The sequence below is a fragment of the Hakea prostrata genome, unplaced genomic scaffold (assembly GCF_041222555.1).
Source record: "Hakea prostrata isolate BN-2017 unplaced genomic scaffold, UWA_Hpros_2 contig_85, whole genome shotgun sequence".
NCBI lineage: Eukaryota > Viridiplantae > Streptophyta > Magnoliopsida > Proteales > Proteaceae > Hakea > Hakea prostrata.
Genome location: NW_028291204.1, coordinates 90,013 through 162,101, shown reverse-complemented (window position 1 = coordinate 162,101; position 72,089 = coordinate 90,013). Strand labels below are relative to the sequence as shown.

At 36.2% G+C, this 72,089-nt stretch overlaps 1 long non-coding RNA gene and 1 pseudogene across 1 annotated transcript; both read left to right on the top strand.

The window, feature by feature from the left end:
• Window positions 1-19,386: 19,386 nt before the first annotated feature.
• Window positions 19,387-50,353, top strand: LOC148998951 (uncharacterized). The gene is made up of 4 exons (XR_016171078.1): window positions 19,387-42,715; window positions 43,385-43,456; window positions 43,728-43,786; window positions 44,627-50,353. It is a non-coding gene; the product is annotated as an uncharacterized LOC148998951 (long non-coding RNA).
• On the top strand, window positions 50,260-52,657 carry LOC148998950 (AUGMIN subunit 3 pseudogene; annotated as a pseudogene).
• The last annotated feature ends 19,432 nt before the right edge of the window (window positions 52,658-72,089 follow it).

Genomic DNA, 72,089 nt, shown 5'->3' with positions numbered 1-72,089 from the left:
GGAAGGGCATTGAGACCGAACGACCTGTGGTAGTAGTGTGGATTTGTGGGCGCTCAAGACCGGTTACCACTCCATGAGAGGACATAAATTGCATTGCGGATACCCGGAAGGGGCCATTTATTGGTAGGGTTGCAAATGGCTAGACTTGGGCTCACGGGCGCTCAAGACTGGTGAAATGATTCATGAGGGGACGTGAGAGCTTCCCGTTTACCATTTGTGGATGACCAATAGGGTTGATGAGTCCAGTGAGTAATATCCGTGACTCTAGTGTGAAGGATACCGGAAAGGATCCCGAGAGGGGAGGAATGGACGTATCTGGAACTGACATGATATGATTAAGTAGATGACTTGCATTGAGCTAGGCTATACCTTGACATGCGCCAATACTTAGACCAAATGGTGATGTGAGAGAGTGGTGACCGAAACCCCCAACCATGGATTTGTCCGAGAGGGATGCAGGACCCAATTCCCCCCGGTGATGAGTGACTGAGACTACCTAAAGAAGTATGGTGCTTTGACTTAAAGCATGTCTACCATAGAGACCAGCATACTTAGAGTTAGAATCATATTTGCATCTTATGTCTCATATCATCTGCATTATTTCATGATTGATATCATATGGCTTATGTATTTTGGAATAACTTTCCTTCTTGCCGAGTTCTTTTGAACTCACTCCTTTTTGCAACATATTTGTTAGACTTTTCTCAGGTACTACTACTATGTTGGACTCGTGACGGTCAACACTTTGAAGACTAAGTTGGTGACTCATACCACTTTGGCTACGGTGACTACATCGGTGAAGGCTATCGGTTCAAGACTCATATTTGTCAGGAGTAGATCCAACCTGGTTTAGTTTCTTATAATTATGTTATTGAGGAGACATTGTATAAGTTAGAAGAAACTATAACTTAGTTGCTTACCTTGTTATTTCCCTTCTTTGGAGATCTGGTTGTAATCTTAACCTTAATTTTAGTCGATCTACCTTCCGCTATTATTATAGGATGGGTTTCCTCCCTCCTTTTCACACTTGATCTGTTTATCCTATTTGAATCATTTCCGCACTCGGTGTTATTTGTGAAACCTTCCGAGATCCTTTCTTGATTTTACTATTAAATTATTGAATACAAAGAATTGTTGTTGCTTTTGATTATATTATTGTGATAAGTGGATATGATCGTTCCTAAACTGGATCTGTTGGGCTGTGGATCACTCCTGAGTAACCCAGATAGGGTACCCCTTGGGTGGATTTGGGGCGGGATGTGACAAAACTTCTCTCTCATGTCACATCCTCCCAGCCGGTACCCTAACTGGCATACCCGAGAGTGTGATCCACAGCCCGAAGATCAGGTATCGAGTAATCAACCTCCCACAAAAACAATAACATAATCATGAACAATAATAATCGATGTGCAAAAGATAAACCATAGATCCAAATAAGGAAAGAACGAATCATATATAAATCGTAGTACTAAATATAATCGTAGTGTCTAAATCAAATAAGTAAAGTGAGGCGAAATCCCACTCTACAACCAGCGGAAATGTAGTTCTAAAAGAGAAGAAACATAATAGAATCTAATCCCAATAGCAGGTACAATAGGTAACTAAATTGTTCTCAATCTTATAGACAATATCCCTATAAGTATAAATCTCATAAATGGCACAAGGGCGCTTCCACTCTATGGTCGGACTAAGCATCGTACGAGAGCATAACCACTGCGGAATCTTCAGGATAATTGTCGTAACCGCAATCACTTTCCCCGGAGATATGCCTCTTCTCCTTGCGCTTCTTCATATGAGCAATCATGATACTCAGTAACTCAGTAGAGTAGTCTAACAAACATTGTACAAAAGGAATGAGTTTCAAAGAAACTCGATAAGCGATTAAATCCATAATAACATAAATGGCGAGGATTACAAAACAAACATAAATGCAATATGGTATGAGACAAACAATGAATGTATGAATCTAACTCTATGTATGCTTGGTCTCTAATGGCGGACATGCTTTAAGTCATAGCACCGTACTTCTTTAGGAAAGTCTCATTCACTCATCATCAGTTGGTAATGGGTCCTTCATCCCTCAGGACATTCCATGGCTGGGGTATAGGTCACCACTCTCTCACATCACCATTGGTCTAAGTACCGGCGCATGTCAGGGTTAAAGCCTAGCCAAATGCAAGTCTTCTACTCAGTTACATCAAGTCAGATCCAGATACGTCCATTCGTCGCCCCTGGCGATCCTTTCCGGTATCCTTCACACTAGAGTCCTCATAGTCCCTGACTACGGACTCGTCAACCCTATTGGTCATCCACATATGGTAAACGGGAAGCTATCACGTCCTCTCACGGGTTGGTTACCGGTCTTAAGCGCCCGTGAGCCCAAGTCTAACCATATGCAACCCTACCAATAAATGGTCCCCACAATGTGATTCCTGTCCTCTCACGGGTTGGTTACCGGTCTTGAGCACCCATGAATCCCCATTGCTACCACGGGTCGTTCGGTCTCAATACCCCTCCGATTAGGGTCTAACATAACGGTACATCCTAGCCAAACACTACTAGACAGTCCTAAATATGTCATCCAACAGTTTAGGAAGGTGTCCAGAGGGCATCTCCGGAAACATCCCATAATATTCCCGTAGTAGTCCTAAGACAGAAGTGTCAAAAGGACACCTCTCCTTCCCGAACCATACTTAAGCATACACAAGCATCAATTCATAACATCACATATATGGTAACTTCATATATGGAAAGAAATCAATAATTACAATCAACTTGTATATAACTGGTAAGTAAATCATTCATGAGTCAATTTAATATAAACAAGTAATGTTACTGATATTAAGACAGTACCACAATAGTATAACATTGTAAGAATCTAATTAAAGAAATAAATTAACAAGATTCAAATATAGAAACTAAGATATGCAATTTATGTTGTTAAGGAAGTAACCATCCTTACCTTTTATAACTTGCAAAGGAATCTTAAGAAATCAAGTAAGATCTTGACAAACTTGAGAAGAAGGTCCTAAACAAGTGTATACAATATATTAGGAAAGATCCCTAACAGAAAGATATCAAAACATCCAAAACAGACCAAATCTGGAGTTGCTGTACTCATTGGTCGATTGGATTGGTCTCTTGTCCCGATCGACCAATCGATCGACCAACGGAGACAGTGGCCTACAAAATCAGAGTTTTAAGAATAAAGAACCGAATTTGGTGGTTCAAAAGGGTACTAAACAAGGGGTAAACTACATTGGTAGTATCCTACATATAGAGGACCTCAAAACACTAATCGAATCAAGTTTTCAAGTTACAAATTAGGAAACAAAAAGTTACCATAATTAGATCAATCATGGTTCTTGAAGAATTCAAGATACAAATCATAGACAAGAACGATAGGATGATGGATCATTGATTTTGATAAAGATATCATGGAAGGCATACTTAGATCTTCAAGAAAATAGATCTAAGTGCATAAATCTAAATAAGGAAACAAAACCTACCATAGATGTATCAGTCATGATTCTTGAAGAAAGCATGGTATGGTAGAAGAGAAACAACTAGAGATTGATAGATCATGGATTATGTAAAGAAAACACAGCGATTGACTACTAATATGATCAATATAATAGATCTAAGAAGATCAAAATTTGAATCAAAAGACGAACAAAGACAAGATCATGATTTAGATCATGATTCTTGCAAAAGCTTGCAATGATCATGGTTAAGATCATCGCATTAGCCATTAATCCTTAGGAAGATCATGAGAGATAAGTTCAGAGATGTTTGCAACAGAGAATGCAGCATCTCCTCTACTGTCTCAACTCAAAAAGGAAAGAAAACAAGGATGAAGAAGAAGAAGAGAGTGTAAACATACCTTTTTGTGTAAGAACACGAGTTTTGACGAAGATCCGTCAAGATAAACTCCAAGGACGCAAGGGAGATGACTTGCAAAGGTCTTTGGTTCGTTCCAAAGAGTTTGGAGGCACAAAATACGAAGTAGACTCGAGATTGGACTTAAATAGAGCAAGCAAGACCTAATTACCAAAGACAGAATCCATTGGTCGATTGGATTGGTCGACTGGTCCGATCGACCAATGAGTCGACCAATCAGTTCAGCAACTTCTAAACAGGGAATTGAAGGCCCAGATCAAATCCAACCCTAAAGGGGTTTTGCACACATACCAAGTGACTTACCTAATAGGTAGAAATGCCTTCAAACCATGATAGAGAGCACTCCAAGTCCATCAACTAATCCGATCTTCATCAAGATTCAGTTTCCATAAATAGAACCTCATCATCAACACTCATGGATTCAAAGCCAGACACCAAGTCCTCCACTGGGATGGCCCAAAGCTGACTTCTTGCTTTACTTCGGGTCACTGGACCTACAAATAACAAAGTTTCCGGGTCAAGGTTAGGGCTAGGTTTCACACTCATGTCTTCTTCTTTCTCCCATGAGGCTTCTTCCGGGGTATGGTTTTTCCACCGAATCTTCACCAAAGGGATGGTGCAATTCCGTAGCTGCTTGTCCTTCTTATCAAGAATTTCGGTTGGTCCTTCATCATAAGAAAGATCGGCACCGAGCCCTTCGGGAGCTTGCTGTAATATATGCTCTGTGTTCTCTATGTACTTTCGGAGCATAGAAACATGGAACACACTGTGAACTCCAGCAAGGGATGGGGGCAATGCAAAGCGATAGGCAACAGGTCCAACCTTTTCTAGGATCTCATAAGGTCCAATGAAGCGAGGGCTAAGCTTTCCTTTCACATTGAAACTCGTCACCCCTTTCATAGGTGACACTTTAAGGAAAACTTTTTCTCCAATTGGAAACTCCAGATCGGTCCTTCTCTTGTCGGCATAAGATTTCTGTCTTGACTGCGCAGACTTAATTCTTTCTCTAATCATGTTGACCATTGCACTTGTAGCTTCAATCATTTCCGGACCTAAGACTTTTCTTTCACCTGTCTCAGTCCAATACAAAGGTGTCCTACAAGTGTTACCGTACAAAGCTTTGAATGGAGCCATGCCTATTGTTGCTTGATAACTGTTGTTATAGGCAAACTCCACTAAAGCTAAGTGGTCATCCCAATTTCCACCCATGTCCACCACACAGGATCTAAGCATATCCTCTAAGATTTGAATTGTACACTCAGATTGTCCATCGACTGTGGATGATGGGCTGTACTTAGATTCAATTGGGTTCCCAAGGCTTTCTGCAAACCATTCCAAAACCTTGAGGTGAACCTAGGATCACGATCAGAAACAATACTCACAGGCACTCCATGTAGACGAACCACATTGTCCACATAAAGTCTAGCTAGCTTATCCAAAGTATAAGTGATCTTCATAGGAATGAAATGGGCTGATTTGGTCAACCTATTGACGATCACCCACACAGTGTCATTTCCCTTACTTGTCCGCAGCAAGCTAGTCACGAAGTCCATGGAGATATCTTCCCACTTCCAGCTAGGAATAGGAAGGGGCTGAAGCAATCCGGACCGAGGCTGACGAACGACTTTCACACGTTGACAAGTCTCACACATGGCAACGAAGTCTTCAACATCCGCTTTCAAACCGTTCCACCAAAAATGTTCCCTTAAGTCTTTATACATTTTGGTACTTCCCGGGTGTATTGTAAAGATCGACTGGTGTGCTTCTTTCAATATTTCCTTCTTGATTTCATCAACATCAGGCACACATAGTCTACCTCTAAACAATAAAGTACCATCTAAAGATGTACTAAAGGCAGGGTCCATTTCTGAATTCGAAGCGATCTTCTTAATCTTCTCTTTCAACTGAAGATCAGAATTTTGCAAGGCAACAATGCGGTCTCTAAGGGTGGATCTTGCCGTCATGGCATAAAGGATACAATCCGAACCCTTAGGAACCACTTCCAAACTAAGTCTTTCCATTGACAAAAGCAAGGGCCGATTCAAAGCACACAAGCTCAAATCCTTCCTTTGATCTTTCCTACTAAGAGCATCCGCAACTACATTTGCTTTGCCTGGGTGATACTGAATGTCACAATCATAGTCAGAAACCAACTCCAACCATCTTCTTTGTCTCATATTCAGCTCTTTCTGGGTGAAGAAGTATTTCAGACTCTTGTGATATGTGAAAATAGCGATTTTCTCACCGTACAGGTAATGCCTCCAAATCTTTAAAGCAAAAACAACGGGCAAGCTCCAAGTCATGAGTGGGATAATTCCGCTCATAGTCTTTCAATTGCCGAGAGGCATAAGTCACAACCTTGCCGTGTTACATCAACACGCAACCCAAACCGATCTTGGAAGCATCAATGTAGACTTGTCAATCCACCGGAACTATCGTGTATAGTTAACACCGGAGCGCTTGTCAATCTAACTTTCAGCTCCTCGAAATTCTTCTCACAGGCCTTGGTCCAAACGAACTTCTCATCATTCCTAGTTAGCTTAGTCATAGGGGCAGCCAACCTAGAAAAATTCTCAATAAATCTCCGATAGTATCCAGCCAATCCAAGGAAACTTCTTATCTCGATCCACGGTCTTCGGTCTTTCCCAATCGGTAACGGTCTGCACTTTTTCCGGGTCAACACGAATACCTTCGGCTGAAACAACATGGCCAAGGAACACTACCCTTGAGAGCCAAAAGTCACACTTGCTAAATTTAGCATAGAGTTTCTTTTCTCTCAACCTTTGCAATGTGAAGTTCAGGTGCTTCACATGCTCTTCCTCGTTCTTCGAGTATATCAGGATGTCATCAATGAAAACGATTACAAACTTATCGAGCACATCGTGAAATACCCGGTTCATGAGGTCCATGAACACAACAGAAGCTTTGGTTAGACCAAAAGGCATGACTTTGAATTCAAAATGTCCATACCTTGTCCTAAACGCAGTCTTAAAGATATCACTAGACTTCACTTTCAATCGTGATACCCGCACCTTAAGTCAATCTTTGAGAACACAGCCGCGCCTTTCAACTGATCAAACAAATCATCAATCCGGGTCAGCGGGTATCTATTCTTAATCATCAGCTTGTTCAACTCTCGGTAGTCAATGCACAAACGCATACTACCATCTTTCTTCTTGACGAACAAGACCGGAGCTCCCCGGGCGACACACTTGGCTGCACAAAACCTCTATCCAGTAGTTCATTCAACTGAGTTTGCAACTCCTCAAGTTCGGTAGGCGCCATCCTATATGGAGCCTTAGACACCGGAGACGCTCCAGGAATCAAGTCTATGGAGAACTCAACCTCTCTATCAGGGGGTAGTCCTGATAGATCGTCTGGAAACACATCAGCAAAATTACAAACAACACTGACATCTTCAAGTCTCTTCCTTTCCTTGACTTTGTTTCCAGATGAAGCATCTTCCACCAAAGCGTGGACTTGCATTAAAGCGGTCAAGGTCTTCTTGTCACGCCCTCCCAGCCGGTACCCTATCTGGCATACCCGAGAGTGTGATCCACAGCCCGAAGATCAGGTATCGAGTGATCAACCTCCCACATAAACAATAACATAATCATGAACAATCATAATAAAAGTGCGGAAGATAAATCATAGATCCAATAAAGAAAGAATGAATCATAAATGAATCGAGAATAATAGATATAATCGAGTATCAAACGGGTAAGTAAAGTGAGGCAAAAATCCCACTTTACAACCAGCGGAAAAGTAGCTCTAAAGAGAATAAACTAAACAAAACCTAATCCCGGTAGCTAGTACATTGGGTAACTAAATTGTTCTCCACTTTATAGACAACATCCTTGTAAGTGTAAATCTCATAAATGGCACAAGGACGCTTCCACTCAATGGTCGGACTAAGCATCGTACGGAGCATAACCACTCGCGGAATCTTCGAGTAATTGTGGTAACCGCAATCACCTTCCTGGAGATATGCCTCTTCGCCTTGCGCTTCTTCATAGGGACCGTCATAGTACTCGGTACTGCGGGATAGTCTAACAACATTGTACAATAAAGGAATGAGTTTCAAAGAAACTCGGTAAGGCGATTAAAAATCCATAATAACATAAATGGCGGGATTCCGAACAAACATAAATGCAATATGATATGAGACAAGCAATGAATGAATGAATCTAACTCTATGTATGCTGGTCTCTATTGGCGGACATGCTTTAAGTCATAGCACCGTACTTCTTTAGGAAGGTCCACTCACATCCTCAACCATTTAAGATATCTTGGATTCTCTCACGGATCATTTCACCGGTCTTGAGCAGCCGATTGGTAATGGGTCCTTCATCCCTCGGGACAAACCATGGCGGGGGGTTAAGTCAACACACTCTCTCACAACCATTTGGTATAAGTACGGCGCATGTCGGGGTAAAACCTAGCCAAATGCAAGTCTTCTACTTAGTTACATCAAGTCGGATCCAGATACTTCCATTCCTCGTCCCCGACGATCCTTTCCGGTATCCTTCACACTAGAGTCCTCATAGTCCCCGACTACGGACTCATCAACCCTATTGATCATCCACATATGGTAAACGGGAAGCTCTCACGTCCTCTCACGGGTTGGTTACCGGTCTTAAGCGCCCGTGAGCCCAAGTCTAACCATATGCAACCCTACCAATAAATGGCCCCCACAATGTGATTCCTGTCCTCTCACGGGTTGGTTACCGGTCTTGAGCGCCCATGAATCCCCATTGCTACCACGGGTCGTTCGGTCTCAATACCCCTCCGATTAGGGTCGACATAACAGGACATCCTAGCCAAACACTACTAGACAATCCTAGATATGTCATCCAACGGTTTAGGAAGGTGTCCAGAGGGCATCTCCGGAAACATCCCATAATATTCCCGTAGTAGTCCAAGAACAGAAGTGTCAAAAGGACACCTCTCCTTTCCAAACCATACTTAAGCATACACATGCATCAATTCATATCATCACATATATGGTAACTTCATATATGGAAAGAAATCAATAATTACAATCACTTTTATAACATTGGTAAGTAAATCATACATGAATCAATTTAATATGAATAAGTAATGCTACTGTAATCAAAGTTATGCAACGAGTAGTATATCATTGTAAGAATCTAATTTAGGAATCATATCTATGATATTCAAATATAGAAACTAGATTCATGCTATCTATGTAATTAAGGAAATAACCATCCTTACCTTTTATAACTCGCAAAGGAATCCTAAGAAGTCAAGTAAGATCTCGGCAAACTTGAGAAGAAGGTCCTAAACAAGTATATACAACATATTAGGAAAGATCCCTAATAGAAAAGATACCAAAACATCCAACATAGACCAATTCCGAGTTGCTTTGTACTCATTGGTCGAGTGGATTGGTCGATCGTCCATCGACCAATCGATCGACCAATGCGAGACAATAGCCTATAAAATCAGAGTTTTAAGATATGAAATCCGAATTTGGTGGTTCAAAAGGGTACTAATCAAGGGGTAGACTACATCAGTAGTATTCTAACATATAGGGGACCTCAAAACACCAATCAAATCAAGATATCAAGATCCAAATTAGGAAACAAAAAGTTACCATAATTAAATCAACCATGGATCTTGATGAATTTGAAATAGAAAACAAAGACAAGAACAATAGGAGGATGGATCATTGCTTCAGGTAAAGGTATCATGAAAACATACTTAGATCTTCAAGGAACAAGGCTTAGAAGCATAAATCTAAATAAGGAAATAAAACCTACCATATATGTAACTACCATGCATCATGAAGAACACATAGTAAGGTAGAAGAGAACACTAGAGATCTATAGATTATGGATCATGGAAGGAAAACACAGTAATTAACTACTAACATGATCAACATAGAAGATCCAAAGAGATCAGAATTCAGATTAGAAGTTTAACAAAGATTAGATCATGGTTTGATCATGATTCCTTCAAAAGCTTGCAATGATCATGGTTAAGATCATTGTTCTAGCCTCAAATCCTTAGGATGATCATGAGAACATGTTCAGAGATGTTTACAACAGAGAATGCAGCATCTCTTCTACTGTCTCAACTCAAAAAGGAAAGAAAAACAAAGATGGAGGAGAAGAAGAGAGAGTAGACATACCTTTTGATGCAAAAAGAAGAGTTTCGACGAAGATCCGTCAAGAAAACACCAAGGATGCAAGAGAGATGACTTGCGAGAGGTCTTTGGTTCGTTCCAGAGAGTTTGGAGGCAGCAAATACGAAGTGGACTCGAGATTGGACTTAAATAGAGCAAGAACAACCTAATTGCCAAAGACAACACTCATTGGTCGAGTGGATTGGTCGACTGGCCCAGTCGACCAATCGGTCGACCAATCTTGAAACAAGACCAAAACGAGGGAATTGAAGGTCCGGATCAAATCCAATCCTAAAGGGGTTTGCACACAAGTCAAGTGACTTACCTAATAGGTAGAAATGCCTTCAAACCAAGATAGAGAGCACTCCAAGTCCATCAACTAATCGGATCTTCATCGGGATTCGGTTTCCAAAAATAGAACCTCACACCCCAACATAAAAAACCCCACCCCCCCCCCCCCCCCCCCCCCCCCCCCCCCCCCCCTCCTTCTTTTTTTTTCCCCCCCCCCCCCCCCCAAACAAAAACTGGGTTGGGGGGGGTGTGGGGGGGGTTTTCCTTTTTCCTCCTTCCTCCCTTTTTTTTTTATCTTGTCACATCAACTGAATTCCCATCCAATCGAAACTGGATCTTCTTAAAAGAGCACAAGATCACGGCGTTGTAGGATGTCAACCAGTCAATACCCAAGATGACGTCGAAGTCCTTCATATGAAACAGCACTAGATTTGCCTTCAAGTTCAACCCACAAACAAGAACAGGACATTCCTCTAACACTTTATCTAGTTTAACAGCAGACCCAACAGGGGTACAAATTGACAAACAACTAGATAAACATCCGGGTGTTAGGTTAGTCTTTACAACAAAAAGTAGATGAAATGAATGAATGAGATGCACCCGTATCAAACAACACAAATGCTTTGGAAAAGAGGCGACTAACAATGTACACGTTACAACTTCATGGCAAGGGTCCCGCTCAGATCAGGAGATGCTAAATACTGCTGCGGAAGGAGGGCGGGCGGGCGAATGCAGTGGGAGCACTTCTCACAGTAGGAGCAGAAACACTAGGCAAGGCTGACTTTTTCGGACACAAGCGAGCAAAATGTCCAGGCTGCTTGCAAAGGAAGCACACAGAATCTCTTTGTCCAACAGGGGCGGCTGCCAAAGGGGGTCTCTGAAAAGCAGGCCGAGGGGAAACCACACCAGGCCGAGGAGGCTGCACAAATCCCGTAGGTCGAGCTCCACTATATTGGCCACGAGGGCCCATAGGAGTAGTACCGGGAACTCGACCCACACTCCTAGGCTGAAAGGCGGGAGTGGGATATGGTGAAGGCCTCACAACCGACGCTCGGTGCGATCCGCAAGACCGGGATGCCTAGGCTGCCACGGCCTCTGAACTCGAGCATTTTCTCTTTCCGCTTCTTCTAGCTTCTTTGCATTCTGAACCACCTGGGCGTAACTCTCAAGAGGGAGAAGGGTGAGGTACGTCTTTAGAGATGGCCGCAGTCCTTTGAAGAATTTCTTTGCCTTCGCATTATCAGGTTTAATCGAGTCAGGGGCGAAAAAGAATAACTCTTCAAATTTCTACTGGTAGTCCAGCACAGCAAGGGAACCCTGGGCCAATGCCATAAATTCAGACTCCTTGGCATCTTTCATAGCCTCGGGAAAATAATTCTTACAGAAGGCTTCCTTGAATATTTCCCAAGAGAAAGCACCACCATGGAGGGTTTCAAGAATAGGGCCGAAAGAAGTCCACCATGCGTCTGCTTCCTGCTGAAGCTTCTGCTCGGCGAAGAGCACTTTCTGAGCATCCGAACACTGCAAGTTCCGGAAGGCCTTTTCTAATTCCCTCAGCCATCTGTTAGGGAACAGAACGTCCTTAGATACACCAGTAAAAGATGGCACCTGCAGTTTCAAGAAACTCTCCATCAGCCGGGTATGCGGGGTTCCTGTGAACCTCTCCACATACGGGGCCGCCAAGCCAGCACTGCCAAACCCACTAGCACGGTTCTCTTCTCTCAAGTTCACAAAACCAGCCATCATCTGGTTAAACTGAGCTTGCTGCTATTGCATCATGTTGGTCATGACACTTGCAATGTCCTTGAAGCTTCCAATGTCAAGGGCACTGGGGATGCCATTCGTAGTATGGATGTCCTCTTGGGTCTGTTGGTCAGACCCTCCAGCAGGTGTCTCCTCATTTCCGGCACTACCGGAGCCGACAAGACGACTTCTCAGTAAAACCATCCTGCAAAAGAACATTGACCACAACGAGATACGAATATTCGACAAAACAACTTGACCATATGATTAAAGTGCTCAAATTATACATAGATTCATCAATATAATAAGCAAATAACCAAACATTGGTCAAATCCAAAAATTTCCCCAAAATTCTCATTTTTCTCACTTTCTATAGCCTTGGTCGACTGGCTAGTCGACTGTCCGTCGACCAAGCAGTCGACCAAGCCATGACAGAACCGAAAAATCAGGCTTTTAACATCATTTCTCCTTCATTTCTCATTTCTAACTCGTTTTTCTTGCGGAGGGGCTCTGGAGAACGCATTAGCAAACACTTCTAAGCAGATTCCAAGTGGTTAGAGGCTTCCACATCATCAAGACATCAAGCATTGTTCAACCAAGTAAGTAAATCACTATTCATCATCTTCTCAAGTAGTTTCTTTACTTAGATTTCTCAAAATACCATGCTAAACTTGTTGTTCTAGAATAGAAATAGGTTCATGCATGCTTAGAAACAAAATCCCATAGTTTACATGCAACAACAACGCTTAAACAACAAGTAAACACGAATTTTCAACTTGATCTTGCGAACGTAGCCGAAAGTTTCCAAAATTAGAAAATTTTCAATTTCTCCCAAACCGCTAGGAGTTTTAATACCAAATTTGATGACACACATTCCAAATTATATGCTTCACATTACCATGCAATTCGTTTCAACCAATTTCAACAATATCAAAAATCCCCAAATTTGACCTAAACGTTGAAATTTCTCTTTTCTAGCTTGCTGAATTTTCAACTTTAGGACGCGATTTCGACCGGTTTTCTTCGAACAAACACCACAATCATGAAATTTTAAGTATTGTGCATATGGCAGTATACTCAAATTGAATTTCCCCCAAATTTGAAAATTTCCAAAAACTACGAAAATGTCCTTCATATTCAATTTTTATTAATCTCCTAACATTGACTTGTTGATCTTTCTCTATAGATATTTATACTCTATGGAGAGACGAGGACGAGGTGGTCGTGCCCGAGGTAGGGTAGTAGGTGCCAGGAGAGGTAGAGGTCAGGTGCCTTTGCTGCCATGAGCGGAGGTGATTGATCGACACCGCTTCGTCACACCAATGGTCGAGTTTCTTTACGATACATATTTTGGGCATTGTCACATAGAGTATGGGCGACCATTTCGAGCTGCAGAGTTGACTACTTTCGGATCGGGGAGAGATTCGATGTTTTGGGGTGGACACACCTACTTACTGAGGATTTGCCAGTGTACCCAGAGTTAATTCGGCTGTTCTACAGCAATTTGACTTCATTTGTAGAGGGGCGAGCTGATCAGATGGAGTTAGTGATAGCGAGTCAGATCAGGGAGACTCATATCAGATTTACTACTCACACACTAGCAGAGATTCTCGGGGTTCCTTATTATCCACATGCATGTGTGTGGATATCAGTAGGGGAGGGTTTCAGCAGACATTTACTTCCATACGAGTTGCATGAGATATGCATGACACTTTGGGATGATGATAGGTGTTATTATCCTAGAAACAGTGGTGAGATGATTGCATCGGCCAGAGTCATCGGTCAGATTGTAGGGAGGAACATCATACCGAGAGCAGGACATCATAATGTGGTTACAATGATGGATGCCTTACTCATTTATCGGATCTATATGGGATTCGAGATCGATTTGTCTTATATTATACAGAATGTTATGATCGAGGTTGTTATGCATCCAAGTGTCAGAAATCTTTGCTTTGGGATTTTATTGACACGCATCTTCAGTCACTTCGGGATAGATTTGGATGGTGAGGATAGACTTGATGGAGGTGCAGAATATTCCATTGGTACGAGGACCATTGGACTGATGCAGTTAGATCGAGTTGGCAGATCTCCCAGTCTAGGTGATGAGTCGGAGTCCGAGGATGATGGTGAGGATATTCCAGCAGAGGATCAGGCTGGGGATGATATAGGTGTGCAGGAGGTTGGTCCTGATGATCAGGGGGTTCCCACATCACAGTTTGAAACTGGGGGTCCATTACAGGCTGCACCAGAGGCACCAGATCTGTATGCTCAGATGCAATCTATGACTTCCATGATGGAGAGGATGGGGGTTAGGCAGGAGCAGTTGTTCGAGGGCTTAGGAGCCAGGCAGACTCAGATATATGAGAGGATGGAGGCGAGCCAATCACATATGTATGAGAGGCTTGAGGGGAGGCTTGCACAGATAGAGTCCAGACAGGATCAGATGCAGTCTCAGCTCACTCAGATCACTGAGGATGTTAGGACATCCAGAGTCCGACGACGATCTCCTAGATAGATAGATTGTACTAGGATTTTAGTTATGCCTTTCATGTGTAACCGTTGTAAAACTTATTTAAGTTAATGAAAGTTATTTCGGTTTCACCTGTTATTATGTGTTATTCGTTTTCTTTTTCGTTTCATTAAGTGAAGATTGTTAAATTATAATTATTGTATGTTATTCAACAATTTACTTATGCTTCGTTAATCAGGTTTCTAGTCCAAGTTATCTATTATTCACTTCTAAGAGTAGTTGAGTCACCTTGGATCTATGACTCAGAATGTTCCGTTATCATTTCTGTGGTTAGGGCCTTACTTGATCTTGGGCTCTAATACCACTCTGTCACATCCACCCATCCGGTATCCTATCTGGCATACTCGGGATGTGATCCACAGCCCGAAGATCCAAATCGAGCAGCCATGCCTCCCACATACACGATAACATAATCATGAACAATATAATCAATGTATAAAACAAGCCATAAATAGATCAATTGAATAAGAGAAGATAGTAAATCAGAGTGCGGAAACATTAAGTATCAAATTCTAAGTAACAGAGTCTCAAAGAGAAAGAGTGATCAGAAGTCACTCCTTCACCATCAGCGGAACAGTGATAAATCAAGTTAAGTTACACACAGTGTTATGAACAAATCCATAGGAACTAGAGAGAGAATATCCAAATGATTACAGTCATCCAGAGAAATGAGGCCTACACATAGGTTTCCTCTATCCTAATGATATCCTCTTCGAAAGTATGGATAAAGTAAACCCAACATGGCCGCTCCCTCACTAATGTGGGGTTAACCCAGGTACGCACTATAATCCTCCTCGGTATAGCAATCCTGACTCTCCGTGTAGCCATCACCCGAAGGGTAGTATGCGGGATCATAGCTCGGGTCATAGGACGTGCCATCAAGGTCTTCTGTACCTGCAGTATAATCTAACAAATTGCACAAAAGGAATGAGTTCAAAAGAACTCAGCAAGGCAAGTCATTTCATAATCCACAGTTCAATCAACACAAGTCACAATATGATGCAATATGATATGAGACAATGATGTAATATGATTCTAATCTTAAGTATGCTAGTCTCTAAGGTAGACATGCTTTAAGTCATGGCACCATACTTCTCTGGGTCGTCAGTCACTCCCCCTCAATCATAAGATATCTTGGGTCTGCCCGAGGAAGTTCGGTAAAGTCATCTCAAAACCATGGTTGGGGATTTAGTCACCACTCTCTCACATCACCGTTTGGCATAAGTACTGGCGCATGTCACAGTAAAGCCTAGCCCAATGCAAGTCATCTACTCAGTCATATCATGTCAAATCCAGATACGTCCATTCCTCGTCCCCGGCGATCCTTTCCGGTATCCTTCACACTAGAGTCAGCATAATCCTGGATTACGGACTCATCAACCCTATTGGTCATCCACATATAGTAAACAGGAAGCTCTCACGTCCTCTCACGGGTTAGTTACCGGTCTTGAGCGCTCGTGAGCCCAAGTCTATCTATATGCAACCCTACCAATAAATGGTCCCTTCCGGGTATCCGCAATATAGTTCAAGTCCTCTCACAGAGTGGGTACCGGTCTTGAGCTCGCTTCAACCATATTCTACCACGGGTCGTTCGGTCTCAATACCCTTCCGATTCGGGTCTGATACGACAAGGGAAAATCCTAACCATACACCTAGACAATCCTATACATGTCATCCAATAACCCGGGAAAGTGTCAATGGACACCTTCGGGGAATATCCCATACTACTCCCTCCAATGTCCAATGACAGAAGTGTCGAAAGGACACCTCTCAATCCCAAGTCATACGTAGTCAATCACAATCTCAATCTCATCATATTATACTAAATCAATGATTCGTCATATAAACAAATACATATCATAACATGGTTATTCATACATGAATCATAAAGTAAAACTGAGCATAATATTCTAAATGATATATATACATTCTATTACTGATAAGAAAACACATAACAATCATGTATAGTAAAGGATTATTCATATGATCATAACCAATAAGTTCCCATAATGTAAGCATGTTGGTATAATTAACATACTTGAATTAACGACTGTCCTTACCTTACTCAAGTTGTAAATAGATTCAATGATTACCAAGTATGGTCCCAAAATCAGTGTTGATACCTTAGATAATCATACAATTAATGTCAGAGAGAAAACAATTGAATTGGGGTTCAAACGGATCAAATTGGCTGAGTACAGGGCCTTAACAACTCTTGGTTGATCGGCTTGGTCGATTGTCGTCGACCAAGCAGTCGACCAAGACTTGTTATCTTCAGGACAACAATGGAAACTTGATCCGAAATTGCCCTTCCGGTGCTCCGATCGTCATGAAATTTTGAGGGCATGTTTATAACAGTAAGAGAATACTACACACTAATTTTCATGATGATCCAACGGTTCAATCAAAAATACCCAAATCGAATTTTAGGTTCTATATGATGCTTAGCAAGAATTAAATTGGAACTTATAGAAATTGAAAGGGATGATAAGAATCAAGCTAGAATCTTAATTTCATTACAGCCTAAGCTTATCATGCATCTACATATCAGATTAGAATCAAAATAGGTTAGATTGAATAGAATCAAAGTGATGGAGTGCAATTAATCTCATTTGAATCATAGCATAGCAAGAGTGGGAGAGGATTAAGGAATTGAAAGGGGGAAAACCCATGGTTAAGTGTTTGCAAGGTTGCAGCACTTCAGCCATGGTTTCAAGATCATTAATTGATAGAAACATGAATAGATTAGAAGAGGAATAGAAGAAATCATACCTTGAGTTGATGATTAGTGTATACAATAAAGAATGAAGTCAAAGATCTTCCCAAACTTCAAGGAATAGCCCAACAGAGTGTCCAACCTCGAGCTCTAGAGTGCAAATGATTAGTTTAGGTCCTCATTCACGAGTTCCAAAAAGGTAGGGGCAAAATGGGAAGAGATTTAGTGCAAACTCGAATTTCATTACTCTTGGTCGACTGGCTGGTCGACTGTCAGTCGACCAAGCACTCGACCAAGCTATGACAGCAACTTCAGGAGTGGATTTGGAAGGCTATACAGGGTCAAATTGAGCGGGGTTTTCTCCTACCAGTCAATCAACAAGTCTAGTTTCAGAAAATACCTTCGGATTGATCACGGGGTTCCGGGAAGTGATTCAACTAATTCAATCTTCATCGATGCGCAGATTTTTACTCAACACTGACAAGGTGCACAAGTGAGGGGCATCATTGTCAAAGGAAGCACGCTACAGTGGCTAGAAAGAAGTAGAAGGAAAAAATAATTTCTCTGCAATTGGGGTTCTTCACGAAGCTTAAGGTGCACAAAACAACTAGAGAACGAGAAGCAGGAAGAAATGAACAGTTTGTAAGTTTTATACCTTTTCAAAAATTCATATCAGACGGTCTAGAATAAAGGACTCTATGGCTTCCCAGAAATCCAAATCTAACGACTGTAAGGATGCCCTCATCCAACGAATTTGATATTTTATCATCAAAGATTCTAATCCAGGGGTATAGAATCGAAAGCACTTGAATGGCTAGGCTTTTGAAATTCAAAAATCATGATGGCATGTCATAAAGACATGGCCACGTGTCAAAAAAGTAAGGATTTGAGAAACATGCACAAGCTTTGCAGCCCCCATTTTTGCGCAATGTCTTTCAGGATGACGTCAGCTAAATTAGTAAATATATTCATCGAGTCCAATTGTTCGGCCTGGAGAATTCATTGTGATCGAACACTAAGTCTATAAAATGGAACTTCCGGAAGTTCGGAATTAAAGACTAGGGGGTTTATGATAAGGAAATTGTAAGTTGGACCGGACCATCATGGTCGGATCACGTGGTCAGTCTGGCCATGGTCAGTCCATAGAGAAGATTCGAGATAACATGGTTGTAGTAGTTATCTAATAAGTTAGATTCCTGAGAGGAGTAATTTACGCAAGTTTGAAATAAACTTGACTAACAAAGTCCAAGAAAGAATCTAAGTCAGATTTGAGTTTCACATAAACTCAAAAACCTAGAGATCTAAAGAGATAAAAAGACGAATAGACTAAGGGAGGAGGTACGCTTTAGAGAACAATCATTATTATTGTTTGTTGCATTCCTGAAGATATTCTTTCAAGGAATTCGTCTAACTTGATTGTCGGAGGTGTTACTCGACCATCCCTGGTCACGCACATTTTTGCAAATACTTCTGGTTGATTCGACGAACAAGATTACGTAGCAACATAAAGATTTGAAATCTCTCACATGACCATAGAGGCCCTAAAGAATTTTTTTTTTTTTGGTTACAAAGGCGCTTTTTATATATAGGGATAGGGATATTACGTATGCCGCCGGTAGGAGTGAAACCCATGACCTCTCCACTGAGAAGTCTGGTTCCTAACCATCCAACTACTCCTCCATTGGCCCTAAAGATGTTATCTCCTATGAGAAAACTTAACGGGGTCTCCGCCAGATTGATAAAGTTTCTATTTTTTTTAGTGAATAAAGTAAGTTTTCTTTTAATAAAAAAATAAAGTTTCGGTATTCCAATTGCAATTAGGAGAGTTACAAATTTTAACAAAAGATTTAGTAGAATAACAAATTTGACCACGAAAAGATACTAGGAGAACCACAAACAGCCACGATCCCGCTGGCGTAAACGCATGAAATAGAAAGTTCACATTGGCCGTCGGATCATTCCCACCTTCTAAAAATCTGAACCGTCCATGATAAAAAATCCTCCGCGTATAAATGCAAGTGTTTGCGGGAGGTTGTTGAGGTCTGCGTTTCTTATTTCTCTCGTTGCGTTTCGGTCTTTTACGATCATCTCTGTTATCTCTGCGATCGTCTGTGTTATCTCTGCCCGATTGTGGAGTCTTTATTTCTGTAAGTTTTCTCTTTGTCGACTGCTTTGATGAGCAGAAGATATAGGCGCTGGGTATGACTAGGTTTCACACGCATGGTCTGATGTTATTTGAGGGATTGTTTGCTGTCTAATTCCTTCTAAATGACACGGGAACAGACGAGGAGGAAATAGTTTGTTGTTTATTCTTTCTTTGATTGATGCATAAGATCTGATGGAGAGCAGAGCTGAGGCATGGCAACTTCTTTCCCATCAATGTTGTTAATTTTCGGATCAGGAAGATCATGCTAGTAGGAATTCTGAAGAGATGTTGATTGGATTTACCTCTTACTTAATAATCGTTAAATCATTGAAGCTATTATTTTATTTTGTATTTTATCTGGTTTAATGATCTTTAAATAAGGGTAAAATCCTTCAATTTACTTCTTCTTCAGGTTGGTTATGAACCGCTGACATGGTTTTGTTTGGATATTTGTGACGGGAATCATTAGTCATATCTAAACGATTTTATTCACAATCTGTGAATATAATCTTTTGGTGCTCTATTTGTCCCTGAGGTTTCAATTTTAGCAAGGCGACATTATGCAAGTTGATTGGGTTTAGCTTTGTTTTTGAAGAGTTTATATCGGTTCTGCAATTTTCATCTGGTTTATGGCCTTTGAATCCGAATTAGATCGTTGATTTCACTTGTTCTTCAGGATTATTGTGAATCAGAAGATATGGTTTTGAGTGAATTTGTGATGAGGAGAAAAAACATGGTTCGATGTTTCTTCTAAATCTGTTAAATATAATATGTTGGTGCCCCTCTTTGTTACTAAGGTTCTGAATTCTGATATGTGCGAGGCGTTATTGCTCTGTGGGACATGAGATTGGTTTGACGTATGGTACTCGATTGTGGTGATAGAGGCATGCCACTTGTGATTTAACACTAATTGTTGTTTGGGAAAATAGTTGAAGGTGCATACATATTCTCTAAGGGTGTGTAATGATTCTTTCTCAAGGACCTGGAACTTATTTCGGTACTCTTCAGTTGAATTTATATTGGAGATGGATAATCAATCAGCATGATTTGCAGATATTTTAGATTGGTTTGGTCATTGGGTAAGATTTATCTTTGGTTAGTTATCCTTGCCTGTTGGAGTTATCCTTGGTGGCCTTTTAATCTTGTCGAAGTACTGAAGCGTTGTCCAGTATCACCTTAAAATCAGTGGACATGAACAGAAAATAGGTGTGCCAATCCTTAGATCTCCTTTGTCTTGCAAGCCCTCATTATTTTTAACTACTTGTTGTGTAATAAGATCAAGATGCTTCTCAAATTCATAAGAATAGCTTGAAATGTGCACATCTACATGCTAATTTTTCATTAGCTGGTTTTATTTTGTGTAGATTCATGGAGCAAGACTACAAGTATCAAAGATGTGATTTCCTTTTGGTTTGAAGAGCTTAGTAAACAATTTTATTCTTTATCTATGTTCAAGCAGGGATACTTTAGGCGACCAAGTATGCTGCTTGGTTATTGTATCCATGTGGGTGAAGGATGTGCAGTTGCATTGATGAGGAGAATTTTTATTTTTATTTTGTAGTGGGCTTTAGAGCATACTTTTCCCCCTTTTTTTAGTTGTAGGCTATACGTTATCTAGGAGTGTATTTTCCCCATTCTTCATGTTCAGATATTGTGCATTTTTATTGTTGTCATGTACCTAAATATAATTTTGTGGGCGCTTCCACATGATTTCACATATGTTACTTCGGATGTACATTTAGATAGTGTAGGGATGTAATCTATAATACTTAGATGATTTTGTGGTTAATTTTGTGATGCTAAAGTTGGTGTACTATTGAACCCCCCTCTCTTTCAAGCTGGATGATGGAGCCCAAAATGCTTATTGGTTAGGTTTTGTTACAAGTTTGAGTTTTGTCTGTTAATGGGTATATTTTCTTTAATTATTATTGAACTAGTTTATTGGGGTATTGAATCTATTGTTCTTTTTCCCAATTGAAATGCATGGATTTAGGAAAGGTGCCAACTACTTATTGTTAATGCTGCAAGTTGCAATGACTAGTTCTCTCTCTGACCTTCTTCTTCGTCAGTTTGATTATTGGATTTGATGTGTTTTGGCAAATCAATATTTTTGAAATTGTGGCTCAAACTGTCTATTTAATTTTTTTTATCTTCTGACCAGTTTTGGATTTGAAGAATTGTCTTTTGGTTTCTAGGTTTAATGGTTCTTCAAATTCTCACGTTGCTTGTTTGATTCTCAACAGGGATCTGTTGGTGTCCCTCACAAAGAAGTAGGTACATGTCCAAAAATTGAGTATGCCTATTTTCATATTCTTTATTCTACACCATGTTCCTAGTTCGTTGGTGTCTTCCTTGGTTTGAATACTGTTGAAAATGAGAGAAGTGGTTGTTGCATTGGGGTGTGGTTATTTTGTATCGTCACTTCAACTCCCATACCTCTAGCACATCAGTGTCTTCTTTGGTTGGAACTATACTGGGGCTAAGTTGTGGAACATTCTTTCTTCCTAGAGCTGGTTAAAGTAATTTACCTATTTGAACTGGTTTTTAAGTAGTTCCTTTAAGGAAAGTTGCTAGTGTAATGCTTTTAGGTAAGAAGCATCACAATGTAGGGATAGTATCTAATGCCTGTATTGTACCATTAAATCATTAATCATTGTCCATATGTGATTGATGTTCTTTTTGTGTTGTTGTTGACCTCAATTGGAGACATCACTCTGTTGTGGGTATGTAGTATAATTATTTGATTTCGCTTTGCAGCCCCTATAATTGAGCTTTTTCCATTGGCAGGGAGTTAGAAGCCTGTGTACTAAATCATCTCCTTTTTTAAAAAATTTCCTTGACGATGGTATGTATTTTTTGGTTTAAAATTGTTTTACAACTTCAATGATATGTTTAGAGAACCATGTGTATATCCCCCCCCCCCCACCAAAACAAAAAAAGTAGTTAGGTTGCCTTAATTTTTTTTTAAATAATGTAATTATTTTTATTGCTTAATATTTAGGATACATTATAGTGTTGTTTGAATTTTTTATCCTTTCTCTTTTGAAAGACCTTTTTTGGTGTCTAGAACATGCTATTAATGGGGAAGTGGTGTAGAATGTGAATTTCTATTTGTTATTAGGTTCTTCTTAGCTCATCTAATTTATTTTTGTAATATAGTTTTACATTGCTTTGTTGGACAAGAGGGCCAATTTTTTGCTTATTATTGTTGGTGTTTACATAGTGATGCACATTGCAATTGGAGCTGAACTGTTGAATCTATTTTCTCTGTAGGTTGAGTTTGAAATCTTGACTATCTATTGATTATCTTTGATGGACATGTCCAAGATGACTTGGTATTTCTTTCAAATTTTGATTTGCTGTTTGTATTTCTTGATGGATTACAAAATTTTATGCATGAATTCTTGTTACTTTTTGGACTCTTATTGGAGCAGTATTTCAATTGGGGTAGGTGTTGGAATGGGTGGCATCTACAAATTGTAGTGGCAACTAACGTATGGCTTAGAGAATGAGTTACTTACTTTTGACTAGTTTCCTTTTTCTAAGTTCCCTTCCTCTTTTCACTACTATCCAACTTTAGTTGTTCCCCTCCCCACCCCCCCCCTTTTTTTGTACAGGTTTATATGTTAATGTCATGTTACGTAGTTTCACATTGATTCTTCATTGCCTCTATTTACTAGATAATATATTTTTTTTCAATTTTGCTTCTGTTTGTGTGTTCTTTAGTTATATTGTTGTCTACCTTATCGATTTACTAATCATTTATTCGGTTATTAACTGCTAAGTTTTTATTTATTTAAGGGTTCTGTTGGAATATTGAATTTAAAACGTTGAGCCTTCTTAGAATTGAAAGTGCTCCACATTTTTAAAAGGGAGTTCCTTTGAATTTTTGATTGGATGTGTAGTTACGTTGGTTAACCATAGTCTTATGAAATTTATCACTGTTTCTATTAATGCATTCTTTCTTCTTGATGCAGTAGTGAATGATTTAGAGGTTTTTTCAAAGGGCCATGGACTATGTATTCCTTTGGTGGCTTGTAGGTTTTTTAGTGGAATAATTTGGTAGTTTGGAAATGGTTGTTGAATTTTTTTATATTATTATTATTATTATTATTTTGCTCGTTAAGTTGAGCTTGGAGTCTTAAATCATATGTTGTTAGAGCATTGGTAATGAACTTAAGCATATAATTTGGTATCGGGAGTTTCTTTCAAATTGTAAACGGCTATTTGTTTATTTTTATCACCTGAATTTGATTCTATCAATTGATGATTATGTACTTTTTCTTTTGTTATTGCTTGTAGTTTTAGAACTGTTGCCTATTTTGGAATGGATCGAGTTGACAAATATGTAGGCAAGTGAGATATGACTTTTCAGGCTATATTAGTCTTATTTGTTTCCTTTTCTTCTAGTTTCCCTTATGAGCTTTAGTTTGAAATAGCATTCTTGATTTTTGTTTGGTGTAGTGGGCTTTTGTTTGAAATTTAATATTTGATATGTTTTTTACTTTATTGGTGTGCAATCGTGTGTGTTCTTGTAGAGAGGGATTTTATGATAAACTGCCGTTAAGTAACTTTGTTAATGGTTTGCAAGTAAATTATGTTGGTTGGCTTGAGTTGGTCTTAATTTTAACGCTGATATATAGTGTTTTTTTACCATTATTATTTGTATTTGTATGATTTTCTATTTGTTCTTATTGGATGCTTGCGATGTATGTTATGGTTGTGCTAGTGGGTAAATCATTCAGCTCTTTTATTAATTGTAATGGTTTTCTGAGTGATGAATGGAGAAAGATGGAAAATTACAAATAATTAATTAGTGCATAGTCAAATTGAAGTGAAGGGTTTTGCATCGGAAAGTCACGTACACATTGTCGTTTCCTCGAAAATTTCTTTTATTTTTTGAGATTGTGTGAAATTTTCTTGTGATTAAATAATCATTTAGTCAACATTAATTGCTGAGTCTATTTTTTCAGGGTTCTGTTCGAATACTAAATTTCATGGGTTGAGCGTTCTTGAAACATGAGTGCTCCACATTTTTAAAAAGAGTGTTCTTTAGAATTTTGTATTGGATGTGTAGTTAGATTGGTTAACTACAGTTATATGAAATTTATAGGTGTTACAATAAGTGGATTCTTTCTTTTTAATGCAATAGTAAATGATTCACATGTTTGACTATGTACTCCTTTGGCGGTTTGTAAATTTTTCAGTGGGATAATTTTTTTACGGGCTAAGGCGGTATTTTGCAATCATCATACTCATTTCTCTTTATAATTTTTTAATAAGTTATTTTTACAATTTGTAGATGTTGAAGTTTGGGATTGTTTGAATTTTTTGTTCTTTAGGTTAAAGCTTGGACTCTTAAACATACGTTGTTGGAGAATCTGTAATTGACTCATCAACAAAATTTTGGATAAAGAGTTTCTTTCAAATTTTAAACGGTTATGTGTAAATTTTTATAACTAGAGTTTGATTCCATGTGTTGATGATTCTATATTTTTTCTTTTGTTACTTACTGCATGTAGTTTTAGAACTGTTGCTGGTTTTGGCATGGATAGAGTCGACAAATATGTTGGCAAGCGACATATGGGTTTGAGTTAGTCTTATTTGTTTCCTTTCTTTTAGTTCCCTCATGAGCCTTAATTTGAAAAAATATTTTTTATTTTTGCTTGGTGTAGTGGGTTGTAGTTTGAAATTTCTTATTAGATATATTTTTTACTTTTTTAGTATGCCATCTTATGTGTTTTTGCAGAGAGATCTAGTGTTTTGCTATTAAGTGGATCACGTTGATGTAATAATATTGTTATGGGGTGATACCATATTTTTTAAGTTCTATTTTAATAAATTTTTGAATAAGATTTTTATTTTGATTATTTATGATAAAATAATATTAAGTAACTCTATTAATGGTTGTTTTCAGGTAACAGTGTTGTTTGATCTGAGCTAGTCTTAATTTTTATGTTAATTTATAATTTTGTTTACCATTATGTCTTCATATGATTTTCTATCTGTTCTCATTGGATGCTTGGGACATGTTGTGATTATATTGGGGGTAAATCATTAAGTTTTTTTTTATTATTAATTATAATGGTTTTTTGAGTGATGAGTTGAGAAAGATGGAACATTGCAAATAATTTATGAGTGCATAGTCAAATTGAAGTGAAGGTTTTTGCATTGGAAACTCACATATATATTGTCGTTTCCTCGAAAATTTCATTTATTTTTTTAGATTGTGTGAAATTTTCTTATGATTAAATAATCATTTAGTCAATCATTAATTAATTGTTGAGTTTATTTTTTCAGTATTCTGTTGGAATACTAAATTTCATAGGTGTTAGAGAAAACCTGTGAATCATTTGCTACTACGTTACTCACGTACATATTCACAAGTTTTCTGTAAGGGTCATTGACTATGTACTCTTTTGGCGGTTTGTAGGTTTTCTACTAGGATAAAAAAAAAAATTGACTGGCTAAGGCGGTATTTTGCAATCATACTCATTCCTCTTTATAATTTTTTTAATTAAATTTTTAATGAATTATTTTACAATTTGCAAATGTTGAAGTTTGGGATTGTTTAAATCTTTTGTTTTTGTTCTTTAGGTTGAGCTTGAACTCTTATACATACATTGTTGGTTTTGGCATGAATGGAGTGTACCAATATGTTGGCAAGCGATATACGAGTTTGAGGATGTGTTGGACCCATTTGCTTCCTTTCTTTTAGTTTCCCTCATGAGCCTTCGTTCGATATATCATTTTCTATTTTTGTTTGGTGTAGTGATTTGTAGTTTGGAATCTTATTGGATATATATTGACTTATTTGCTATGCCATCTTGTGTGTTTTTGCAGAGAGATCCGGTGTTTTGCTATTAAGTGGATGACGATTGATGTAATTGTATTGTTATTGATTGATGCAAGATTTTTTAAGTTCTATTCTAATAAATTTTTGAATAAGATTATTATTTTGATTGTTTATAATAAAATAACATTAAATATCCTTGTTAATGGTTGTTTGCAGGTAAACAGTGTTGTTTGGTTTGAGCTAGTCTTATTTATAATATTGATTGATTTATGAGTGTTATAATAAGTGGATTATTTCTTTTTTATAACTCAGTAGTAAATGATTCACAGGTTTTCTATAAGGGCCGTTAATTATGTACTCTTTTGGCAGTTCGTAGGTTTTCTACTGGGATAATTTTTTTTGACTAGCTAATGTGGTATTTTGCAATCATCATACTTATTCCTCTTTATAATTTTTAACGAATTATTTTTACAATATGCAAATGTTGAAGTTTGGGATTGTTTAAATATTTTGTTTTTGTTCTTTAGGTTGAGCTTGAACTCTTATACATCATTGTTGGAACATTTGTAATTGACTCAAACAAAATTTTGGATAGGGAGTTCCTTTAAAGTTTTAAACGGTTATGTGTGTATTTTTATAGCTAGAGTTGGATTCCATTTGTTGATGATTCTATATTTCTTTTTTTTGTTACTGCATGTAGTTTTAAAATTGTTGCCGGTTTTGGCATGGAAGGAGTCTACAAATACATTGGCAAGCGACATACGGGTTTTGGGATGTGTTAGTCATATTTGTTTCCTTTCTTTTAGTTTCCCTCATGAACATTTGCTTGATATATCATTTTCTATTTTTGCTTGGTGTGGTGGGTTGTAGTATGGAATCTTATTAGATATATAGACTTCTTTGGAATGCCATCTTTTGTATTTTTGTAGAGAGATCTGGTGTTTCGTTATTAAGTGGATGACGATTTATGTAATAGTTTTGTTGTTGATTGATATAAGATATTTTAAGTTCTATTCCAATAAAGTTTTGAATAAGAGTTTTCTTTTGATTGTTTACGATAAAATAATGTTAAGTAACTCTATTAATGGTTGTTTGCAGGTAAACGGTGTTGTTTGGCCTAAGCTAGTCTTATTTTTAATATTAATTTTTAATATTTATTTATGGGTGTTATAATAAATAGATTCTTTCTTCTTGATGTAGTAGTAAATGATTCATAGATTTTCTTTAAGGACCATTGACCATGTACTTTATTGGCGGTTTGTAGGTTTTCTGGTGGGATAATTTGTTTTTTGACGGGCTAAGGTGGTATTTTGCAATCATCATACTTCTTCCTCTTTATAATTTTTTAATTAAATTTTTAATGAATTATTTTTACAATTTGCAGATGTTGAAGTTTGGGATTGTTTAAATTTTTTGTTTTTGTTCTTTAGTTGAGCTTGGACTCTTATACAAAATTTTGGATAGGGAGTTCCTTTCAAATTTTAAACGGTGATATGTGTGTAATTTTATAATTAGAGTTTGATTCTATCTGTTGATGATTCAATACTTCTTCTTTTGTTACTAGATTTAGAACTCTTGTCGATTTTGGCATGGATGGAGCCTACAAAATGTTGGCAAGCGACATATAGGTTTGGAGATGTGTTGGTTCTATTAGTTTCCTTTCTTTTAGTTTCCCTAATGAACGTTGTTTTATCTATAATTTTCTATTTTTGCTTGGTGTAATGGGTTTTAGATTGAAATTTCTTATTGAATATATTTTTGACTTCTTCGGTATGCCATCTTGTGTTTTTTTTAAAAGAGATCTGGTATTTCGCTATTAAGTGGATGATGATTAATGTAATAGTATTTTTTTTGAGTGATACAAGATTTATTAAGTTTTATTCCAATAAATTTTTGACTAAGAGTTTTATTTTGATTGTGTATGATAAAATAACGTCAAGTATTTTTATTAATGGTTGTTTGCAGGTAATAATGTTATTTGGCCTGTGTTAGTCTTATTTCAATATTGATTTATGGGTTAACAATAAGTCGATTCTTTCTTTTTTATGCTGTAGTAAATGATTCACATATTTCTCTGTGGGCCATTGACTATGTATTTTTTTTGCGGTTTGTAGGTTTTCTAGTGGAATAAAAAATTTTTGACAGGTTAAAGCGGTATTTTGCAACCATCATACTCGTTCCTCTTTATAATTTTTCTTTAATTAAATTTTTAATGAATTATTTTTATAATTTTCAAATGTTGAAGTTTGTTGAAGTTTGGGATTGCTTAAATTTTTGTTTTTGTTCTTTAGGCTGAGCTTGGACTTTTATACATACGTTGGAGCATATGTATTTGACGGAGTTTTTTTCAAATTTTAAACGATTATGTGAATTTTTATAACTAGAGTTTGATTCCATCTATTGATGTGTTTATACATTTTTGTTATTGTATATAGTTTTAGAACTGTAGCCGGTTTTTGCATTGATGGAGTATACAAATATGTTGGCAAGCGACATACGGGTTTGGGGATGTGTTGGTCTTATTTGTTTCCTTTTTTTTAGTTTCGCTGATGAGCGTTCGTTTGATCTATCATTCTCTATTTTTGATTGGTTTAGTGGGTTTTAGTTTGGAATTTCTTATTGAATATATTTTTGACTTTCTTCAATATGCTATGTTGTGTGTTTTTGTAGAGAGATCTGATGTTTCGCTATTAAGTGGATGGCGATTGATGTAATAATATTGTTTCTGAGTGATACAAGATTTATTAAGTTTTATTCCAATAAATTTTTGAATAGGAGTTTTAGTTTTATTGTTTATGATAAAATAACATCAACTCTATTAATCGTTGTTTGCAGGTAATATTGCTGTTTGGCTTGTGCTAGTCTTATTTTTTAATATTGGTTTATAATATTAATTTATGGGTTTACAATAAGTGGATTCTTTCTTCTTGATGCAGTAGTAAATGATTCACATGTTTTTTGTATAGGCCGTTGACTATATTTTTTTTTGCGGTTTGTAGGTTTTCTAGTGAAATAATTTTTTTAGGGGCTAAAGTGGTATTTTACAATCATCATACTCATTCCTCTTTATAATTTTTTTAATTAAAATTTTAATGAATGATTTTTACAATTTGCAAATATTGAAGTTTAGGATTGTTTAAATTTTTTGTTTTTGTTCTTTAGGCTGAGCTTGAACTCTTACACATATGTTGTTGGAGCATCTGTAATGGACTCATAGACAACTTTGGATAGGGAGTTATTTTTAATTTTTAAACGGTTACGTGTATTTTTATAACCTGAATTTGATTCCATCAATTGATGTTTTCATACTTCTTCTTTTGTTATTGCATGTAATTTCAGAACTGTTGCCGGTTTTGGCATGGATGGAGTATACAAATATGCTGGCAAGCGACATATGGGTTTGAGGATGTGTTGGTCCTATTTGTTTCCTTTCTTTTAGTTTTCTCGGATGAGCGTTCGTTTAATCTATCATTTTCTATTTTTGCTTGGTGTAGTGTGTTTTATTTTGGAATTTCTTATTGAATATTTTTTTGACTTCTTCGATATGCAGTGTGTTTGTTTTTGCAGAGAGATTTGGTGTTTTGCTATTAAGTGGATGACGATTGATGTAATAATATTGTTTTTGAGTAATACGAGATTTATTAAGTTTTATTCCAATAAATTTTTGAATAAGAGTTTTATTTTGATTGTTTATGATAAAATAACGTCAAGTAATTCTATTAATCGTTGTTTGCCAGTAACAGTGCTGTTTGGCTTGTGCTAGTCTTATTTTCAATATTGATGTATAATATTGATTTATAAGTTTACAATAAGTGGATTCTTTCTTCTTGATGCAGTTGTAAATGATTCACAGATTTTCTCTATGGGTTATTATGTATTTTTTTGGCGTTTTATAGGTTTTCTAGTGGAATAAAAAAAAAAATTTTACGGGCTAAAACGGTATTTTGTAATCATCATATTGTTCCTCTTTATAATTTTTTAATTTTTAATTAAATTATCACTGAATTAATTTTACAATTTGCAAGATATTGAAGTTTCGATTGTTTAAATTTTTTTTTGTTCTTCGGGTTGAGCTTGGACTCTTATACATACGTTGTTAGAGCATCTATAATGGACTCATAAACAAAATTTTAGATAGGGAGTTCTTTTCAATTTTTAAACGGTTATGTGTATTTTTATAACCTGAGTTTGATTTCATCTATTGATGTTTTTATACTTCTTCTTTTGTTATTGCATGTAGTTTTTGAACTGTTGCCGGTTTTAGCATGGATGGAGTATACAAATATGTTGGCAAGCAACATACGAGTTTGATGATGTGTTGGTTCTATTTGTTTCCTTTATTTTAGTTTCTCTGATGATCGTTCGTTTAATCTATCATTTTCTATTTTTGCTTGGTGTAGTGTGTTTCGTTTGGAATTTCTTATTGAATGTATTGATTTCTTCGGTATGCCAGTTTGTTTGTTTTTGCAGAGAGATATGGTGTTTCGCTATTAAGTGGATGACGATTGATGTAATACTATTATTTTTTAGTGATACAAGATTTATTAACTTTTATTCCAATAAATTTTTGGATAAGAGTTTTATTTTGATTGTTTATGATAGAAATAACGTCAACTAACTATATTAATCGTTGTGCAGGTAGCAGTATTGTTTGGCCTATACTAGCCTTATTTTCAATATTGATTTATGGGTTTGCAATAAGTGGATATTTTCTTCTTAATATAGTAGTAAATGATTCACATGTTTTCTCTATGGGTCATTGACTATGTATTTTTTTGGTGGTTTGTAGGTTTTCTATTTAAATTATTTTTTAACGTGCTAAGGCAGTATTTTGCAATCATCATACTCGTTTTTTTTTATAATTTTTTTAATTAAATTTAAATGAATTATTTTTACAATTTGCAAATGTTGAAGTTTGGGATTGTTTAAAGTTTTGTTCTTCAGGTTGAGCATGGACTCTTATACATGAGTTTGATTACATCTGTTGATGTTTTTATACTTCTTTTTTTATTGCATGTAGTTTTAGAACTGCTGCCGGTTTTGGCTTGGATGGAGTATACAAATATGTTGGCAAGTGACGTACGGGTTTGAGAATGTGTTGGTCTTGTTTGTTTCCTTTTTTTTGTTTCCCTCATGTGTCTTCGTTTAATATATGATTTTCTATTTTTTCTTGGTGTAGTGGGTTGTTTGCAATTTCTAATTAGATATATTTTTTACTTCTTTGGTATGCCATCTTGTGTGTTTCTTCAAAGAGATCTGATGTTTCGCTATTAAGTGAATGACGATTGATGTAATAGTATTGTTATTGAGTGATAAAATTTTTGAAGTTCTATTCCAGTAAATTTTGAATATGAGGTTTCTTTTGATTATTTACGATAAAGTAACATCAAGTAGCTCTATTAATGGTTGTTTGCAGGTAAACGGTGTTGTTTGCCCTGAGCTAGTCTTTATTTTTAATATTCAATTATAATATTTATTTATGGGTGTTACAATAAGTAGATTCTTTCTTTTTAATGCAATAGTAACTATGGGCCATTCACCATTTACTTTATTAGCGGTTTGTAGGTTTTCTAGTGGGATAAACTTTTTGGACGGGCTAAGGCGGTATTTTGTAATCATCATACTCCTTCCTCTTTATAAATTTTAAATTAAATTTTTAATGAATTATTATTACAATATACAAATGTTGAAGTTTGGGATTGTTTAAATTTTTTTATTTTGTTCTTTAGGTTGAGCTTGGACTCTTATACATACGTTGTTGAAGATATGTAATGGACTCATAGACAAAATTTTGGATAGGGTGTTCTTTTCAATTTTTAAACGGTTATGTGTATTTTTATAACTATAGTTTGATTCTATCTGTAGAATATTTTATACTTCTTTTGTTATTTCATGTAGTTTTAGAATTCTTACCGGTTTTGGTATGGATGGAGTATATGAATATGTTGGCAAACGACATAAGGGTTTGAGGTTGTGTTGGTCCTAATTGTTTCCTTTTTCTAGGTTTGCTTATAAGCATTCGTTTAGTTTGGGATTGTTTAAATTTTTTGTTTTTGTTTTATTGGCTAAGCTTGGACTCTTATACATACGTTGTTGGAGCATCTGTAATGGACTCAGACAAAATTTTGGATAGGGAGTTCTTTTAAATTTTGAAACGGTTATGTGTATTTTTATAACTAGAGTTTGATTATATCTGTAGATGTATTTATACTTATTATTATTTTGTTATTGTATGTAGTTTTAGAACATTTACCGACTTTGGCATGGATGGAGTATACAAATATGTTCCCAAGCGACCTACGGGTTTGAGGTTGTGTTGGTCCTAATTGTTTACTTTTTTAGGTTCATTTATGAGCATTCGTTTAGTTTGGGATTGTTTAAATTTTTTATTTTCTTATTGAATATATTTTTGACTTCTTCCGTATGCCATCTTGTGTTTTTTTTTGCAGGGAGATCTGGTGTTTCGTTATTAAGTGGATGACGATTGTTGTAATTTTATTGCATTTTAGTGATACAAGATTTATTAAGTTTTACTCGAATAAATTTTTGAATAGAAGTTTTATCTTGATTTATTATAATAAAATAACGCCAAATAACTTTTTTAATCGTTGTTTGCAGGTAACAGTGTCGTTTCGCTTGTGCTAGTCTTATTTTCAACATCGTTTTTTAATATTGATTTATCGGTTTATAATAAATGGATTCTTTCTTCTTGATGTAGTAGTAAATGATTCATTGGTTTTCTCTATAGGCCAGTCACTATTATTTTTTTGGCGGTTTGTAGGTTTTCCAGTGGAATAACTTTTTTTTTACGGGCTAAAGTGGTATTTTGCAATCTTCATACTCGTTCAACTTTATAGTTTTTTAAAATAATTTTTTAATGAATTATTATTTTTACAATTTGTATATGTTGAAGTTTGGGATTGTTTAAATTTTTGTTTTTGTTCTTTAGGCTGAGCTTGAACTTTTATACATACGTTGTTGGGGCATCTGTAATGGACTCATAGACAAAATTTTGGATATGGAGTTCTTTACAATTTTTAAACGGTTATGTGTATTTTTATAACTAGAGTTTGATTCTAACTGTTGAATATTTTATACTTTTTCTTTTGTTATTTCATGTAGTTTTAGAACTGTTACTGGCTTTGACATGGATGGAGTATACAAATATGTTGACAAGTGACATACGGGGGTTTGAGGTTGTGTTGATCCTAATTGTTTCCTTTTTCTAGGTTCGCTTATGAGCATTCGTTTAGTTTGGGATTGTTTAAATTTTTTGTGTTAGTTTTATAGGTTGAGCTTGGACTCTTAACATACGTTGTTGGAGCATCTGTAATAGACTGAGACAAAATTTTGTATAGGGAGTTCTTTTCAAATTTTAAACGGTTTTGTGTATTTTCATAACTAGAGTTTGTTTATATCTGTTGATGTTTTTATACATATTCTTTTGTTATTGAATGTAGTTTTAGAACTATTGCCGGTTTTTACATGGATGGAGTTACAAATATGTTGGCACGCCTAATACGATTTTGAGAATATGTTGGTTCTATTTATTATCATTTATTTTAGTCTCGCTTATGAACGTTCGTTTGATCTATCATTTTTTATTTATGCTTGGTGTGGTGGGTTTTAGTTCAGAATTTTTTATTGAATATATTTTTGACTTCTTTGGTACGCCTTCTTGTGTGTTTTTACAAGGAGATCTGGTGTTTCGCTATTAAGTGGATGACGATTGATGCAATTGTATTGTTTTTTAGTGTTACAAGATTTAATAAGTTTTACTCGAATAAATTTTTGAATTGACGTTTTATTTTGATTGTTTATGAAAAAAAATAACGCCAAATAGCTCTATTAATCGTTTTTTGCAGGTAACAGTGTTGCTTCGTTTGTGCTAGTCTTATTTTTAATATTGATTTATATTGATTTATTGGTTTACAATGAATGGATTATTTTTCTTGATGTAGTAGTAAATGATTAATTGGTTTTCTCTACAGGCAGTTAACAATTTATTGTTTTGGCGATTTATAGGTTTTCTAGTGGAATAAGTTTTTTTTACAGCTTAAGGTGGTATTTTGCAATCATCATACTCGTTCAACTTTATAGTTTTTTAAAATAAAATTTTAATGAATTATTATTTTTACAAGTTGTAGATGTTGAAGTTTTTGATTGTTTAAACTTTTTGTTTTTGTTCTTTAGATTGAGCTTGGACTCTTATACATTCGTTGTTGGAACATCCGTAATGGAATCTTAGACAAAATTTTGGATAGGGAGTTCTTTACAATTTTTAAAGAGTTATGTGTATTTTTATAACTAGAGTTTGATTCTATCTGTTGAATATTTTATACTTCTTTTTTTTATTTCATGTAGATTAAAATTGTTACTGGTTTTGGCATGGATGCAGTATACAAATATGTTGGCAAGCGACATACGAGTTTGAGGTTGTGTTGGGCCTAATTGTTTCTTTTTTTTTTAAGTTCGTTTATGAGCATTCGTTTAGTTTGGGATTGTTTAAATTTTTTGTTTTTGTACTATAGGCTGAGCTTGGACTCTTATACATACGTTGTTGGAGCACATTTAATGGACTCATAGACAAAATTTTGGATCGGGAGTTCTTTACAATTTTTTAACGATTATGTTTATTTTTATAACTAGAGTTTGATTCTATCTGTTGAATATTTTATAATTCTTCTTTTGTTATTTCATGTAGTTTTAGAATTGTTACTGGTTTTGGCATGGATACAGTATACAAATATGTTGGCAAGCGACATACGGGTTTGAGGTTGTGTTGGGCCTAATTGTTTCCTTTTTTTAAGTTCGCTTATAAGCATTCGTTTAGTTTGGGATTATTTAAATTTTTTGTTTTTGTGCTATAGGCTGAGCTTGGACTCTTATACATACGTTGTTGGAGCATATTTAATGGACTCATAGACAAAATTTTGGATCGGGAGTTCTTTACAATTTTTTAACGGTTATGTTTATTTTTATAACTAGAGTTTGATTCAATCTGTTGAGTATTCTATAATTCTTCTTTTGTTATTTCATGTAGTTTTAGAACTATTACCGGCTTTGGCATGGATGGAGTATACAAATATGTTGTCAAGCGACATACGGGTTTGAGGTTGTGTTGGTCGTAGTTGTTTCCTTTTTCTAGGTTCGTTTATAAGCATTCGTTTTGTTTGAGATTATTTAAATTTTTTGTTTTTGTTCAATAAGTTGAGATTGGACTCTTATACATACGTTGTTGGAACATCTGTAATGGACTCATAGACAAAATTTTGGATAAGGCGTTTTTCTCAAATTTTGAACGGTTATGTTTATTTTTATAACTAGAGTTTGATTCTATCTGTTGAATATTCTTCTTCTTTTGTTATTGCATATAGTTTTAGAACATTTACCGGCTTTTGCAAGGATGGAGTATACAAATACGTTCCCAAGCGACCTACGGGTTTAAGGTTGTGTTGGTCCTAATTGTTTCCTTTTTTTACTTTCGTTTATGAACATTCGTTTAGTTTGGAATTATTTAAATTTTTTATTTTTGTTTTATAGGCTGAGCTTGGACTCTTATACATACGTTGTCGGTGCATCTGTAATGGACTTTGACAAAATTTTGGATAGGGCGTTCTTTTTAATTTTTAAACGGTTATGTGTATTTTTATAACTAGAGTTTGATAATACCTATAAATGTTTTTATACTTATTATTTTGTTTTTGTATGTAGTTTTAGTACTATTGCCGTTTTTGACATGGATAAAGTATACAAATATATTCGCACGCGAAATACGGGTTGTGGATGTGTTCGTCATATTTATTACCTTTATTTTAGTTTGGCTTATAAGCGTTCGTTTGATCTATCATTTTCTATTTATGCTTGATGTAGTGGGTTTTAGTTTGGATTTCTTATTGAATATTTTTTTGGCTTCTTTGGTGTGCCATCTTTTGTGTTTTGTTAGAGATATCTGATGTTTCGTTATTAAGTGAATGACGATTTATGTAATAGTATTAGTTTTTAGTGATACAAGATTTATTTAGTTCAATCTAATAAATATTTGAATATGAGTTTTATTTTGATTGTTTATGATAAAATAACGCCTAGTAAATTTATTAATCGTTATTTGCAGGTAACAGTGTCGTTTCGCTTGAGATAGTCTTATTTTCAATATTGATTTATAATATTGATTTATGGGTTTACAATAAATGGTTCTTTTTTCTTAATGTAGTAGTAAATGATTCATTGGTTTTCTTTATGGGCCGTTGACTATATATATTTTTGGTGGTGTTTGTAGGTTTTCTAGTAGAATAAGTTTTTTTTTGCGGGTTAAAGTGGTATTTTGCAATCATCATACTCGTTTCACTTTATAATTTTTTTAAAGTAAATTTTTAATGAATTAATATTTTTACAATTTGAAGATGTTAAAGTTTGGGATTATTTAATTTTTTTGGTTTTGTTCTTTAGGCTGAGTTTGGACTCTTAACATACATTGTTGGAGCATCTGTAATGAACTCATAGACAAAATTTTGTATTGGGTGTTTTTTTCAATTTTTAAACAGTTATGTGTATTTTTATAACTAGAGTTTAATTCTATCTGTTGAATATTTTATACTTATTTCATGTAGTTTTAGAACTGTTATTTGCATTGACATAGATGGAGTATAAAAATATGTTTGCAAGTGAAATACGGGTTTGAGGTTGTTTTCGTCCTAATTGTTTCATTTTTCTAGGTTCGCTTATCAGCATTCGTTTAGTTTGGGATTGTTTTAATTTTTTTTTTTGTTCTATAGGCTGAACTTTGACTCTTTTACATATGTTGTTGGAGCATCTGTAATGGACTCAAACAAAATTTTGTATAGAGAGTTTTTTTTTTCAATTTTTAAACGGTTATGTGTATTTTTATAACTAGAGTTTTGTTATATCTATTGATATTTTTATACATATTCTTTTGTTATTGAATGTAGTTTTAGAACTATTGTCGGTTTTGGCATTGATGGAGAATACAAATATGTTGGCACGCGTAATACTGGTTTGAGGATGTGTTGATTCTATTTATTTCCTTTATTTTAGCCTCTCTTATATACGTTTGTTTGATCTATCATTTTCTATTTATGCTTGGTGTGGTGGGTTTTAGTTTGAAATTTTTTATTTAATATATTTTTAATTTCTTTGGTATGCCCTCTTGTGTGTAAAGCAGGGAGATCTTGTTTTTCGTTATTAAGTGGATGACGATTGATGTAATTGTATTGTTTTTTAGTTTTACAAGATTTATTAAGTTTTACTCGAATAAATTTTTGAATTGGCGTTTTATTTAAATTGTTTATGATAAAATAACGTCAAGTAACTCTATTAATCGTTGTTAATGGTTTACAGTGTCGTTTCGCTTGTGCTAGTCTTATTTTCAATATTGATTTATCAGTTTAAAATAAATGGATTCGTTCTTCTTGATGTACTAGTAAATGATTCTTTGGTTTTCTTTATAAGCAATTCATTATGTATTTTTTTGGCGGTTATAGGTTTTCTAATTGAATGAGTTTTTTTTTGTCGGGCTAAGGTGGTATTTTGCAATCATCATTTTCGTTCTACTTTATAGTTTTTTAAAATAAATTTTTAATGAATTATTATTTTTACAATTTGCAGATGTTGAAGTTTGGAATTGTTTAAATTTTTTATTTTTGTTTTTTAGGCTGAGTTTGGACTCTTATACATACGTTGTTGGAGCATATGTAATGGACTCATAGACAAAATTTTGGATAGGAAGTTCTTTACAATTTTTAAACGGTTATGTTTATTTTTATAACTAGAGTTTGATTCTATCTGTTGAATATTTTATACTTCTTTTTTTATTTCATTTAGTTTTAGAATTGTTACCGGCTTTGGCATGGATGGAGTATACAAATATGTTGGCACGCGACATACGGGGGTTTGAGGTTGTGTTGGTCCTAATTATTTCTTTGTTTTAGTTCACTTATGAACATTCGTTTAGTTTGAGATTGTTTAAATTTTTTGTTTTCTTTCTACAGGCTGAGCTTGGACATTTATACATATGTTGTTGGAGCATCTGTAATGGACTTATATACAGAATTTTGGATAGGGAGTTTTTCTCAATTTTTAAACGGTTATTTGTATTTTTATAACTATTTATATTTTTATACTTATTCTTTTGTTATCAAATGTAGTTTTAGAACTATTACATATTTTTGGCATGGATGGAGTATACAAATATGTTGGCACGCGAATTACGGGTTTGAATATGTGTTGGTCCTATTTATTTCCTTTATTTTAGTCTTGCTTATGAACGTTTGTTTGATCTATCATTTTCTAATTATGCTTGGAGTGGTGGGTTTTATTTGGAATTTCTTACTGAATATATCTTTGACTTATTCGGTATGCCCTCTTGTGTGTTTTTGCTGGGAGATCTGGTGTTTCGCTATGAAGTGGATGACGATTGATGTAATTGTATTGTTTTTTAGTGTTACAAGATCTATTAAGTTTTACTCGAATAAATTTTTGATTTGGCATTTTATTTCGATTGTTTATGATAAAATAATGCCAAGTAACAATATTAATCGTTGTTTGCAGGTAACAGTGTCTTTTCGCTTGTGCTAGTCTTATTTTCAATATTGATTTATAAAGTTGATTTATCGGATTATAATAAATGGATTCTTTTTTTCTTGATGTAGTAGTAAATGATTTATTGGTTTTCTTTATAGGCCGGTCACTATGTATTTTTTTGGCGGTTTGTAGGTTTTCTTGTGGAATAAGTTTTTTTTTTTTTTTTTTTACGGGCTAAGGTTGTATTTTGCAATCATCATACTCGTTCCACTTTATAGTTTTTTAAAATAAATTTTTAATGAATTATTATTTTTACAATTTGTAGATGTGGAAGTTTGGGATTGTTTAAATTTTTGTTTTTGTTCTTTAGGTTGAGCTTGGACTCATATACATACGTTGTTGGAGCATCTGTAATGGACTCATAGACAAAATTTTGGATAGGGAGTTCTTTTCAATTTTAAGACGGTTATGTGTATTTTTATAATTAGAGTTTGATCCTCTATCTGTTGAATATTTTATGCTTTTTCTTTTGTTATTTCATGTAGTTTTAGAACTGTTACTGGCTTTGATATGGATGGAGTATACAAATATGTCAGCAAGCGACATACGGGGTTTGAGGTTGTGTTGGTCCTAATTGTTTCCTTTTTCTTTGTTCGCTTATGAACATTCGTTTAGTTTGGGATTGTTTAAATTTTTTGTTTTTGTTCTATAGGCTGAGTTTGGACTCTTATACATACGTTGTTGGAGCATCTGTAATGGATTCAGACAAAATTTTGGATAGGGAGTTTTTTCAATTTTTAAACGGTTATGTGTTTTTTTATAACTAGAGTTTGATTATATCTGTAGATGTTTTTATACTTATTCTTTTGTTATTGCATGTAGTTTTAAAACTATTGCTTGTTTTGATATGGATGGAGTATACAGATATGTTGGCATGCGAAATATAGGTTTGAGGATGTGTTGGTCCTATTTATTTCCTTAATTTTAGTCTCGCTTATGAGCGTTACTTTGATCTATCATTTTCTATTTGTGTTTAGTGTAGTGCTTTTATTTTGGAATTTCTTATTGAATATATTTTTGACTTCTTCGGTATGCCATCTTATGTGTTTTTGCAGGGAGATCTGGTGTTTCGATATTAAGTGGACGACAATTGATGTAACTGTATTGTTTTTTAGTAATACAAGATTTATTGAGTTTTATTTGAATAAATTTTTGAATAAGTGTTTTATTTTGATTTATTATGATAAAATAACGCCAAGTAACTTTATTAATGATTGTTTGCAGGTAAAATTGTCGTTTCACTTGTGCTAGTCTTATTTTCAACATTGATTTATCTGTTTACAATAAATGTATTCTTTCATCTTGATGTGGTAGTAAATGATTCATTGGTTTTCTTTATAGGCCATTGACTATGTATTTTTTGTTGGTTTTCCAGGTGGATTAAGTTTTTTTGGCGGGCTAAGGTGGTATTTTGCAATCATCATACTCTTTCCACTTTATAATTTCTTAAAATATATTGTTATTGAATTATTTTTTTTACAATTTGCAGATGTTGAAGTTTGGGATTGTTTAAATTTTTTTGTTTTTGTTCTTTAAGCTGAGTTTGGACTCTTATGCATACGTTGTTGGAGCAACTGTAATGGATTCATATTCAAAAATTTTTATATGGTGCATTTTTCAATTTTTAAACGGTTATGTGTATTTTAATAACTAAAGTTTGAATCTATCTGTTGAATATTTTATACTTCTTCTTTTGTTATTGCATGTAGTTTTAGAACATTTCCTGGATTTGGCATGGATGGATTATACAAGTATGTTGTCAAGCGACATACAGGTTTAACGATGTGTTCGTCCTATTTGTTTCTTTTTTTTAGTTTTGCTTTTAAGCATTCGTTTAGTTTGGGATTGTTTAAATTTTTTGTTTTTGTTCTTTAGGCTGTGTTTGGATTCTTATACATACGTTGTTGGAGCATTTGTAATGGACTCTTAGACAAAATTTTGGATAGGGAGTTCTTTTCAACTTTTAAACGGTTATTTGTATTTTTATATTAGAGATTGATTATATCTGTAGATGTTTTTATACTTATTCTTTTGTTATTGTATATAGTTTTGGTACTATTGTCATTTTTTGCATGGATGAAGTACACAAATATGTTGGCATGCGAAATATGGATTGAGGATGTGTTGGTTCTATGTATTTCCTTTATTTTAGTCTCGTTTATGAGCATTCGTTTGACCTATCATTTTCTATTTATGCTTGGTGTAATGGGTTTTTATTTGAAATTTCTTATTGAATATATTTTTGACTTTTTCGGTATGCATTCTTATGTGTTTTTGCAGAGAGATCTGGTGTTTCGCTATTAAGTCGATGACGATTTATCTAATAGTATTGGTTTTTAGTGATACAAGATTTATTTAGTTTTATTCTAATAAATTTTTGAATAGGAGTTTTATTTTGATTTATTATGATAAAATAACGCCATTTCGCTTGAGCTAATCTTATTTTAAATATTGATTTATAATATTGATTTATCGGTTTAAAATAAATGGATTCTTTCTTCTTGATGTAGTAGTAAATGATTCATTGGTTTTCTTTATAGGCAGTTGGCTATGTATTTTTTTGGCGGTTTGTTGGTTTTCAAGTGGAATAAGTTTTTTTTTACGGGTTAATGTGGTATTTTGCAATCATCATACTCGTTCCACTTTATTCTTTTTTAAAATAAATTTTTAATGAATTATTATTTTTACAGTTTGCAGATGTTGCAGTTTGGGATTGTTTAAATTTTTTGTTTTTGTTCTATAGGATAAGCTTGGACTCTTATACATACGTTGTTGGAGCTTCTGTAATGTACTCATAGACAAAATTTTGGATAGAGAGTTCTTTTCAATTTTTAAACGATTATGTGTATTTTTATAATTAGAGTTTGATTCTATCTGTTGAATATTTTATACTTCTTTTGTTATTGCATGTAGTTTAGAACTGTTACCGGTTTTGGCATGGATGGAGTATACAAATATGTTGGCAAGCGACATACGAGTTTGAGGTTGTGTTGGTCCTAATTGTTTCTTTTTTTTTAAGTTCGCTTATGAGCAATTCGTTTAGTTTGGGATTGTTTAAATTTTTTGGTTTTGTTTTATAGGCTGAGTTTGGACTCTTATACATACGTTGTTGGAGCATCTGTAATGGACTTGTAGACAAAATTTTGGATAGGGCGTTCTTTTCAATTTTAGACGGTTATGTGTATTTTTATAATTAGAGTTTGATTATATCTGTAGATATGTTTATACTTATTCTTTTGTTATTGCATGTAGTTTTAGAACTATTGCCGGTTTTGGCATGGATGGAGTATACAAATATGTTGGCATGCGAAATACGGGTTTGAGGATGTTTTGGTTCTATTAATTTCCTTTATTTTACTCTCGCTAATGAGCGTTCGTTTGATCTATCATTTTCTATTTATGCTTGGTATAATGTGTTTTATTCTGTAATTTCTTATTGAATATATTTTTTACTTTTTTGGAATGCTATCTTGTGTGTTTTTGCAGAGAGATCTGGTGTTTCGCTATTAAGTGGATGACGATTGATGTAATAGTATTGTTTTTATGATAAAAGATTTATTAAGTTTTACTCGAATAAATTTTTGAATAGAAGTTTGGTTTTTATTGTTTATGATAAAATAACGTCAAGTAATTCTATTAATCGTTGTTTGGGGGTAACGGTGTCGTTTCGCTTGTGCTAGTCTTATTTTCAATATTGATTTATCGATTTACAATAAATAGATTCTTTCTTCTTGATGTAGTAGTAAATGATTCACTGGTTTTCTTTATGGGCCGTTGACTATGTGTTTTTTTGGTGATGTTTGTAGGTTTTCTAGTGGAATAAGTTTTTTTTGCTGGCTAAGGTGGTATTTTGCAATTATCATACTCGTTCTACTTTATAATTTTTTTAAAGTAAATTTTTAATGAATTATTATTTTTACAATTTGCAGATGTTGAAGTTTGGGATTATTTAAGGGTCTATTTGGTTACATGAGTCAAAAGATTTCAAATATCTAGAGATATCAAATCTATAGATTTCAAATATATGGAGTTATAATTTATAAAATTAGATGTTTGGTTGTGGAATGAAGTATGTGGATTCATCCTAAAAAACTTTTTGATCGACGTGATTTTTGTGAATGTGAAAATGTATAGGTTTTTTGAAATCTCTAGATTTCACCCCTTACCCATAAATCTACATATTCATGTTTTTAGTGTAAAAAGGTGAATCTCTAGATTTCATGAATCTAGAGATTTTTACAACCAAACGGGTATAATTCTCAGATTCATGAATCTAGAGATTTGAAATCTCTGGATTCATGTAACCAAACAGGCCCTAAAATTTTTGTATTTGTTCTTTAAGCTGAGCTTGGACTCTTATACATATGTTGTTGGAGCATCTGTGATGGACTCATAGACAAAATTTTAGATAGAGTGTTCTTTTCAATTTTTAAACGGTTATGTGTATTTTTATAACTAGAGTTTGATTCTATCTTTTGAATATTTTATACTTCTTTTGTTATTTCATGTAGTTTTAGAACTGTTACCGGATTTGGCATGGATGAAGTATACAAATATGTTGGCAAGCGACATACGGGTTTGAGGTTGTGTTGGTCCTAATTGCTTCCTTTTTCTAGGTTCTCTTATGAGCATTCGTGTAGTTTGTGATTGTTTAAATTTTTTGTTTTTGTTCTATAGACTGAGCTTGGACTCTTATACATACGTTGTTGGAGCATCTGTAATGGACTCAGACAAAATTTTTGATAGAGAGTTCTTTTCAATTTTTAAACGGTTATGTGTATTTTTATTACTAGAGTTTGGTTATATCTGTAGATGTTTTTATACTTATTCTTTTGTTATTGCATGTATTTTTAGAACTATTGCTGGTTTTGAAATGGATGGAGCATACAAATATGTTGGCACACGAAATACAGGTTTGTGGATGTGTTGGTCCTATTTATTTCCTTTATTTTAATTTGGCTTATGAGCGTTTGTTTGATCTATCATTTTCTATTTATGTTTGGTGTAGTGGGTTTTATTTTGGAATTTCTTATTGAATATATTTTTGACTTCTTCGGTATGCCATCTTGTGTGTTTTCGCAAGGAGATCTGATGTTTCGATATTAAGTAGATGAAAAATGATGTAATTGTATTGTTTTTTAGTGATACATGATTTATTATGTTTTACTCGAATAAATTTTTGAATAGGAGTTTTATTTTTATTGTTTATGATAAAATAATGCCAAGTAACTTTATTAATCGTTGTTTGCAGGTAACAGTGTCATTTCGCTTGTGCTAGTCTTATTTTCAATATTGATTTATAATATTGATTTATCGGTTTACAATAAATGTATTCTTTCTTCTTAATGTGGTAGTAAATGATTCATTGGTTTCTTTATGTGCCGTTAATTATGTATTTTTTTGGTGGTTTGTAGGTTTTCTAGTGTAATAAGTTTTTTTTGGCTTGCTAAGGTGGTATTTTGCAATCATTATATTCGTTCCACTTTATAATTTTTTAAAATAAATTTTTAATGAATTATTATTTTTACAATTTGCAGATGTTGCAGTTTGGGATTGTTTAAATTTTTTGTTTTTCTTCTTTAGGCTGAGCTTGGCTCTTATTCATACGTTGTTGGAGCATTTGTAATGTACTCATAGACAAAATTTTGGATAGGGTGTTCTTTTCAAATTTTAAACGGTTATGTGTATTTTAATAACTAAATTTTGATTCTATCTGGAATTATTTATACTTCTTGTTTTGTTATTGCTTGTAGTTTTAGAACATTTACCGGCTTTGGCATGGATGGTGTATACAAATATGTTGGCAAACGACCTACGGGTTTGAGGTTGTGTTGGTCGTAATTGTTTCTTTTTTTTAGGTTCGTTTATGAGCATTCGTTTAGTTTAGGAATGTTTAAATTTTTTATTTTTGTTTTATAGGCTGAGCTTGGACTCTTATACATACCTTGTTGGAGCACCTGTAATGGACTTGTAGACAAAATTTTGGATAGGGCGTTCTTTTCAATTTTAGACGGTTATGTGTATTTTTATAATTAGAGTTTGATTATATATGTAGATGTGTTTATACTTATTTTTTTGTTATTGCATGTAGTTTTAGAACTATTGCCGGTTTTGGCATGGATGGAGTATACAAATATGTTGGCATGCGAAATACGGGTTTGAGGATGTGTTGGTTCTATTAATTTCCTTTATTTTACTCTCGTTTATGAGCGTTCGTTTGATCTATCATTTTCGATTTATGCTTGGTATAATGTGTTTTATTCTGTAATTTCTTATTGAATATATTTTTTACTTTTTTGGAATGTTATCTTGTGTGTTTTTGCAGAGAGATTTGGTGTTTCGCTATTAAGTGGATGACGATTTATGTAATAGTATTGTTTTTTAGTGATACAAGATTTATTAAGTTTACTTCAATAAATTTTTGAATAGTAGTTTTATTTTGATTGTTTATGATAAAATAACGCCAAGTAACTCTATTAATCGTTGTTTGCAGATAACAGTGTCGTTTCACTTGTGCTAGTCTTATTTTCAATATTGATTTATCGGTTTACAATAAATGGATTCTTTCTTCTTGATGTAGTAGAAAATGATTCATTGATTTTCTTTTATGGGCCGTTGACTATGTATTTTTTTTGTGGTTTGCATGTTTTCTAGTGGAATAAGTTGTTTTTGACAGGCTAAGGTGGTATTTTGCAATAATCATACTCGTTCCAGTTTATAATTTTATTAAATTTTTAATGAATTATTATTTTTACAATTTGCAGATGTTGAAGTTTAGGATTGTATAAATTTTTTGTTTGTGTTTTTTAGGCTGGGCTTGGACTCTTACACATACGTTGTTGGAGCATTTGTAATGGACTTATAGACAAAATTTTATATAGGGAGTTCTTTTAAAATTTTAAATGGTTTTGTGTATTTTTATAACTAGAGTATACTTATATCTGTTGAATATTTTATACTTCTTTTTTTGTTATTGCATGTAGTTTTAGCACTGTTACCAGCTTTGGCATGGATGAAGTATAAAAATATGTTGGCAAGCGACATACGGGTTTGAGGTTGTATTGGGTCTAATTGTTTCCCTTTTTTAGGTTCGCTTATAAGCATTCGTTTAGTTTGGGATTGTTTTAATTTTTTTTTTGGTTCTATAGGCTGAGGTTGGACTCTTATACATACGTTGTTGGAGCATCTGTAATGGACTCATAGACAAAATTTTAGATTGGGAGTTCTTTTAAAATTTTAAACAGTTATGCGTATTTTTATAACTAGTGTTTGATTATATCTAATGATATTTTTATACTGATTCTTTTGTTATTGCATGTATTTTTAGAACTATTGCCAGTTTTTGCATAGATGGAGTATACGAATATGTTGGCACGCGAAATACGGGTTTGAGGATGTGTTGGTCCTATTTAATTCCTTTATTTTAGTCTCGCTTATGAGCGTTCGTTTGATCTATCATTTTCTATTTATGCTTGGTGTAGTGGGTTTTAGTTTGGAATTTCTTATTGAATATATTTTTGACTTCTTTGGTATTGCCATCTTGTGTGTTTTTGCAGTGAAATCTGGTGTTTCGTTATTAAGTGGATGACGATTTATATAATAGTATTGTTTTTTAGTGATATAAGATTTATTAAGTTTTACTCAAATAAATTTTGGAATAGGAGTTTTATTTTGATTGTTTATGATAAAATAATGCCAAGTAACTCTATTAATCGTTTTTTGCAGGTAACAGTGGTGTTTGGCTTGTGCTAGTCTTATTTTTGATATTGATTTTTTGTTTATAATAAATTGATTTTTTTTCTTGATGTAGTAGTAAATGATTTATTGGTTTTCTCTATGGGCCGTTGGTTATTTATTTTTTTGGTGGTTTGTAGGTTTTCTAGTGGAATAAATATTTTTGACAGGTTAAGGTGGTATTTTGCAATCATCATACTCGTTCCACTTTATAATTTTTTAAAATAAATTTTTAATAAATTATAATTTTTACAATTTGCAGATGTTGAAGTTTGAGATTATTTAAATTTTTTATTTTTGTTCTTTAGGCCGAGCTTGGACTCTTATAGATATGTTGTTGGAGCATCTGTGATGGCTTAATAGACAAAATTTTTGATATGGAGTTCTTTTTAATTTTTAAACGGTTATGTGTATATTTATAACTAGAGTTTGTTTCTATCTTTTGAATATTTTATATTTCTTATTTTGTTATTGCATATTGTTTTATAATTGTTGCCGGTTTTGGAATGGATGGAGTATACAAATATGTTTGCAAGCGACATACGGGTTTGAGGTTGTGTTGGTCCTAATTGTTTCCTTTTTTTAAGTTCGCTTCTGTGCATTTATTTAGTTTGGGATTGTTTAAATTTTTTGTTTTTGTTCTATATGCTGAGCTTGGACTCTTATACATATGTTGTTGGGGTATCTGTAATGGACTCATAGACAAAATCTGTTTGTGTTTTTATACTTATTCTTTTGTTATTGCATGTAGTTTTTGAATTATTGCCGGTTTTGGCGTGAATGGAGTATACAAATATGTTGGCAACCGAAATACGAGTTTGAGGATGTGTTTGTCCTATTTATTTCCTTTCTTTTAGTCTCGCTTATGAGTGTTCGTTTGATCTATCATTTCCTATTTATGTTTTGTGTAGTGGGTTTTAGTTTGGAATTTCTTATTGAATATATTTTTTATTTCGTCAGTATGCCATATTGTGTGTTTTTGCAGAGAGATTTGGTGTTTCGCTATTAAGTGGATGACGATGATGTAATAGTATTGTTTTTTAGTGATTCAAGATTTATTAAGTTTTACTTAAAAAAATTTTGAATAGGTGTTTTATTTTGATTGTTGATGATAAAATAGCGATAAGTAAATATATTATTCGTTGTTTGTAGGTAACAGTGCTACTTGACTTGTGCTAGTTTTATTTTCAATATTGATTTATAATATTGATTTATGAGTTTATAATAAATGGATTCTTTCTTCTTGATGTAGTAGTAAATGATTCATTGGTTTTCTCTATGGGCCGTTCACTATGTATTTTTTTTTGCGGTTTGTAGGTTTTATAGTGGAATAAATTTTTTTTGACTGGTTAAGGCGGGATTTTGCAATCATTATACTCGTTCCACTTTATAATTTTTTTAAATAAATTTTTACTGAATTATTATTTTTATAATTTGCAAATGTTGAAGTTTGGGATTGTTTAAATTTTTTGTTTTTGTTCGTGAGGCTGAACTTGGATATGTTGTTGGAGCATCTGTAATGGACTCATAAACAAAATTTTGGATAGAGTTCTTTTCAATTTTTAAATGGTTATGTGTATTTTTATAACTAGCGTTTGATTCTATTTGTTGAATATTTTATACTTCTTCTTTTGTTATTGCATGTAGTTTTAGAACTGTTGCCGGATTAGGCATTGATGGAGTATACAAGTATGTTGTCAAGCGACATATAGGTTTGAGGATGTATTCGTCCTATTTGTTTCCTTTTTTTAGCTTCGCTTTTGAGCATTCGTTTAGTTTGGGATTGTTTAAATTTTTTGTTTTTGTTCTTTAGGCTGAGTTTGGACTCTTATACATACGTTGTTGTTGCATTTGTAATGGACTCTTAGACAAAATTTTGGATAGGGAGTTCTTTTCAATTTCTAAACGGTTATGTGTATTTTTATAACTAGAGTTTGTTCTATCTGTTGAATATTTTATACTTCTTCTTTTGTTATTGCATGTAGTTTTAGAACTGTTGCCGGCTCTGGCATGGATAGAGTATACAAATATGTTCGCAAGCGACATACGGGTTTGAGAATGTGTTGGTCCTATTTGTTTCCTTTTGTTAGTTTCGCTTATGAGCGTTCGTTTGATCTATCATTTTCTATTTTTGCGGTGTAGTGGGTTTTCGTTTGAAATTTCTTATTAAATTTATTTTTGACTTATTCGGTATGCCATTTTGTGTGTTTTTACAAAGAGATTTGGAGTTTCGCTATTAAATGGATGACGATTGATGTAATAATATTGTTTTTAAGTGATACAAGATTTATTAAGTTTTACTCCAATAAATTTTGAATAGGAGTTTCATTTTGATTGTTTGTTAACTCTTTTAATCGTTGTTTGCAGGTAACATTGTTATTTGGCCTGTGATAGTCTTATTTTCAATATTGATTTATAATATTGATTTTTGGGTTTACGATAAGTGGATTATTTCTACTTGATATAGTTGTAAATGATTCACAGGTTTTCTCTATGGGCCATTGTTTATGTATTTTTTTGGCAGTTTGTAAGTTTTCTAGTGGAATAAATTTTGTTTGATGGGCTAACACTGTTTTTTCCAATCATCATCATTTTCGTTTCTCTTTATAATTTTTTTAATTAAATTTTTAATGAATTCTTATTTTTACAATTTCTAGATGTTGAAATTTGGGATTATTTTAAATTTTTTGTTTTTGTTCTTTAGGCTAAGCTTGGACTTTTATACATGCGTTGTTGGAGCATATGTAATGGACTCTTAGACAAAATTTTGGATACGGAATTCTTTTCAATTTTTAAACGGTTATGTGTATTTTATAACTAGAGTTTGATTCCATTTGTTGATGTTTTTATACTTATTCTTTTGTTATTGCATGTAGTTTTAGAACTATTGCCGGTTTTGCCATGGATGGAGTATACAAATATGTTAGCAAGTGAAATACCGGTTTGAGGATGTGTTGGTCCTATTTATTTCCTTTCTTTTAGTTTCGATTATGAGCGTTCGTTTGATCTATCATTTTCTATTTATACTTGGTGTAGTGGGTTTTAGTTTGGAATTTCTTATTGAATATATTTTTGACTTCTCCAGTATGCCATCTTGTGTGTTTTTGTAGAGAGATTTGGTGTTTCGCTATTAAGTGGATGACGATTGATTTTATAGTAGTGTTTTTGAGTGATACAAGATTTATTAAGTTTACTCCAATAAATTTTTGAATAGGAGTTTTATTTTGATGATAAAATAATGCCAAGTAACTCTATTAATCGTTGTTTGCAGGTAACTGTGTTGTTTGGCTTGTTTTAGTCTTATTTTCAATATTGATTTATGGGTTTGTAGTATATAGATTCTTTTTTCTTGATGTAGTAATAAATGATTCATTGGTTTTCGCTATTATGTTGAAGGAATGATATGGTAGCATATGTTTTTTCCCCTCTCTAATTGCAGGAAATATGCACTGCTGGATGTTTCAGTGTAAGTGGCAACAGCAGTTGGAAATCCTAATCCCTTGGATATGGAACAAAATTGTTTATCGAAGCATATATTTTTCCCCTGCAGGAAACATTCACTGCTGGATGTGTCATCTAAGTGGCAACAGAAATTGGAAACTCTAATCCCTAGGATACGGAGTAAACAAGTTTAAATTAGGTTTCTAGTTGAGCATTTTCTACCTTCATTGCTTGCAAAGTCAAAACTGAAGCAATAAGGACGAGTGGAGCAAAACTGTGCAGTCTCTTGAGTGAGCTGGGCTACGAAGGGAATGAGGTTTTATACCCTGATAGCTTTGAATGGCCTTTCCAGTATGAGGAGGCACAGCCTATCCTTGAATGGATATGCTCTAGCCTCCGTCCCACCAATGTTCTTTCTGCTGCCGAGGTCACTCAGTGTGAGCAGTTTCAACAAGAGGGAAAGCTATTGGAGGGGGAGGTCTTGGACTCTGCTTTTGATAGCATTTCTGCCTTCTCAAGTAGGAGGGATGACCAAGAGGCAGTTTTTGGTGCTGAAGAAGGATTGAAAGATATCAGGGATGCTACTTTGGCATCCAAAACTGAGGCTCTTGAATTGCAGAAGCAGTTGAAGCATCTACAGCATCAATATGATTTGCTGACGAGTCAAGCTTCATCCTTGATCCAAGGAAGAAGATCAAGGGTCACAGCAACATCCACGGTCAATGGACAGCTAACTGTAATTGATGTAATTGATGATGGGCTTTCAGTGAGAAATTTAGAGATGAATGGAGTGCTTGGAATGATTGCTTCTACCGCACAGGAGTTCTCTCACTATCATTCAGGGGATGAAGATGGTGTGTACTTAGCTTATTCAGATCTCTGTTCATTCTTGTTGGAGGATTCAGCTTTGTTCAAAGGAGCTAAACCAGTGGTTTGTGAAGCAGTTTGAAGCCAGTCCTTTCCAATTAGTGGCCGAGGATGGCAAGGTGAGATCTTCATGGTTGAGTCTTGATGACTCTCCAGATTCTGTAATGCAGGATCCAGAGGTATCTTGTCATCAAAATGGAGCAGAGTTGCGAAGGCTTCGTTCTGTATTTGGAACGAGTGAGAGACAGTGGGTGGAAGCCCAAGTTGAGAATGCTAAACAGCAAGCTATTCTTGCAGCTATTAAATCTCAAGTAGCATTGGATGAAGCTCACATCCATCTTGATCTTCATTCTCTCAGGAGAAAGCATTCTGATTTGACTGGAGAACTTTCAAACCTACACCAGAAAGTTAAGTTATTGTCTGAGAGTATTCCAGATCTTTGTTGGGAGCTTGCTCAACTCCAGGATACATATATATTGCAAGGTGACTATGATTTAAGGGTGTTGCGCCAAGAACTTTATATTGGTCGGCAGAAGGTGTTCATATATCATTTAATTAATCAGCTTGCTAGGCATCAGTTTCTAAAAATAGCTTGCCAATTGGAACAGAAAACCATGCTTGGCGCGTATTCATTGCTGAAAGTTATTGAATCAGAATTGCAAGCATACCTGTCAGCCACCAATAGTCGAATCAGTCGTTGCCGGTCACTGATTCAAGCTGCATCTGAAGAACATGAACGAGGAGCAGTTGATGACCGGGATACTTTTTTGCATGGTGTAAGAGACCTTTTAAGTGTTCATTCAAATGCTCAAGTTGGGTTATCAACATATGTGTCGGCACCTGGTATTGTTCAGCAAGTATCCAGTCTTCAATCAGATTTGATGACCCTCCAGTCTGAACTGGAAAGTTCCCTCCCGGAGGATAGAAATAAATGTATCAGTGAGCTGTGCACTTTTATTCGGAGTTTACAGGAGTTGCTTTTTTCATCCTCTACAACTGCACAACCAATTTTGACACCTTGGCCGCTAACGAGAGAACTGGTAGAAATGGAAAATGTCAATGCGCAACTATCCCGCAGCCATTGAAGAAGTTACACGATCACATAGTGATAAGACTGAGATAGTAAAACATCATCCTCATGAGGTGGGGTGGGAGAGGCAGGTTTTTGTTGACTTTTTCTGCAACCCAGAACATCTCAGGAAAACAAGTCAGGGAGCTGACTTCTAGGGTTAAGGCTTTTCAAGTTTAGAAATCCTTGGTTGAAGAATTGTTGAAACTGGGCTTCTGCTTTTATTATGACCCCAGGAGGCTATTGTGGAAACTGTAGTATCTACCTCTACCCATATCACGTCAATTTCTGTTGATTGTAATCTGATTCTCTTGTATTGAACTTCAATTATTGGCAGCTTTTCAAGATTCTCTTCACAGTAGACTTTGCGAAATTTGGACAGGGTCTATGTGCAATTGTGGGTCATTTTGATGACAGGAACTACCCTACGGGAGCTGCAGGTGAAGGACAAGTTGTTCTGTTGACTTTAGTGTCATTGGTGTACGGAAGTTAAGATTATAAATAGTTCCGAGTTTGAAAATAAGATTTTATGTACCAATTTTTATTTTTTATTTTTATTGGTGTACTCTTTACCAGGCTTTCTGGAAAGTGATATTATAGGTTCATGTTTATATGGAGATAATTTTAGTGGCTTGCTCTTTCCATGTTTTTTGGGATGGCAATAAAACGGGATGACGATAAAACGAACTTTGTTTCATTGAGGGTTTTAAGTGCAGTCATGGCTGTTCTGGTTGCGTATTATAGAGTAGATATGCTCAATATGACCATGGGGCGGGAGTTGGGAAATACAAAGATGGGGTGTTACATCCGTTAACTGTATACATACTGGAATTAGATAAAAATGCCAGTGGGCATTCTGGGGATTAAACTGATTCATGGGATTGGGAGTCCTTCAGCTCTTGACTTTATATGAGGAGATTCTGGAGTGCAGATGTCACATTTTCCATGTGGGGGAGGTAGAATTGAAGTCAACTGTTTTGCTGGTTGCTTTTGAATCGAAGCATGAATTTGGCATTGATAGCATTTTCTTATGTATTCAATTGCTTCAGTTTGCATGCGTGGCTAATAGAATCCTTGTCTCAAAATTTAATAGGCTAAGGCTTTTCCACCTAAATGACTTCCACAGATCCCTTCATGGACCTCTGCTAAAGCATATTGTGCGTCGGATGGTCCTAAACATTTCAAAAGTGGCCCAGAAATTGTTCTTTTATACAACAGTTCATTCTTTAGAATAAACTTTGCAGCTCTTCTTTTCAACGTTCTAGCCTTTTCCTTATCTCCAGGGAGAACATCCTCCTTAAGATATAAAATAATAGGATCCATCCAAGACACTTCCACATCAATTTCCATTATCTCTGGCTCTAAATATGCTGGAACATCCAACTCTTCAATATACACAGCCTGTGGCAGAGAAGTAAATTCTGCCGATGCTAACTTTGCCAAAGAGTCTGCCATTGTGTTCTGATTTCTGGGTATCCTCATAATTGAGAATTGTTGGAACCCCCCTTTACAATCCAGCGCCTTCTTAAGATAACTGATCATCCTATCATCCTTTGCCCCATATACTCATGTAACCTGACTGACCACCAGTTCATAATCACTTTTAACTTCGATGTTTTGCATACATAGGGATTTGGCTAACCACAACCCCGCAATAAGAGCCTCATATTCTACCTCATTATTTGAAGCACGGAAATTAAATCGAAGAGCACTCTGAATTACAAATCCGGATGGACTTTGTAAAATCATACCTGCTCCTGATCCCTGAGAATGACATGATTCGTCCACATGAAGAATCCAACCAGCAGAAAACTCATTAAAGTTTCCCTGATCCTCTGGTAGTGAAATGCTTTAAGCAATAAAGTCAGCCAAGACTTGTGCTTTTATCGTAGTTCTGGGTTTATAGTCTATATCATGTTTTGTCAATTCTACTAGCCATGACACCATTCTCCCGGCAAGGTCAGGTTTATGCAATATTTTCTTTAAAGGTCAGTTAGTAAGAACAATAATTGGATAAGCCTGAAAATAGGGCCTGAGCTTTCTGGCCGCTATTATCAAAGCTAAGGCTTGTTTTTCAAATTCTGGATATCTAGATTCTGCATCTAACAATGTATGACTTACAAAGTAGATAGGATTTTGAACCCTACCTTCTTCCCGAATTAATACCGCACTCACTGCTGCCTTCGAAGAAGATAAGTATATCTGCAAGGCTTTCCCTGATATTGGCCGAGATAGAACTGGCGGACTGGTCAGCCTTCTTTTCAATTCTTCAAATGAATTTTGACAGTCCTCTAACCATCTGAATTCATTAAATGCATTTAAGTTTTTCAACGCCTTGAAAAAAGGTGCACACTTATCTCCAGATCTGGATATAAATCTGCTCAATGCTGCAACTTTCCCTGTCAAACTTTGGATCTCCTTCATATTGCTGGGTGCTGACATATCCAGAATGACCTTAATTTTTTCTGGATTCACCTCAATACCCCCTCGTGTGACCGTATAACCCAGGAATTTTCCAGATGAAACTCCAAACGCGCATTTCTCAGGGTTAAGTCTCATTCCATTCCTTCTGAGTACATCAAAGCATTCCTTCAGATCAGTGAGATGATCAGACTTGAATTGACTTTTTACTAGAAGATCATCAACATAAACTTCCATATTTCTCCTGATCTGATTAGTGAACAACTTATTCATTGCTCTTTGATACGTTGCCCCAGCATTCTTCAATCCAAAAGGCATTACCTTGTAGCAATAGCTTTCACGATTTGTCATAAATGATGTATGAGGATGGTCCTTCTTCTTCATAAGGATCTGATTATAGCCAGAATAGGCATCCATAAAACTTAACATTTGCTGACCAGATGTGGCGTCAATCAATTGATCAATCCACGACAAAGGATAACAATCCTTGTTCAAATCGGTATAATCCACACACATTTTCAACTTGCCATTATGTTTCTTCACCATTACAACATTTGCCAACCATTTGGGACATTCGATCTGCTCAATAAACTTTGACTTCCTGAGCTTTTCCACTTCGACTTTGATTGCATCATGTTTTTCTGATGAGAAATTTATCCTTCTCGGTTTTACCGGTTTAGCAGTATTGTCTATCCAGAGACAGTGCTCCGCAACTTCCCTGCTCAAACCTGGCATGTCTTGTGTTGACCAAGCAAAGACATCCGCATTTATTCGAAGAAATTCTTTCAACAAAACTTTATCCTGATAGGTCTGATCAGCCCCAATCATGGTTCCCCTGTTTGGATTTTCGAGATCAAAAGAATTTTTTTCTAATTTCTCCACTGGTTCTCCTCTCTGAATTTTTTCCTCGTCCCTATTTTCCATAACTTCAACAGTGAGGGCAAGAGCCTTACCTTGTGACTTGGAATCTTTCAAGAAAGCTGTATAGCTCTGCCTTGAGGTTTTCTGATCAGATCTGCATTCTCCAATGCCTCCTTCAGTTGGAAATTTCACTTTCGGATGCCTCGTTGAAACCACAGCTCCAATAGAATTCAAAGTTGGCCTTCCTAGAATTATATTATACGCCACAAGATTCTTTATCAACAAAAATTTAGTAACTTTTGTTACTTTTTATGGATGTGTTCCCAATGTTATTGTCAACTCCACAGTTCCTTCCACCAAAATAGACTCTCCAGAAAACCCAAATAATCTTGTTCCACAAAGTTTTATCTTCACAGTATCCATCTTCAACCATTGAAAGGCTTCGTAAGACATAATGTCTACAGAAGACCCAGTATCAATTAAAACCCTGTGAATGTCTCTGTTTGCTACCTCAATGACAACAATGATGGCATCATCATGTGGTTCTTGAATTCCATCCATCTCCTCCTCCGTGAAGACTATTTCCCTCATCTTCTTAATTCTTTTGGGAATAACATGAGATTCAACAGTATTGACATACCTGGCATGAGCTTTCGACTTTGAAATTGAGTTTAAATCCAAACTCCCCAGAATGATCATGACAGGAGATTGTTTCTGTTGAACCCTTTGATTTTTCTAATGCTTGGCATTTTCATCTGGAGAATTAGATTGGAAATCTCTTTTCGCCTGGTCCTCCTTCGCTGGTGTCCAATAATTCCACCTTCTTGGTTGATCAACAACATCTCTCTGGTGTCCTCCATTTCTCCTTTGAACATATCGATCTAGCCGCCCCTGATTAATCATTCGCTCAATTTCATTCTTCAAAATTCTGCATTCGTCAGTATCATGATCTCTATGAAATCTGCAGAATCTATTTGGATTTTGCTCTTCTGCTTTTGCTGTCATCGGTGATGGCCATTTCACAAATCCCTGATGTTGGATTCGCATCAGAATTTCTGATCTTCTGGTATTAAGGGGAGTATAATTATCTGGGAATGGTCTTGGAACATCCCTTCTAATTTGACGATCAGGACCATTCCTCGAGTAATTTCTGCTATTTCTTCGATCTCTCTGATCAAACCGCATAGCTCCATCTTTTTTCTGCTCCCATCACCATTAATTTCCTTCTTGGCTTGAAGAATATCTTTCATGTTAGCATACTGATTACATCGTGTTGTCAATTCTGCAATGTTCTCTGGCTTGTTCATAATCAGAAATTCTAGCAAATGATAATCCGTCAAACCTCTAAAAATAGCATCATAAGCCAACGCTTCATTCAAGTTCTTTATCTGAATCGATTCTTGATTGAATCTCTTCATATAACTTTGAACTGATTCCCCTAACTTCTAGCGAATTGCAGCCAAGTTATCCACTGTTTTGCCACTTTTCATGCTGCTTTGGAATCTTGATAGGAATATCTTTGTCAGATCTCTGAAATCTCCAATTGAATCCGGTAGTAGACTGAAAAACTAGGTCGTTGCCGGACCTTTCAATGACGATGCAAAGGATCGACACTTCAAAACATCAGAGTTGCCTGCCAACATCATAACAGAATTGAACTGAGCTAGGTGTTCCAACGGATCTAAGCTTCCAATGTACATTGTAAACACCGGAAGTTTGAAGTTATGCGGCAATGGTGCTAACATAATGTCTTTGGAAAATGGATTTTGATTCATTGCTTCTTCCACCTTTTCTCCACTATCTTTATTCGTCAATCGCTGAATCAGATCATTCAGGATACAAAATCTCTTACTGATTTCAGATCCATGAACTTCAGATCTGCTGCCTTCCGATTTTCCTGTTTCTCTCTTATCTCTCCAATCACCAAGAGTTTTACTCTTTTTACTCTGAATTTGGCTTAAACGATCATCCTTTGACGATCCTTGATCTTCCGACTCCAGAGGAATGTAGTTTGGATCTGCACTCTCTCCTGATCCTTCTTTGAGCATTAATCTCCCTTGATTTTCTCTCGATCTTTGCATCCGAGAATTTGGTACAGAAATCGCCTCAACTCGGGAAAGAGTGCGAGATCTTCTAGCAAGCGAGATCAAAACTCTTCTAGCAAGCGAGATCAAAACTCTTCCTTCTGGTTGAACTCCAACTTGTTTGATGAACGATCTCATTAGACTTTGCGTTTCAAGGATTTGATGCTGCATACTCTCAAATTGAACAATGATTTGATTTGGATATAGCTCTAATTGAGAAGCAGCTAGTGTACCTGCAAGTTGTTTCTCCTGTCTTTCAGAAATTTCAGCAGGATGAGGCGAATGATCTTCCGCATTCTCTGGCTTCGCCGAGTTTGCATTGTTGGAATTTGCAGTGTTGGAACTGTTTCTCTTATTCTCTTCAGATTGATCCTTCTCGGCTCCCTTTGCCATTTCAACTGGCAATGTCTCCTCTTGCTCAGGCGATTGAGCCATGACCTCTGCTCTGAACTTGTTGAAGCTTTTTCCCACAGACGAGGCCAAATGTTGGTGCTAAATTTGCCGGAGATCTTGGACCGCAGTTTCAGCACCAAACCAACTCAGATCTGGCTCGATCTAGCTTGCTTGACCCTCAATCAGTCTCTCATTCCTGAAAAATAGAACACCAGTGAGAAATGGAGCCGATCGTCTTGATCGGCGTCGTGTCTCCAACGGTCTAGTCAAAAGGGTGAAGACGATGCTTCAGAGCTCAAAAGAGCTTCTGAGGTGTTCTAATGGAGTGAAATCAGAAAATATCAGTGTTCAGGTTGATCTAAGAGACTTACCCTTGACGAGTTCATTGTTCCTTTCTATATAGATTTCCCGCCTGTTTTGCTTTTAACTGAGACCGTCGGATCATAGCATAGTATTGGATGGCCATGATTAGGCCTTCTTCATAGTTCCTAGGCGGATCCATAGATTGCTTCACTTTGTTAGTTAAAACCAATCGAATCATCACAAAACCAGAGTGAACCGGCCTGAATCGGGATTGAGATATTTCAGTCACAATAGTCCCGAATAGATCTCCTGATTGATGCAACTGGCTTTGAACTTTGAGTTTTATGGACGCATATTGGGGGTACAATCAAATCCTAATAAACAAAGAAGATGAGAAGTTCACCGCATTTATAACCAATCGTGAATGCTTTTATTACAAGGAAATGCCGTTCGGGCTAAAGAATGCTGGAGCAACATACCAAAGGGCCATGAATAAAATTTTCAAAGATTTAATTGGGAGAAATATGGAGGCTTATGTATATGATATGCTAGTAAAGAGCCTTCGGCGTTCGGGTCATGTTACAGATCTGGCAAAAGTATTCTCTGTACTTTCAAAAATATCAAATGAAGCTCAACCCAGAGAAATGTGCCTTCGGGGTATCCTCAAGAAAATTCTTGGGATTCATGGTGTCCCAAAGAGGAATTGAGGCAAACCCAATCAAGATCCAAGCTTTGATTGACATGGAACCTCCAAAGACCGTTTGAGACGTGCAATGCCTAACAGGATGAGTTGCAGCCCTGAACAGATTCGTAGCCTAGTCAGGAGAAAGATGCTTACCTTTCTTTAAGACTCTGAAAGATTCAAGAGGCGGCAAAGTAGCACGGACAAAAGAGTGTCAAAAAGGGCTTGAGAACCTAAAAGAAATGTTGGGAAGGCCACCTTTACTATCCCGACTAGAGAAAGGTGAAACTCTATAGATATATCAAGCAACTTTGGCCTTGGTAGTAAGTTTAGTTCTCGTTCGGGAAATGAATAAGAAGTAGTGGCCAATCTACTATATCAACCACATGCTCCTAGATGCTGAAACTAGATACACAGATATCGAGAAGCAAGCTTTGGCTCTTATGATGGCAACAAGGAAGTTGAGACCCTATTTTCATGCTCACCCAATCAAGGTATTAACTACTTTTCCTTTTAAAAAAAGTACTTTATAAGCCAGATCTTTTAGGAAGGATGGTGGCATGGTCGGTAGAGCTTGGTAAATACCAAGTAGATTTCAAGCCCTAAACGACTATAAAAGCACAGGCTTTGGCTAACTTTGTGGTAGAAACCACGACTCTTGTTGAAGAAGTGGCTAAACAAATGGCCCCGATTATGTGGGACATCTATGTGGATGGCTCTAGGAACAAACAAGGCATAGGAGCTGGAGTCTTGTTGAAGAGCCCAAGAGGGTTTATTATCTAGTATGCACTAAGGTTTGGGTTCAAGCCAAGCAATAACAACACCGAATATGAAGCGTTCTTAGCTTGTCTTCGGTTAGCAAGAGTGCTCGCCATACTTGAGATAGGATCAATGAACCCCGATACAAAAATATGAGGAAATGATACAAGTATTGAGGAAGGAATTCAAAGAAGTACAAGTGTTTTAGATCTCAAGGAAGGAAAATGTTATGGCTGATGAACTGTCAGGATTGGCAAATGTGAAGAAGAAAACCCTTGAGCCTTTGGTCTATATGAGGAACTAAGCTTCCCGAGAACCAAGGGTGAAGAAGTGGAAGATGAACGGTGCTGGATGGACCTGATTATCGAGTACATTTGGGATGATAAGCTACTCAAAGATTCGCTTTTGGAGTGATATTTTGCCCTATAATGCGAGCGATAACCAGAGCAGATGGACGCATAGTGGTACTGTCACATCCACCCAGCCGGTACCCTATCTGGCATACCCGGGAATGTGATCCACAGTCCAAGGATCAAGCATCAAGGGACCATGCCTCCCACATACGCGATAACACAATCATGAACAATAATAATCAAGGTAAAAGCAATAAATAATAGATATCATGAATAAGATAAGATCAAATAATCAGAGTGCGGAAATAAATGATACCAAGTGTATAAGTATAATCATAAGAATGAGAAAATGAGTGAAAGTCACTCTCTCAAGGCAGCGGAAAAGTAGTAAAATCAAGCTAAGTTACAATCCCATGTTTAAAGAGTAACTCAAAGAAAGTTAATTACATATCCCAAATGTTTAACAATAATCCAAGGAAATGGGGCACTAAGCAAGGGTTTCTTCTATCCTAATGATTATCTCCTCAGAAGTGTGGACGAAGAAAGCCTAGCACGGCCGCTCCCTCACCATAGTGGGGCTAACCCTGGTACGTAGAATAATCTTCTTCGGCACCATAACTCTGATCTTCACCGTAGCTACCACCCGGAGGGTAGTATGAGGGATCAAAGTCCATCTCGTAGAGTGTGCCATCAGAGTCTTCAATACCTGCGGGAAAATCTAACAACATTTGCACAAAAGGAATGAGTTCCAAAGAACTCAGCAAGGCAGTTATTCCATAATTCAAAATCATATAAGTACAAATCATAACATAATGCAGTGTGATATGAAACATATGATGCGAGTATGATTCTAACTCTATGAATGCTAATCTCTATGGTAGACATGCTTTAAGCCATAGCACCATACTTCTTTGGGTCGTCAGTCACTCTCCCTCAACCAATTCCGCATCTTGGGACTGCCGTAGTAGTTGGGTAAAGTCCTCTCAAACCATGGTAGGGGATTCAATCACCACTCTCTCACATCACCATTTGGTATAAGTATTGGCGCATGTCAAGGTAAAGCCTAGCCCAATGCAAGTCATCTACTCAATCGTATCAACTTAGATCCAGATACGTCCATTCCTCGCCCCGGGCGATCCTTTCCGGTATCCTTTACACTAGAGTCAGTGTAATCCCAGATTACGGACTCATCAACCCTATTGGTCATCCAAAAATAGTAAACGGGAAGCTCTCACGTCCTCTCACGGGTTGGTTACCGGTCTTGAGCGCCCGTGAGCCCAAGTCTAGCTATTTGCAACCCTACCAATAAATGGCCCCTTTCGGGTATCCGTAGCATGGTTTATGTCCTCCCCAGGGTTGGTTACCGGTCTTGAGCACCCGTGAGCCCAAGTCTAGCTATTTGCAACCCTACCAATAAATGGCCCCTTTCGGGTATCCGTAGCATGGTTTATGTCCTCCCCCGGGTTGGTTACCGGTCTTGAGCGCCCATCAAACCATACACTCCACGGATCGTTCGGTCTCAATGCCCTTTTGATTCGGGTTTGACACGACAAGGACAATCCTAGCCACACAACTAGACAATCCTATGTATGTCATCCAATAACCCGGGAAAGTGTCGATAGGCACCTTCGGAGAACATCCCATTCTATTCCCTCCGATGCCCAAGGACAAAAGCGTCAATAGGACACTCCCCAATCCCAAGTTATACCTAGGCAATCACATACTCAAGTCCATGATATCTCATACATCATCATGATAAAAGTTAAATCATAATATCAAAATGATCCATCATGAATACAAGTAACAAGAATAATAAATCATTATGACAAGAGTATATGAAATCACAATACTATCGTTCGAAACCATGTATAGCAGTCCTATAATAATCAAAAGCAATTAAGAGACTATGTTCACTAAGTATAAGCACCAAAACATAAGTTCATAGCCTATGTGTTTATGGAGATAACCATCGTTACCTTAGGTTGAGTTGATGATGAATCAAGAATTACCAAGGAATGATCCAAAAGTAGTGTTAAGACCCTAAACAAACATAAATAAGAGGATAGAGAAGAAATTGGGAAGATCGGATGTCAAACGGGTCAAAACTTGCTGAGGTTGCTGTCAGCAACAAGTTTGGTCGATGGCATTGACCAAAGAGGATCGACCAAAATGTCTTCGGGGCTGCATAATGGGTTTTGGGGATTTTGGTCTGAAATTGGTCTTCTGGGGTTTGGATCGATCCGGAACTTGGAGGGATGCTTAAGAACAGTATGAGGACACTACAAATCAAGGAATTAACATAATCTAATGGTCTAAATAGAAAGCCCCAAATTAAACTACTAAGTTCAATAGACAAGTATCATAGCATGGATTGAAATCAATTGCATTTGCATTGGAAAGGCATGCATTAGCTAAGGGAACTTATAGGAATTTGATTAGGATCATATGCTAGTGATAAACACGTACATAGCACACTATATACCTCAATTTTGTACAAGAAGGCATGGAGTTAAGAAGAAATTCAAGGAATGCATATGCAAGGCTTGAAATGAGAGCATAGCATCAATAGACAAGTGAGAGGATCATGGGTTAAGCAAGAGTGAGCACTTGGAGTGATGGTTGCAAGGTTGCAACACCATCTCCAAAGTCTCAACAGCAAAAGAGGGATAGAAAATGATAGAAAAGAATAGAATAGAGAGTGGGAGTGATGAATCATACCTTGTAGTTATTGATGGAGACAAGGAACAATGATTAACAATGATTTTTTGTGGGATCTTCTTCACAAAAGCCTAGGAGGTGCTTTGGGAAGCTCTCCCCACGTTCTTAGGAGTGATAATGATTGGAATAGGGCTCAAAACTCGAGGCTAGTATAAATAGAATAGGGAATATTCCAAAGAATCATTAACTTCGAGTCTAGGAAACTTTGGTCGATAGTCCTTGGTCGATGGCATCGACCAAAACAGAATTCAACAGAAAATCAGATTTAGTTCAGCAACTTCAGATAGGGATTTGGAGGGCTATACAGGGTCAAATTAAATGGGGTTTTCTCCTACAATTCAATCAAGAAGTATAGTTTCAGGAAATACCTTTGGATTGTGCACGGGAGTCCATTAGATACTTCAACTAAATCATTCTTCTCCGATGCGCAGATTTTCACTAAACACCGACAATGTACTCAAGTAAGGGGTATCATCGTCAATGTCCATGGGCTCGGTCTCCAACTCATAATTATCAATAAAAAGGGTTCAAAAGTCTCTTCTACCACCACTTCGGGTCTTCAGACCTAAAAACAACAGTGGATCCAGGTTAGGGTCAGGGTTAGGATAGGGCTGGATTTTACAGGTACCACTTCGTAGATTGTGGCATATAAATCATCCCAAAATGTCATACAGATCTCATGAATCTCATGCGAAAAAAGAGCCTCTGTGATGTCTGTGCCAGTCGGGATCCACCAGCAGGAATCTCAAACATACGAAACATCAAGAGTGCGGGCCAGTACCCTGGTGATGAAGTTGATCTCTCTCCCTCTGACCATAGACTGGATGACGATCCTAGAACCATTGCGTGAGTCTAACTCTGTACGGAAGTTTAGGTTACTATAGAAGTACCTGACAAGGTTTGGGTAGGCTGGATATTCCATTTTGTATAAATGCAACCAATCCATAGCCCCAAGATTCTATCTGATGCAGAATGTCTCCAGATCATCTAAGATAACCAACCGCCCGTGCTCGATCGGTAGATCTCTGAAGTAGTACTCATGTAGGAACTCGGCCTCTACAGTACTAAAAAGACTCTCCTGTAGAACTACTAGCCGTGGAACATGTCCTTGACCCTTGTCTACTTGTCTCCCTCCTCTAAGCATAGTGAAATTGTTGAGATAAGAGAAGGATTGCATTGGATTAGTTCTTGTGCTTGTTTGTATTAAAGAAGGGCATTTTTCATAATTATTTGAAAATTTTGATTTTGGCAAAACTGCGATTTGGACATACTAGCATGTGCATAAGACTTGGATAAACATGCTGGGATGGTTTATTTGAAGAAAAATCCATCGAGAATGTAGTGTGGACATGAAAATTCAACAAGAAGGAAGAATAAATCCTCTTTTGGGCTAGGTTCTGTGATTTTTGGAAAGTCAGATTTTGGCCTAACAAAGTGCGTGAGCACCTTCCTCATATTGAATCAATCATGTAGGAATTGGTTTGGTGTCAAAATTCTTTTTGGTTTGGAAAATGGTGCAAGTTTTTCAAACAAGGGATTTTCGGTGTTGTGAATAGTGAAAATTGTGCAAAGTGTGTAAAAACTTGTTGTTAAGGCATGACATTGTGTGGGGAATGGTTGGAGCATGTTCCTAAATATCCCTAGGCATGTTTTTGACCAGGAACAACAAGCATTTCATAGTTTTGAGGAAAATCATGTTGATGGTAATGACATTTGAAAAGAAAGAGAAGTGTGGAGTTGCTTACTTGTTGTGTTGATCAAAGTGTGATGAAGAGTTGTTGTGGAAACCTTGAGCAAGCCTTGGAAGCCTTAGAAACGCTAGAAAACCTTTTCTCCATAGCTAAAGTTCAAAGGGAGTGAAGTTAGAAATGAGTTTGAAGTGAAGGAAGTGGGCCCTTTAAGCTGTTTTTCGCACAGGATTCCCTTTGGTAGATCCTTGGGATTGACCAAAGACATCGACCAAGTAGGGTAAATTTTGTTGTTTTGACCATTTTTGAGAAATTTTGATTTTTGATGCCTTGTTTGGATTTCTAATGGCATGTGCAGTTAAGTTAAGAATGTTTGACATGTTGGGAATGTAAGTTTGACTTTGGATGAAATTTTCGTTGATTTTTTTACTTTTGTTGGTTTAGCAGAATGGTTGGAAGAGGGAATCGTGGTGCCTCCTCTGGTCGGAATGGAAGTAGGGCTACCCCTAATGCTGGTGTATCTAGTGATGGTGTTGATGACCAGAATCCTCTGAATGGTCAAGCTGCTGGTATTCCACCCGGTGCTCCTCCAATGGTCAGTATCCATGAAATTGCTAATATCATGGGGAATATGATGCAACAGCAGAATGCACAATTTAATCAGATGTTGAATAGGATTATGGCTATGCACAACGAGACCCGTGCTGCTACCCAGGCAAACCCTAACCTTGCTGTTGTGCCTGATGCTTAGAGATTAGCCGGAACTCCTCATACCCGACTAATGGAAAGTTTTCTGAAGCTGCAAGTCATGAGTTTTATTGGAGTGACAACGGATACTCTATTCCCTAACAAGTGGCTGAGGGAATTAAAGAAAGCTTTTAGAAACTTGCAGTGCTCTAAAGCATAGAAGATCCTATCCTATCCTTGAAGCCTTGCATGCTAATGGTATCTCTTGGGAAATATTTAAGGAAGCTTTTTGCAAGAATTACTTCCCTGAGTGTGTAAAGGATGCGAAAGAGTCAGAGTTCATGACTCTTACGCAAGGTCCCCTCTCTGTACTTGAGTATCAACAACATTTTGAGGAATTGTTTTTCTTTGCTTCGGAATCTTTGAAGGCAAATAAAGCTAAAGCGAAGAAGTTCTTCAAATGACTAAGACCCTCAATCAAGGCATATCTCACCATTTTGCCTATTGAGAGCTATGCTCAGATAGTGCAGAATTCGAAGAAGGTTGAAGAAGCCGAGAGAGAGAAGTTTAGTCACATGAGATCCCTGCCGAGTAGAAGTTCCAGTTTTGTTGACAGGTCCAACAAGAAGTTCACTAGTCTTGCACCATATCCCACCTCGACTTTTTAGCCCCGGACTGTGGGATAAGGTGTTGGGAATGCAAACCCCGGGCCAATCTATGTAAACCAGAGGCTAGTGACTCAAAGACTTCTAGCACTAGAGCAATCTAGGACAGAGAGAGCTTGTCTATTATTTTTGCCAACAGACAAGACATCTTGCCTGTCTCTACCCTCTTAAATCAGGTCGTCAAGTTGCTTTAATTGCGAAGCCAGTTTGAGCCCCTCCTGCCGGTAAAGTGTATAGCATAGTTGGAAGCGAGTTAGAGCCGAACCAAGATGTCGTGACCGGTACGTTACTTTTAGCCTTTAACTCCTGCTGTTAATTTATTCTTTGCTTGTGCATTGCATACATGCCATATGGATTGCTCTAATTTATTCCTTGCCGTATGAGTTGCCTAATTTCGTTTGGAAGAAGTTGTGGGACAGAAGTTTAAACTCGAAGAAAATTTTTGGGAGAAGGAAGTCAAGGTGAAAGTGAAGTAACCCTCGTCTCTTTAGAAGCCAACTACTCTCCCAATTTCGAGGACAAAATTCTTTTAAGGGGGGGGGGGAGAAATGTGAAATCCAGCCCAAACCCTAACCTAGACACCCTGCCTGTTTTTGATGAAGAAGTGACTTGAATGGTGTTTGACCTTGAAGTGGAACCTAGAGTTTAGTGTGGATATCTTTGGAAGGTCCTAGGAAGTCAATTTAGACCTTTCCCTAAATTGGTTGAAGGCCTAAGTGTTGGTTTTGACCTTGGAGATCCAAAATTTAGCAAGTTGACAAAGGGAGACCCTTTGGTCGATCCCATCGACCAAAGCAACTCTGAAAATAGAATTTGTTGTTTTTGGAAGTTTTGTATTTTGGATCCTCTATATATTGCAACCTTGTTCTAAACCTAATTGTTTGGCCTCTAAATTACTGGAGAATGTGAGAAGAACCCAAAAGCCTCCTCCTCAAGCCAAGGAAGATCCCCAAGCATTCAACCAAGGATTTCTCTTTGATTTCTCTCATTCAAGGTTTGTGATCTACCTCCTACTACTATAATCTCTTCTCTCTACTATTGTTTCAATTTGTTTTGATTATGAGGAAGGTATTACACTACTGTGATGACCCAACCTCTGATCTCCTTTGTCTTAGAGTGAAACCAATTCACTCTATGCTTTCCTTGAAGCCATATGGTGATTCTCCTTGCTTTTAATTTAGTTTTGACAGCATGATCTATTCTTACTGTGGTTTTCCATTCTAATCTATGTTAGACTTGTTTCTTATTATTTTCCTATAATTGATCTATAGTCTTCTACCTCTTTGAATGAATCCCCATTCATTCTAGCCTTTCCGTATTGATCTGTGGTTTAAGCCTAATATGGGTTTTGTTAGAATTCTATTCCTTTGACCTTATTAGATGTTTAAACCTTCATAGATAGTCTTAGTATGTTTTTATGGAGCTTCCCTTCAAATTTCGGAGTAATCAGACTTCAAACGAAGAAGTTATGACCAATTTAGTGTATTATGTCAATATGTGTCTGCTTGGTCGATCCCATCAACCAAGGACCATCGACCAAAGGGTTGCTGACAGCAAATTTTCCCTGTTTTGTCTCCGTTTCGACTCTTATCTTTTGGATTTACTTCTTATGGTCTATACACGTTTTCTCAAGCTTGTTTAGGTGATTTTGGAATAGTTCTCTAATCTCTTACTTGAAGATTATAATTTCAGAATACAAGGTGAGTATTCCACTCACAATTTGCATATTTACATACCTTGTTATGATATGATTTGAATGCAAGAGTTAGCTACTATTGTTTTACTTTCTTTACATTGTATTACTTCTGCAACTACAGTAGCATGTTCATATTAAGATTTACATATTGGAATTAATTATTGAGTAATAAGAATGTGATTTGGAATATGATGTGAATGTGAATGTGATATTTATGGAATCATGATATGATGTGAATGTCTAGGTTGTAGTTGTAGAATGGGGAATGCCCTTTTGGCATTTCTGTCTTTGGACACCAGTGGAAGTGATATGGGACGCTTTCCTATGGTGCCCCTTGACTCTTTCCCTGACTACTGGTTGACATACCTAGGGCATGTCTAGAAGTGTTTGGCTAGGAAACCTTGTCATATTTGACCCCATCGGAAGGGGAATTGAGACCGAGTGACCCGTGGCAGCAATGGGGATTTGTGGGCGCTCAAGACCGCTAACCAACCGTGAAGAGGACATGAATTACATTGTGGGGGCCATTCATTGGTAGGGTTGCAGTAGTAGACTTGGGCTCATGGGCTCTCAAGATCGGTAGCCAACCCGTGAGAGGACATGAGAGCTTCTCATTTACTATTTGTGGATGACCAATAGGGTTAAGAGTCAACGTAGCCAAGAAAGAGACGGTGACTCTAGTGGGAAAGGTACCAGAAAGGATCGTGGGAAGCGAAGAATAGATGTATCTAACCCTAAGTAGATATGACTCAGTAGATGACTTGCATTGGGCTAAGATTAACCTTGTACACGCGCCAATACTCAGACCAAATGGTGATGTGAGAGAGTGGTGACATAAACCCCAACCAAGGTATGTCCGGGAAGGATTCAGGACCCAATTATCAAATGGAGAACCCAAGATGCTGGGAAGGCTAAGGGAGAGTGATTTGAGACCTACCTAGAGGAGTATGGTGCTATGACTTAAAGCATGTATGCCAATAGAGACCAGTATACATATATAGAGTTAGAAGCATACTTGCATTTATTGTTTCATATCATTGCATTTATGTTTGCCTTGGATTCTGTGTGAAGATGTTTATTGTAATTGGATTACTTGCTAGAGCTTACCCTTCAGCAGACATGTTTTTAGATGGTTTTGTAGGATTGGAAGAGAACCCGTGCTATGGTACAGAGGACCCTTCCTTACTTGATTCATCTCCGGAAGTCCATGGAGAAGGTCATGACCAATGGTGTGACCAGTACTCAGGTTTGGACTGCATTGATGGCTCCTATTGATGGCATCCGGCATCGTTTTATTCGCCAATGGGATCATGAGCTTGATGCTAACTTGAAGCTACAATAGCACAACCCTAAGGTGTAGAAGATGAAGATTGAAGAAGAAAGAGGGCCGATGGAAGATGTTGATTAGTTGACTTTCTTTTCTTCTAGACTTTTACTTTTATTTGTAATAGCTTAGACCTTGCTTTAGATTTCTGATCTACCTTATGCTTTGTCTGTGGGGTACATTTTTGCTATACTCTACAGTTATCTTTTGTTTGGTATCGCACTCTGATGTTTTTTTGTGATCCTTCTGAGATCTTTTCTTGATTTTATTATTAAATTAATTGAATACAATGATTTGTTCTTGCTTTTGATTATGTTATTGTGCTAAGTGGATTTGGTCGTTCCTAAACTTGATCTTCGGGGCTGTGGATCACACCTCCGAGTATTCCAGATAGGGTATCGGCTAGAAGGATGTGACATGACCACTTAGTCAGCCCACGTCTAAACCTTATTTTGCAGACAAGCGCTAAGGAATCCAAGGGTTAAACAATTTTTGGACACATAAGTATCCATTTCATTGTCTTCTCTTCTTCGTCGATTCTCTGATGGGTATCAACTGCTTCCACTGTTATTTCTACAGTACTACTTCACATAGAGAGACTTAAAATATGATGTTTTGAAAATGGGGAAAGTAACTTGATGATTGGGCTATTAGCACATTGGCTGCAGGAAAGTCAAGTTCAAGCGTCGAGCACTGCAACTTCACTGAATCTATGATGTGTTGGGTCAAAAAGTTCATTTCAGACTCACTTATTCACGTTCAACTTTCTTGATCATAAAGTTCAATTGTTCAAGTTCAATGGAGATGGGCTCATAAAATTTGAGTGTTAACTTCATCATCTTGAGCTTCCATTTTTGAAGTTTACACATGAAAAAGAAAAGTACCTATTGTGAAATCCAGCCCTATCATAGCTCTGACCTTGACCCGGAAACCCGGTTGTTTGTAAGTCTGAAGACCCGAAGCAAAGGAAGAAGCCAACTATGGACCATCTGAGTAGAAGACATGGTGTTTGACCCAGAACCCATGGAGATTGATGATGTAGTTCCATACTTGGAAGTCTAGTTCCATACTTGGAAGTCTATGCAGATTTGGAAAGAAAGCTGCATCTTGGCGAAGGTGAGTCTAACTGATGGACTTGTAGTATAGTTAGACATCATTCGAAGGCATTTTTCTATACTAGATAAGTCATATGTTGTGTTGGTAGAAGTCCATGAGGTTTGGACTTGAGTTGGGCCTCCAATTCCTTGTTTGGGCCTTGATGACCAGCTTGGTTGATTGATTGGTCGACTGGGCCAATCAACCAAGTAGTCGACCAACAGGGTGTTAAATCCGAGAAAATCCAATTTTAGGGTTTTTCACTTTCTATTTAAGTTAACTTCGTGATTCTTAGTATCCTCTGCCTCCAAAACTCTCTGAGAACGTGGGAGGACTCTTTCAAAGCTCTCTTTGGTGATTTTGAAGGATCTTTGCAAGATCTGAACCTTCTCATCTCCAATCTGTCAATCCAGGGTTAGTGATCCTTTCTGTGTTGTGATTTATCCTTCCATGATCTTATTCTTGATTGAGACTGAAGAAGATGCTGCATTCTTGCAACCTATGACTGTTAGACGTATAGAAAGAGAATCTCTAATCATGATATACCTTTATCTATGCCGATCTGATCTTGACAGCATCAATGGTATTGCTTTGAATTGTTGATTGCTCAGCCTAGATCTCTTCCATGATCTCATTCTTTTCTTAAGGGTTTATGATCAACATTTTAATCTTAACCCTAATCCTTGATAAACTCCTTTTGAAACCCTAATTTTACCCTTTTAATTCACTTCCTTAACATGATTGAATACAATTCTCATGACATACTTGTGTTTGATTTTGATTACCTTCTTCTAGGATGAGATCTGATCATCCCTAGTCTTTTCCGTGATTTCATAGTATATTTTTCATCGAATTCTAGGATTTTCACCCAATTGGGGTAACCATGATTTCAAATTGGAAGGTAGTGTTTTTAATCATTATTAAGGCCTAATCTATACTCCTTTAGTGTTAGAATATTGTTCTAAAGGTTTCCTCCAAGTTTTGTGAAGTTTCGAATCTTGTAGATTGAGTTTCGGATCAAAATCCACTGATTTGCTTCATACTAACTCAGTTGGTCAACTGGTTGGTCGATTGGGTTAGTAGACCAACCAATCGACCAAGCAAGTCAGTAGCTCTGTTTTTCGCCCAGTTTGATTCGTTTGCTCTCCAATCTTTTAGGCTTCTTTCCTAATGTTGTATCTATGATTGTCTGGGGTTTATTTGCTAGGTTTTGAACCTCTCTCTTTTATCCTTGGATAACCATCAACGCTAATTAAGGTAAGGACAGTTATCTTCATAGTGACATAGATTCCATGTATGTTAGTTTTTGATTTCGGAAACTCTTAAATACGATACTGATATTGTACTTTCTATTTATGATGAACTACTGTAAGTACAGTAGTACCTTACTTATGTTGTCTTTTCATTATTCAAGTATATATGTATGCTTACTCACGTATGTTGTTAATGAATGCTTTTACATATTCTTTTATGTGATGAGATGTCGGTTATGTATGATGTGACTGATCTGAGAATGTGATTGATTAGGTATGATTTGGGATTGTGTTGGTGCTAAATTTGCCGAAGATCCTGGACGGCAGCTTCCACACCAAACCAACACAAATCTGGTTCGATCTGACTTGCTTGATTCTTCGATCAGTCTCTCGTTCCTGAAAAATAGAACACCAGTGAGAAACGGAGCCGATCGTCTTGATCTGCATCGAGTCTTCGACGATCTAGTCAGAATGGTGAAGAAGATTCTTCAGAGCTCGAAGGAGCTTCTGAGGTGTTCTAATGGAGTAAAATCAGAAAGTATTAGTGTTCAGGTTGATCTAAGAGACTTACCCTTGACGAGTTCATTGTTCCTTTATATATAGATTTCTCGCCTATTCTACTTTTAACTGTGACCGTCGGATCATAGCATAGGATTGGATGGCCATGATCAGGCCTTCTTCATAGATCATGGGCGGACCAATATATTGCTTTATTTAATCAACTTAAACCGATCGTATCAGATTTAGACCGGAGTGAATCATCATGAACCGTGATTAGGGTATTTTAGTCACAATAGATTGGGAAATGTCCTTTTGACATTTCTGTCCTTGGACAACGGAGGGAATAGTATGGGATGTTCTCTGAAGATGCCCATCGATGCTTTCCCGGGTTATTGGATGTCATACCTAGGGCTGTCTAGCAGTGTTTGGCTAGGATGTCCCCATTATATCAGACCCGATTCGGAAGGTTATTGAGAGCGAACAACCCATGGTAGCAATGGGGATTCATGGGCGCTCAAGACTGGTAACCAACCCGTGAGAGGACATGAATCACATTGTGGGGGCCATTTATTGGTAGGGTTGCATATAGTAGACTTGAGCTCATGGACGCTCAAGACCGGTA